General features: G+C 36.2%; 1 protein-coding gene and 1 pseudogene across 3 annotated transcripts; one reads left to right on the top strand and one right to left on the bottom strand.

The window, feature by feature from the left end:
* Positions 1 to 307: 307 nt before the first annotated feature.
* Positions 308 to 54,621, top strand: STXBP3 (syntaxin binding protein 3). 3 transcript variants are annotated; one of them, XM_019919744.3, is made up of 19 exons: positions 308 to 461; positions 11,029 to 11,078; positions 11,695 to 11,776; positions 15,062 to 15,138; positions 17,743 to 17,821; positions 19,081 to 19,181; positions 23,918 to 24,072; positions 27,606 to 27,696; positions 30,506 to 30,630; positions 33,178 to 33,273; positions 33,409 to 33,466; positions 39,386 to 39,451; positions 40,530 to 40,610; positions 41,496 to 41,634; positions 41,925 to 42,031; positions 42,580 to 42,672; positions 45,246 to 45,331; positions 53,320 to 53,468; positions 54,383 to 54,621. In XM_019919744.3, exons 1-19 carry the CDS (start codon positions 413 to 415, stop codon positions 54,475 to 54,477), a joined length of 1,779 nt encoding a protein of 592 aa, XP_019775303.1. In that variant the 5' UTR covers positions 308 to 412; the 3' UTR covers positions 54,478 to 54,621. The 3 variants fall into 3 exon arrangements, 2 of the variants coding, with proteins under 2 accessions (XP_019775303.1, XP_073666230.1); XR_012334162.1 differs by lacking the exon at positions 45,246 to 45,331 and adding an exon at positions 9,578 to 9,812 and having other exon boundaries at positions 357 to 461; XM_073810129.1 differs by lacking the exon at positions 308 to 461 and adding an exon at positions 9,595 to 9,812.
* LOC101318724 (large ribosomal subunit protein eL37 pseudogene) lies at positions 51,306 to 53,325 on the bottom strand (annotated as a pseudogene).
* Positions 54,622 to 58,257: the final 3,636 nt, after the last annotated feature.

Raw genomic sequence — 58,257 nt, 5'->3', positions numbered from 1 at the left:
TGAAGAGTCTATTACAAACCGCTTCGCAAAGAACTCTTTTGTAAAGCGAAGGATCCCTTCCTTTTTCATGAATCGTATGCGTGAATTCGGGATTTCTTAAGATGGTATTAGCTCACAATCCGTCGGTACGCTTTCGCTTTCTGATGTCCCAGGACGTCGAAATTCGGTTGACAGCCTACCGCTAGAGGGCGCGCAACTGCCCACGGAGATTCCACCCGCACTGCGCAGCCTCAGTCCAGGGGTGGGCGGGAATCCCCTTACGGACGTCCGTGACGTCACCGGAGGGCGCGGCCCGTGGGTGTGGGCGGGGCCTTCCCTTCAGCGACGGGCGGGGCCCGGCCGAACCCCCTCTAACAGTTGAAGTGGGTTGCGAGTGGGAGGCGGCGGCTGGTCCTCAGCGGTGTTTGGGAAGATGGCGCCTCCGGTGACGGACCGGGGGCTGAAGAGCATCGTGTGGCAGAGTGAGTGCGGTGGGACAGGGGCTGAGAGAGGGAAGGCCAGGAGGCCGCGGCGCCGGGCCCTGCTTTCCTGCCCCAGACCAGCAGTCTCTTGGGGAGCCGCCACGGGCACTCGTTGCTTTGGCTCCCACGTCCATGTTAGCACTTCTTCCTTCTTTCCTTCCCAGCCCTCGTTCTGGCAGCACCGACGATGGGCGGGGTGCGGGAGGACGCGGCCTTCTCGCAGGCGTCCGGCACCCTCTGGGCTGGCTCGGCCGGGCTCTGGCCCCGAAACCCCGCCCTGCGTGAGCGGTCCTGGGCCCGGCTTTTCCGCCCGCGGCCCCTGCGCGGTTCCTCGCTTGCGCTGCCTCCGGGGCCCCACCAGTCGGCGATGTCTCTCCACCCGAGACAGTCTGAGCGCTGTTTCTCTATCCCACCCCTCCCCTTCTCCCCACGCTTGAGTTTTCCAAGACTGCTTACTCTGCTTATTCGTCTTAGTATCAGCGAGAGTTTTACTAACCGTACTTTACAATGCTTGTCCTTTAAAAACACAAAAAGAAAACCTCACTGTTAAACAAACCCTTCTTCCCTTCTAGAAGAACCCACTTTCTAAAGAGTTCTTGAGAAGGGACCATCGGCATGATTAAATCTCGGGGCCAATCTGCACCTTCACCTCTTCCTTTCCACTCTCGGAGCCACTCCCTTCTGCTAGGACTGTATTATAATACTTACTGGTTACTGATATTCTGCCATTGTGCTGTATCATCTACGACTTTCATAAATATCACTCCACACCTAGGTCTGCCAGCTTAGAGAAGGAATGAAACCGCCAAGAACCAAACAGGAAGAACCATCATTGTTTGGCATTGCTGGGCTCAAAGTAATTATAGTCTAGTAGTGGAAAGGGGTAACATCTAATTAGTATTTCTGGCTCCAGCTTGTTGAGCAAGGAACAGAAATAGTGACTGAGTTAACAAAATTATGGGAGTCACAGAGTTCCTGTGTAAAATTAAAACTCCAAATCGGTAACTGGCATACTGCTTAACATACTAAAAACAAGGGTATAAATAGAAGGGGAAAAAAGTTATGAAAATTTTTTTAATTGGATAATTGTAAGGTTAGCATTTTGTTTTTCAGAATTTACATGGGTCCCTTTTAAGGTTTGGTAATATTTTAAAATCACAGTGGCATTTAAATACATTTATTTGAAAATGGATAATGAATTGTGTTGTATAATTTCCAAGATGGTGCTTAACATCAGCATTTATCAGAAAAAAAAGGTTAATGATAGTAACCTCGGTATTGATAGCATGGAAACTAGGCAAGAGGGAGCGTTTACAGGTAACAAAATTTCCGTCTTGTGCTGTTAACTTGAGGTAGCACCAGGATACCTACATGGAGCGTAAGATAAAGAAGAGGGGACACTGAATGGAAGGAAGTGTTATACAGATTAAAAAATAGTTCTTCGAATTTTTGTGGAAATAGGAACATAACTTAAAGATAAGATGATATTCATTCAGCACTTAGTTTAATTAAAGTAGAGAGAGAAAGGGAAGTGGGAGCCTCTGAGTTCTGTTAGCAAAAGGTGAGAAAGTCTGAAAGAAATGATGGAGGAATCTCCTCAGGGAGAATCATATATTTGGGAAAAGGTTTTGCTAGGTTGAAGGTAGTATAGTTAGGTCAGGTTAGAAAGATAAATAACTTAACCTTCAATTTACCTGTAAAGTAGGGAGAAAGGAACTAATATTTTTTGAACATAACTCTGTGCCAGGCACTATTCTTTACAAATATCAAAACAATAAGAATTATTATCTCTTTAACAGATGTTAAAGTTGATACACCTATTATCATAGCTGCATAATTCTTAATAGACAAAAAGTCAAAAACAACCCAAATGTCCATGGACTGGTGAATGGATAAATAACATGTGGTTATGTCCATACAATGAGATATTATTGGGCAATAAAAAAGAAGGAAGTACTGAAACATGCTACAGTATTTTTTTTTTTTTTTTTTTTTTTACGGTACGCGGGCCTCTCACTGTTGTGGCCTCTCCTGTTGCAGAGCACAGGCTCCGGACGCGCAGGCTCAGCAGCCATTACTCACGGGCCCAGCCGCTCTGCGGCATGTGGGATCTTCCCAGACCGGGGCATGAACCCGTGTCCCCTGCATCGGCAGGCGGACTCTCAACCACTGCGCTACCACGGAAGCCTATGCTATAGTATTGATGATCCTTGGAAACATTATGCCAAATGAAAAGAAGCCAGTTGTAAAGAACCACATATTGTATGACTCCATTCATATTAAATGTCCAGAATAGGCAAATCTATAGAGATTAGTAGAAAATAGATTCGTGTTTTTTAATTTATTTTATTTTTGGCTGTGTTGGGTCTTCATTGCTATGTGTGGGCTTTCTCTAGTTGCAGTGAGCGGGGGCTACTCTTGGTTGCCGTGTGAGGGCTTCTTGTTGGAGTGGCTTCTCTTGTTGCGGAACACGGGCTCTAGGCGCACGGGCTTCAGTAGTCGTGGTGCGTGGGCTCAGCAGCCATGGCTCACGGGCCCAGTGGCTCCGCGGCATGTGGGATCTTCCCGGACTGGGGCACGAACCCGCGTGCCCTGCATCGGCAAGCGGACTCTCAACCACTGCGCCACCAGGGAAGCCCGGCAGGAGGATTCTTAACCACTGCACCACCAGGGACGCCCTCTTCTAGAGCTTTAAATTCCAAACAGGCCCTGGCAGAATGCAATGGATAATAATGCTTGTGAAAAGTAAACAGTGGGGAAAAGAAAACAGTAGATCAGTTTTGTAATTTTCCCCCATTATTCAATAAATATTATTGAATTCCTAGGGGAATACAGCAATAGAAGGCAGGCAAGTTCCCAGCCTTCTTGAATCTTGCATTCAAGTGTGGAATAATAGAAAATAAGTATATAAACAAAGAATAAACATGATTATTTCAGTCTGTGATATCTATATATAGAAAGGGACTGTTGTAGGTAGGTGGATCAGGAAAAGTTTCTCTGAGTAGGTGACATTTGAGCTGAGGCCTAAAACATGAGAAGGAATCAGCCTTTAGGGACCACATTAAAACCTCTTTTAAAAATTTAATATTTGAATGCAAAGGGCTACATTTATTTACAAAACTAATTCCCATACTTAAAATCAGTAAAAGTTTCTAGTGCTTGGTATTGCTCATTTGCCACTTTTTGCTACCGGGGGGGGAATGGTAATAAAAATATCACTGATAAAAGATTTTAAATAAAAATTTGATGAACTTTATTTGAAAAACACACAGCAAAACAATAGTAATTAAATCGACCATAAAGCAAGTTGAAGCCACCTACGACATTTTTTTCCTTATTCAGTATAGCCTATTTTCTTTCTTGTCTATAAACAATAGTCTAATGTCTGTAATTCACCTTGTATATTTTAGAGGAAATGTTAGAGAAAATGAACCTAGTAAAATTACAAATAAAAGTAATCAGAATGTATTTATCTGAGCCAATTCTTTGCACATTAAATCATAAGCTTTTTGGGGTTTTTTTTCACATTTTTCTTCTAGTTCTTATATAGCTTCAGATATATTTTTTATTATTTGTCATTTTGTGACTTCCTTTTTTTAAACAGTTAACATTAACATAACTTTTTCCTCCTCCTTTGAAATCTTTGTAATTAACAATTTTAATCATTCTTTTTTTTTTTTTTTTTTTTTTTTTTTGGGTACACGGGCCTCTCACTGTTGTGGCCTCTCCCGTTGCGGAGCACACGCAGGCTCAGCGGCCATGGCTCATGGGCCTAGCCGCTCCACAGCATGTGGGATCGTCCCTGACCGGGGCACGAACCCGTGGCCCCTGCATCGGCAGGCGGACTCTCAACCACTGCGCCACCAGGGAAGCCCTAATCATTCTTAAATACCTTGATGTGGCAAAAAAGTTTGATAACAGAAAAGACTGTAAAATAAAATTAATCTTCATCCCTACCCAGACCCCAGACTCCTTTGCCAGAGACAACCACTCAGGTTTCTTATAAATTCCTTGAGAACTTATTTATGCCAATATAGGCAGGTATAAAATGTATTTTTTTGTTTTTTGTTTTGATCAATTATCTTTGTTTTATGTCTTTTTTCATTCTGGTCACTTCTTTAAGTTTATCTTGTTGAGAAAAATTCTCTTCTTTTACTTTTTGGATATTTGCAGAGTCATGTATTCTTTTAAATCAGTATTTATTGACTACCCTGTGCCGCCCACTATTCTAGGTGCATACTCCTTGACCTCCTGGAGTTTACAATTCAGTGGGAGGAGACAGGTACATAGGTACTAAGTGCTATATTAGCAGCATGAAGAAGTTTCATGGGAGAAGAGAAGAAAAAGGAATTATTTCCTCTCTGCGAGTGGATCAGGGGAGACTCCAAATAGGAGGTAACAGTGAAAGGTGGTAGGATTTTGCCAGACAGGGAAATCTGAGCCAAGACCCAAAGATGTGAAAGTATGTGATTGTTTATGGAAGAGGGAATAATTCCTTTTGTCTGAGTACAGAGTATTTGTTGCAAGAAATAGGGGGATGAAGACTAAAAGGTAGGTTGGAGCTAAATTGTTCAGACATGCTGTAGCAGTGGTGAGCTACTAAAGCTGAAAGGTTTTTTTTCCTCCTTCTCAAACAGCAGTCATCAGCATTTTGGGGACTTACTAGAACAGTGCTGAAAGGAAGTCATTTTCTTGTTCCTAAAGTTTTCATTAAGTATAATGCTAGTGTAAAGTGCACTAATGCTAAATGTGCAGATGGATACATTAAAAAAAAATTTTTTTTATTGGGGTATAGTTGATTTACAATACTGTGTTAGTTTCAGGCGTACAGCAAAGTGAATCAGTTGTACATATATGTATATACACTCTTTTGTTTTTAGATTCTTTTCCCATATAGGTCATTACAGAATATTGAGTAGAGTTCCCTGTGCTATACAGTAGGTCCTTATTAGTTAGTTATTAGTCCTTATTTAGTTTTGGCTGCATTGGATCTTCGTTGCTGCGCATGGGGTTTCTCTAGTTGTGGCGAGTAGGGGCTACTCTTTGTTGTGGTGCGCAGGCTTCTCATTGTGGTGGCTTCTCTTGTGGAGCACAGGCTCTAGGTGCACAGGCTTCAGTAGTTGTGGCTCACGGGCTCTAGAGCACAGGCTCAGTCATTGTGGCACATGGGCTTAGTTGCTCCACGGCATGTGGGATCTTCCTGGACCAGGGCTCGAACCCGTATCCCCTGCATTGGCAGGCAGATTCTTAACCATTGTGCCACCAGGGAAGTCCTAGATGGATAAATTTTTATTCATGTAACTACCACCTAGATTGAGGTATGGAATGTTTCTAAGCACCCCATAACTCTTCCAACGCCAAATTCCACCCTTTACCCCAGAGTAACTACTGTTCTGACTTACATTGCCATCAAGCAATTTTATAGCAGTGGCTTTTTACCTTTCCACCCTTACGTTTAAGAAAGGAACACTTTAGACTGCTTGTTGGGTTTTTAAAAAATATTTATTTATTTGGCTGTGCCGGGTCTTGGTTGCGGTACTCGGGGTCTCTGTTGCCACATGCAGGATCTTTTTAGTTGCAGCATGTGGGGTCTAGTTCCCTGACCAGGGATGGAACCCAGGCCCCCTGCATTGGGAGCATGGATTCTTAACCACTGGACCACAAGGGAAGTCCCCCTTCAGACTTTTAATTATAAAGTATTTGTTTGAAGAATAAATATAGAATTTACTAAATTTCTACCTAGAAATAATTGCTTTAATATTTGCCTTTGTATATATTTAGGTGGTCTTATACTAGTCCAGTTTTCATATTGTTCATATTTCATAAATTTTTTTTAAGATTTTTTTGATGTGGACCATTTTTTTAAAGTCTTTATTGAATTTGTTACAATATTGCTTCTGTTTTATGTTTTTTGGTTTTTTGGCACGAGGCATGTGGGATCTTAGCTCCCCACCCAGGGATCGAACCCACACCCCCTGCATTGGAAGGCAAAGTTTTAACCACTGGACCACCAGGGAAGTCCCGTTTCATAAAATTTTTAAATAATAAACCTTGAAAGCTCTAAGTGGTCTTTCCCATGAACGGGTCAATCTGTTTTTTGTTTTTAATTTATTTATTTTTATTTTTGGCTGAGTTGGGTGTTTGTTGCTGTGCGCAGGCTTTCTCTAGTTGTGGTGAGCGGAGGCTACTCTTTTTTGCAGTGCTCAGGCTTCTTATTGCGGTGTCTTCTCTTGTTGCGGAGCATGGGCTCTAGGCGTGCGGGCTTCAGTAGTTGTGGCTCGCGTGGGGTCTAGAGTGCAGGCTCAGTAGTTGTGGTGCACTGGCTTAGTTGCTCTGTGGCATGTGGGATCTTCCCGGACCAGGGCTCAAACATGTGTCCCCTGCATTGGCAAGTGGATTCTTAACCACTGTGCTACCAGGGAAGCGCAGGTCACTCTGTTTTTATTCAACTAGTAATGAGTATTACTTTTACCTCTGCCCCAGGCCCCTGGGATTACCTATAAAGATTCTTACCTGTTCATTTCCTGTTTTCCAGACAAATCAGTTTTTCTTGCATATTTATCAGGTTTATTAGTTTCTCTGTGATTAAAGATAGTTGTACAAGTATACCTTGGCATTGCTGATGCTATACACTACTTTGTTAGTTCTTTTATTTTTCCTTTCAGTGTTTTCACATCCTCTTTGGTGTTACAGTTTTAAATACATTTCCTTTTATATATAGGAGAAACAGAAGGAGCAAAGATAGAGTAATTGGTATTAATAGGTCATTAATTGGGGACCATCTGGACTGGTGGAAGATTAATTTAGAGATTAGGTGGAGGCCAGTTGATGGAGGATGTTGAATAGTAAGAGTCTAGATTTTATTCTAGGTAGGTAACAGTGAGCATTTGAGAGAATTTTGAGGTGGGTATTGATATAACAGGGCTGTGCTTCAGGAAGATGACTCTGACAACAGTGTGAAAAATGGATTGGAAAAGGTAAAGGGCTTGGAGGTAGAAAGCAGGAAATCCAAACAGGAGATTATTGCAGTAGTTCAGTGAGAGATGATGAGAATCAAGGCAATGCTGGTGACAGCGGCAGTCACCAGAAAGAACAGTCAGTACAGCCTAATGATTAGAAAATGGAGGAAAGAGGAAATAGCTGATGATTATGACTAAGAAAATGACAATAGGGCTTCCCTGGTGGCGCAGTGGTTGAGAGTCCGCCTGCCGATGCAGGGGACACGGGTTCGTGCCCCGGTCCAGGAAGATCCCACGTGCTGCGGAGCGGCTGGGCCAGTGAGCCATGGCTGCTGAGCCTGCACGTCCGGAGCCTGTGCTCCGCAACGGGAGAGGCCACAACAGTGAGAGGCCCGCGTACCGCAAAAAAAAAAAAGAAAATGACAATAAAACTCATAGAAATGGAGAAGTCTAGAGCAGTTTTTAGGGCATTTAATCTTAATTTGAGGCACATAGGTGCTTAAACCTGTATTGTGTAATGGAAAGAAGTCCAAGGAGAGATGAGGATTTGTGGAAAATTGAAGGATTCCTGGGGGTTGAGGGAAATAAGGAGAAGTTAGTCAAAGAGAACAAACATCCAGTTAGGAGATGAGTAAGTTCTGGGGATCTAATGCACAGCATTGTGATTATAGATAACAGTACTGTACTGTATAATTGCAATTTGCTAAGAGAGTAGATCTTAAACGTTCTCACCTCAAAAAAGAAATGGTAATTATGTGAGGTGATGGAGGTGTAAACTAACACTACAGAGGTAATTATATTGCAGTATATGTGTATCAGATCAACACATTGTATACCTTAAAGTTACAAAATGTTATATGTTAATTATATCTCAATAAAGTTGGGGGGAAAATTAAAAGAGATCTGTTAGAGGATACTTTGATGATGAGTATGGTCTCTGAGGAAGCGTATAGAACAAGCAGAGCAAAAGTGAGAGAATTGACTCTTGGGATGTATCCATATTTAGGGTGCAAGAGAAATGGATTATAAGGTTAAATATTTCTCATTAATAATTAGAGGAAATACCTTTTTAGTTCTGTCATATTAGTTGATGTGATTTCCTTTGACTCCTCCAAACACATTTTACCTGTAACCACATCACTTTTCATGGATGCCCCTAATCTCTGTCCACAAAACTAGTTATCTCTTTATCATTTTTGAGATGCTAACACTGACTGGCTTGGTATCCTCAGATTCTAAGGTATCCTCAGATTCTAGTTAGAAATAACGGCAAGCCACATATGTTACTTAAAGTTTTCTGATAGCCAAATCAAAAAAAAAAGGTAAAAAACATGAAATTAATTTTTAAAATATATTTTGTTTAAATTGATCTATCCAAAATGTTATCATTGAAACATGTAAATAACATACAAAATGATATTTTAAATTTCTTTTTGTACCAAGTCTTTGAAATCTGGTGTGTATTTTATACTTGCAGGACATCCCAGTTCAGGCTAACCACATTTCAAGTGCTCAGTAGCCACATGTGACTAGTTTCTGCCATATGTGACAGTGCAGTTTCTAAGGTGGTAAAGACTGGAATGAGTTCGGCTAGGGAGCTGTTCAGTCTGCTCCATCATAAATTCCATGAGCATTCATTTCTAAGAGAAAGACATAAATTCGGCAAAAATCAGCAAAATGTCTTTGATTTTCAGCTTGTTTTAGGTATACAGGAATAAAGCAAGCTTAGAAAGGGAAGTACCATAATGTTTCAGTGCCTCAGTGCTACTTGAGGAAATCCTTCCTCTTTGCCTGTAGAGTACCAGAATCCACTACTTTAGGCTTAAATTATGGTTAAATACTTCAGGCTTTTCCCATAAATCTATATAACATCATAATCTTCCCAGAAACATGTATAAGCCTCTTAATATCTTAACACTTCCACACCTTCTCAATCACAATAAAACCTTTCAGATCACAATTCTTATGATGAGTGTCAGTAACCCTTATTAAATATACCCTCTGCTTGGACATGTCATTTTTTAACATGGTGCCAAAAACTTGTTGGTAAATTTCCAAAAGCATTAACTTAAATATAAATTAAGAAATAGAAAAGTTTAAACGAATTATATAAGTATCTCATTATCAAGAATTAATGGGGCTTCCCTGGTGGTGCAGTTGTTAAGAATCCACCCGCCAGTGCAGGGGACACAGGTTCAAGCCCTGGTCCGGGAAGATCCCACAGACCGCAGAGCAACTAAGCCCATGCACCACAACTACTGAGCCCGTGCCCCACAACAAGAAGCCAACGCAATGAGAAGCCCGCGCACTGCAACGAAGAGTAGCCCCAGCTCGCCGCAACTAGAGAAAGCCCGTGTGCAGCAACAAAGACCCAACACAGCCAAAAATAAAAGTAAACAAAATAAATAAATTTAAAAAAAAGAATTAATGATAAACAAGAGTTACTGTAATTTACATTTAATTTTATTTTATGTGTTACTACAGTTTTCAAAATTAACTGAGAATTAATAAAACATTAAATGTGGGAAATTTTTATCTTACAAAGTAGAATAACAGGTATTTGTGTGAATTGCCTCTGTGTATTTTATTTAGTAATTTAAAATATATGTTTACATTAATTTTGAAAATCATTGCAAGGAACGCATTAATAAATATTTACTGATTATAAATAAATTCTGAATATTTGTATCCTAATGCTGTGACACATTTTTGAAAATTGTAAATCAGGAAGAAACTTACTTATCTAGTTTTGATTGTCAGATGTAATTTAGCAATGGGCCAGTTAGGGCTATTCCTGTGGGTTTTTTGTTTTTGTTTTGTCCAGGCCATGGTGGCATGTGGGATCTTAGTTCCCCAGCCAGGGATCGAACCTTGCCCCATAACAGTGGAAGTGCAGTCTTAACCACTGGACCACCAGGGAAGTCCCAGTTTCTTGTTTTCATCTTGTTTACTTAGGATTTAAGTAAATAGGAAAAACCAAGTGAGCTAATACTTTCAGAAATATTTTCCAGATATGTTTATATAATTAAATATGTTAGCCTTTTTAAAAATTTTATTTATTTATTTATTTTTGGCTGCATTGGGTCTTTGCTGCTGCGCGCAGGCTTTTCTCTAGTTGCATTGAGTGGGGGCTACTCTTCATTGTGGTGCACAGGCTTCTCATTGTGGTGGCTTCTCTTGCTAAGGAGCGCGAGCTTTAGGTGCACTGGCTTCAGTAGTTGTGGCTCATGGGCTCTAGAGCGCAGGCTCAGTAGTTGTGACGCACGGGCTTTTTGCTCGACAGCATGTGGGATCTTCCCAGACCAGGGCTCAAACCCATGTCCCCTGCCATTGGCAGGTGGATTCTTAACCACTGCGCCACCAGGGAAGTCCCTAGCCTTTTTAATAATATTCTTATTCTCAAAGATTAAAAATATATTACAGTTTAAATGTACCATATAGGTTATGTATTAAAGAGAACTGGATTTTTACTTCGAGTTTAACATGTGAATGTGCTTTTTATGTAGCTGAGCAATTCCAGTTGATATTTCCCCAGCCATCTTGGACCTTTTGAGTAGTTATTCTGACTGTTGATTAAAATTCCTAAATAGTTCCCTTTTTCTTTGCAGAGATAAAAGCAACAGTGTTTGATGACTGCAAGAAAGAAGGCGAATGGAAGGTAGAATTTGCATACTCACATAGAATTTGCATGAAGCTAGAAGCCTTTATTGAAGACTTCTATATATTTTACTTATTATACTTCTATAAAAGTATAGAGTCTAGAACCATACTGCTTGTGTTCACATCCTAGCTTTACCTCCTATTAGCTGTGGCTTCTTGAACAAATTACTTGACATCTCTGTGCCTGTTTCCTTATCGATAAAATGGGGATGGAAGTACTTCATAGGGTAGTTGTAAATATTAAATGAATTAATCCATGTAAAATGCTTAAAATGGTGCCTAGAACAATTATAATTCTACAAGTGGCATTTTATAATTTTAAGAAAATTTGATGATAACATACATTTAAAATGAGCAAGTTCTCTGCTTCAAAATGAAAATATTTCTATTTGCCTACTTATGTATAATATCATGTGTCCGTACATTGAGGAAATAAATTTCTAGGTCATGCAAGTTAAATGAATTGAGATAATTTTGCCCACTGTCCTAATATTTTAATTTTATATTATAAAAAGTTTATAAGTTTGAGTAGGTTTAATGCATTAAATTCTGTCTTTTGTGAATTCTTGGCAGTCAAATGCTGATAGTATTTCTTAATTTATATTCATTTTAAGATAATGCTTCTAGATGAATTTACCACTAAGCTTTTGGCATCGTGTTGCAAAATGACAGATCTTCTAGCAGAGGGTATAACTGGTAAGTGTTACAAATACTCATCATGAAAAACTTTTCTTATTATGATTGGGAGAGTTTGAAGTATTAATAAATTTTAGTAATTGTGTTTCTCAGGGGGTTATGTTTTATTTTTTTAGTAATTCTAGCCATAATAATTACACTGGACATTATTTTCTTTGTGAATCTTCAGAATAACCTCTGTAAGTCAGAGTTTTTTCCCTCAGCTGAGACATATAATTAAGCACCCCTAACCAAGACTAAGTTGCCTTATTGAGTTTGTTCTTCAAATTTTTTATTCTTATGTATTTGTTACAGTTTTGTATGCTGATGCACTAGGTTTACCTTAGTATTTTGATGAATGTTTGTGGTTTTCATGTATTGTTTTTAAATGAATAGTAAGATTTATGTCATAAAATCAACTTTTGTACATATTTACAAGTGTATACGTTTCTCTTTATTACCTAGAAATGAGACTATTAATTGTAAATTTAAATCAGCTTTCGTGTGGGATTATGGGAAAAAAAATCACACTACCACAGTTGCTGTCTTCCACTGGGCAGGATTGTGTTAATGAGTTTTTAATTTCTCTTACATTTTGGAGAGAATACCAATATCTTGTACCATTCCTAATCATATCATCATCTATATAACTCATCATCCTTTAACTCATCTATTTAAATTTGCCTTCATAACAGCCCTTTAAAGACAGATATTAATACCCTGATTTGTAAAGTGAAAACTGGGACTCAAAGTCAAATATATTTCTTTTATATTTTGGATTCTAGTATAATATCTGTATCCTCTGTCACTCCTAACTTGTGAGGTTCAAAAGTACACCCAGTATTCAAGAAAGTGTGAGCATTGTGTAGAATGAGAGGATTACCTAAAAAATTTAGCAATGTTTACTTTTTGATATTTATTTATTTATTTTTACAACTTTTTGATATTTATTAATAAAATAATCTTTTATTGTTGATTACATATTCAGTTTGTGGTCTTTATGACTTTCAGTAGAAAATTAAGCTCTGAACTAGAAATTAGAAGATTAAAGCCTTGATTTTTCTACTAACTAGATAAGTGTAATATTGATTAAGCTACTTAAGTTTTGTTACATTCCCAGAGTCTCTCTGATGTGCAGTTAGAGAACCATTTGATAATATGTGTACAGCACTATGAAGCTACAGAACCATTTTGCACTGTAAGGAGGTTTTATTGAATTTTTATAGACCATTGTTTTTTACTGTGTGTTCAGTGTTGATTGATATTGTTCAAGGAAAGGACTCTGTGGCCACGTTAGTTTGGGAAACTGCATTAACAAAGCTAACCAGTTTTCTTTAGGACTTTTTTGGAGTTTTTTATATGCTAGCAGATAATGTGGATCCCCTGTGAATAGGTATAGTATTCAGTTTTCTAAACTTATTTGACCACAGAAGCCTTTTTTGGGAAGTATTATATAGGACTGTATATCATGGAGCGTATTGCTGTGGATTGTTCTCAATATCCTCCAGTCACCTAGGTTTGCTCTGATTTAATCATAATCATATCTACTAACTTGAACATGGCACATTTCTTTTGAGTTCCACATCAGCTCACCTGCATTGGCCGTTCAGTGATCAGACTTTCTGTCTACGTTCAGATCATTTGTGAAAATATTCAGTGTGTCTTGGAACTTTTAAAAAACATGAGAAAAAAATACACGTGTGATGCTACCTCAGTGTCTCCACTAAAGTCAAGTAAAAACCTTTAAAAAAAAAATAGACTTGGAATTAGATTATTCATTTGTCACTATTATAGGAATAATCATAAAAACCTTTCCTTTTTTATCATTTAATAGCTATCCACTTTTCAGTGAATTGAAGAAGTGGCACTTTCTGCTATTGATAACCAGACATTTCAGAATCTTTTCAAAGTCTGTGTTCTAAATCATATTACAACATGTTAACATGTATGTTACTCTCCAAACATAATACATAGTATGTACAGCATAAGATGACTGTAAGACACTTTATTTTGGGCACTAAGCAATAAAAGTAAATTAACACAGATTTAACCATAATCTTTTAAAGGTGAAATTACAATTGTTGGGAGTGGAGATAAAAATAAAATTAACTATTTCCTTGGAAATCTTATTTGATATCCTCTCTAACAGAAGCTATGATAAACCTATACTATACTAGTATAAATTTAGGGATGAGAAAATGAATCATCGTATTTAAAAGAGAAGTCCAACGGTAGCCTTCCTTGCATGTCAGATTAATGTTTTAAATTCTTTCTAGGCCCTTTGCCAGCGTGAATCTTGAAAGATGGTTCTCTTGATTTGTAGAATGATACTTTAAGTTAGTATTGTTTTAATATAGCCTTCATAGTTAATTTGACAATTTCGGGCTTACTAGTTTTAAATTCACTTTGTTTTATATTAGTTATTTATAAAGTTCTTAATTTCAATAATAAAAATATAATTGATTAAATTATGGTGATACTTCATTGTTGAAAAATGATTTATATTAATGTGTGGTTTTAAAAGAAAAAGAGTTAATTGGCAATTTATTTAAAGAATGTTATAGCAGTTAAAAACTTAGACTCTAGAGTTGGACAGATGTGGGTTGGAATCCTGTCTCTTCTTTCTTACTGTGTAACTTGGATAAGTTTCTTAACTTTTTTAAGCCTCAGTTACCTCATTTGTAAAATACATAAATGGTTATTATGAGGTTTAACAGATAATTCATGCTTAGCCTGATTTCTGATATTATATTTTCTATTATTATAGTAGAATATTTTTTTAAAGAAATACATTTTCTTTTTCGATACACGGGCCTCTCACTATTGTGGCCTCTCCCGTTGCGGAGCACAGGCTCCAGACGCACAGGCCCAGCGGCCATGGCTCACGGGCCTAGCCGCTCCACGGCATGTGGGATCTTCCCAGACCGGGGCACGAACTCGTGTCCCCTGCATCGGCAGGTGGACTCTCAACCACTGCGCCACCAGGGAAGCCCAAAGAAATACATATTTTAATTTTAAATGCATTTCTTGGTTTCTTCATGGCATGTTGATTGCTTATGCTGGTAGACCTAGCTATCAAATAGCTGCTTTATCTTTTTTTCTCATGATGAGCATTAGCCCAGAGTTTAGGGAAGACACATTTTCAGGACTTTTTAATTTTTCAAGTGAAGACAAAGAAAATGTTAAGCCCAGGATATACAATTGTGTTTCTTATTATAAATAAAGAAGTACAGTGAATTTCATTTAAAAATTGTTTCAAGTTTATAAATATTTGGTTATATAAAATGACTTTTTTTTTTTGGTTAGTTGTGGAGAATATTTATAAGAATCGAGAACCTGTCAGACAAATGAAAGCTCTTTATTTTATCTCTCCAACATCAAAGGTGAGTGTTTTGAATCTTTAAAAAGTATGTTCTTCAAAATTTTCACCATTGACATGATTTTCTCTTAGAAAATTCAAAGTAATAAAATGTCCTTTATTAGATGCTTAGGAGAGTCTCCCTGTGTTAGAAGATTGTTTCATTTGCATTCTTCTCAATGAGAATATTTAAGTGAAAGAATTCCTTTCTCCCCGTCTATTAAAGCAGAATTTAATTGTATAAAATGATAGAGTTTCTTTCAATAATTTGTACCCAACCATAATTTTTAGGAGGATGGAAATGTATGTAAAAGAAATGGTCTTGGATTAATCTTTCATTTATCTTAGTGACTTCCCTATAGTATACATATATGTATGGGTGTACACACATATATGTATGTATATATGCGTATATGTATGTGTATATATATTTTTTATGGGAAAGGTATTTCTTTATAATCTAACCATGATTTAATTCATACTTAAAGCCAAAACTGTAGAGCCATATAAAGTATCAAATTCCTTTATTCTGTATAGTATCTGAGAATGCATTTTCCAACACATCCTTTGGCTTATTCTTAGAATAAGAATGTTAATTTGGCAATTCCAATTTCATTTCTTCTAACTCTAGCAGAGCAGACAGTAGGGAAAAACCCAGACATTTACTATATGGTCTCTACATATTGGCTGCTGGTGGATTTTAATGACGTTTTATATCTTATCCATAATATAATTTTATAAGATAAAATTCATGATCGGAAAAAATGAAAGAAGCACCATTTTCACCTACTAAATAGGCAGAGGGATTAAAAAAAAGTGTGTATATGTAGACATTTATTTATTTATCTATGTATCCTATTCTAGCTGTCAATACCCATTATCAATGGTTAATGGAGTAGAAACTACTATATTACTGCTAGTGGGAGTATAGATTAATATAGCCTTTTTGGAAAATAATTCGCTGTATCAAGAACCTTGAAATGTTCTGAATCTTGGAGTTTATTGTAAAAAAAAAAATCAAATAAATTGTCAAGCTAAATTTCAAAAGCAATAAAGATATCCAGATAAATTCTTAGCATTAACAAATACTGGTATGAAATACCATGTGGCCATTGAACATGAGGTTTCTAGAAAATTTTAATGATCTGTATAAATGTTCATTTTTAATGTGAGTGACAAAAAGCAGGATACAAAATTATGTATTCAATAAAGTATCGAAGGATTTAAAGAAAATGATACCTGAATGTGACTCCTTTATCTACCACAACCAACTCCAGTTTCTCTTCCTGTCCTGAATCAATTAGCTCTTGGGGTTCTATAGGCCTCTGGGTGTATGTGAGGCCTTGGGCTCCTTGGGTACTTGTAGAGAAACTTGGTATGAGATTTCCTTCCTCAGGGGCTGGGTGAGCACGTGGAGACCAGCATCAGAGAGTTCCCAAGCAAGGGTCATAAAATGACAGATTTCAGGAAGAGTTTATGTATAAGAGATCTGTGAACCCTAGGGGAAAGGTCAGTTGGGTGGATTTTTGCTTTTATACTTACAGCCCTCAGGAGGAGAAACTTCTTTGCCTTCCTCTTCGCCTTCCTCTTCTTAATGGTACTGCCTCTATTTAGGATACTCCAACAACTAAACCTAAGCTTCACGTGAGCTGACAAAGAGAAGCAACCACACATCTAAGTAGGTCAGGTGGCCAGAGAGAGACAGTTTAGTAAGAATGAAAAAAAGGGCACGTCTAGCAACGTATAGGGGCTTGGAGGGAAGAATGATAACCAGAACAGAAAAATAGTACACTTAAGAAGAGTCTGGTATAGCACATAAACTTTCTGAAGCTCAGAAGTGTATTTTCTCAGTTAAAGAGTTAATTGAAGAGGATAATCACTATGGAAATTTGAATTAATAGTCTAAAAGATAAAAATGGAGTATCTCAAAGCAAAAAAACAATCATTGAAATCATGAGGGGAAGAATAAGAGACTTGCAGGATAGATTCATGAGCTCTAACAGAAATATACTAGTTCTAGGAGTTGCAGGAGGAGAAAAAGGAACAGATGGATGAGAGAGAATTAAATTGTTTGTTCTTCATTTTTGCTTTCAGGCTACTGTATCTTTAAAACTACCAGCATAGAGGCAAATACTATTAGAGTATATTACCTGCTCTCCCTCCTTTTCGCAGTCTGCCAGCCTTTGGCTTTTTCATTCTAATCCCCCTTGACAATTTTAGCTCCTAGCTCACTGTCAGCCTGTTCAGCAGTTCACCAGTCATAGTCTGGATGGTTTCATTTTCCCTGTAGGTAATACTTTCAGTACGTTCATTGATTTCTCAATTCCTTGATCTGTTATCTTCCAGTGGTCTTGTCTTTTATGTTGCTTCAGCTTCTCAGTCACTTGACCATTCCTAGAGCTCCTCGTCACCAAAACAGCACTCTATTCATACATTTTACCCTACTACTTACTATGCTTCTAGCTATAACTGGCTAGACAACATAGCATCTTAAAAAATCAGTTTATAAATTAATCTTTTGACAGTTAAGGTTTTACTTTATCATCGAAATAATCTTAGTTATTTCAAAAGATAGCATATTTAAATTAGTATTTGATAAAATGTATATTAACATCTAACCTTTTTTAAGTCTGTAGACTGTTTTTTACGTGATTTTGGAAGTAAATCGGAGAACAAATACAAAGCAGCGTATATCTACTTCACTGACTGTAAGTAGCTTTGTAAAAGTTATTGCTTCATTATTTCAAATCCTATTAATTATGAAGTATTTCTTGTAATGCTATTTTAGTACTAATGCTTTCTATTTATTGTTTGTTCTAATTAGGTTAGAAGGAATCTAAAAATATAAGATTATTTCTATGCTAATTCATGGTAAGGTGATAGAAAATTAAATCATTCCAAACTAGTTTCAAAAGATAGTCATTTTTGCTGGTGTACAGGGGTGAGGGGGTTGATGGAGAGGGCTATCCCTCAAATTCTGTGCCAATAACAGGAAGAATTCTTCTTTAAATAAAAGTTTCAACTGGGGATTTGATTATATAATAAAAAAATAAGACCCTTTGGGAGATGCACTGAAGAAACTGCCATCTGTTTGCTAATATTAAGTGAGAAAACCTATCACATTTCTTTTTCTATGCTGTACATTCAAATAAAAAGCAGCTTTCTATATTATTTTTCCTGTAAATTTTTATTTTTCCTGTAAATTTTTATTTAGCTCATACCTAGTAGTAGCTTGCAATTTTTATAAGGCCATATCATAAGTATTTGTCATTTAAGTAACCTTATTATACAGAAATTCATGTTTATGGAATTGATAAAATTTAATGAGTATGAAGCCTCTTTTAATTTAAGGCATTTTGAGGATAAAGAACAACATGTTAAAAGACAGCAGAAGCCAGTGGTTGATACTCCAACCTAGTTTTAGTGAAACTATATAAGCAGTTAGGTAAAAGGGGGGGAAAGAAAGGTTCTAAAGTCCAGAACTTACTAGTTTAGAGGTTTAGAATTTCCTGACACTAAAGGATATCCTGTAATTCAAGGAAAAATTAAAAATTTGTGTGGTGTGGCTGCACTTAATGGTAGATTTAGAAAAGTAGTATAAATTCCTAAGAAGTTCTGAAAGTCCTGTGAAAGTTTATTAAGTCCTTAGTTTGGACTTGATTTTCCTTCCTAACAATTTTAGTTTGCTGTGTTAGCAGCTCTCTAAGGAAATATATCTTAGGTTACGGTGGATATGAATGGGGAAAGTGGAATTTCTATTACAGCCCTCATTACTAGAATGCATCTGTTCTATAAAGTGAAAAAACAGTATTTACATATTATCTCTGTCCTCATAGTAAAATTACTTTGTGAAAGTCAGTAATTATATATAAAAAATAAATATTCTTGGATGTTGGAATGATTTACTCAAAAGAAGGAAAATTTAAATGCAGCTATATGCTTTGATTCTGTTTTTTTTCCCTCTCAGTTTGCCCTGATAGTCTCTTTAACAAAATTAAGACTTCTTGCTCCAAGACAATAAGAAGATGTAAAGAAATAAATATTTCCTTCATTCCACTTGAATCTCAGGTACTTTCTATTTTTATTTTTTTAATTTATTTTTTATTAAAACAATTTTTTTTTTGAGCAGAGAAAGGTTTGTTACAAGGGTCAAGCAAGGTGAATGGGCAGCTTGTGCTCAGAAGACCCAAATGCCTTTTATTTTTAAGTTTAGTTTATAATGGATTTTAAAATTCAGTTTTATGAACTTATTTGTTAATAAGGTTTATCCTAAAGATGTTTTATATATTATATATTTGGTGAAGTTTGAACAATCCACAAATAAATATTTCCTCTGATGAAGGGAGGAGCATGAGTACTAAATTGGAATATAACATTAATAATGAAAGTGGACTTAAATTTCGTATCTCCCGCTAAGTCCTGTGTGTGTCAAGGTTTACAGACCTATCAGATTATGAAACCAGAAGATTTTTAGCATAATGTTTGTTAAATGACTCCAAAGAGATAAATACTTTTTGCTTCTGTAACCATTTGTGATATTAAAACAAAGTTCTTTAGTAAACTTTTTACATAGTGTTATATAAACTATTATTTAATTTATAAAATGAAGGATTTTTGTAGATTTGTTTTGCCTTTGGAATAGTTAATGAGCCTTCAATTAATAATTGCAAACACATAGTACTTTCTCTGTGTCACTTTCCTAAATGCTTTACATAAATGTATGCATGTAATCTTCACAATAGCCCTATGAACAGATGATAATTCTATCTACATTTTAAAGATGGGGGAATCAAAGAGGTTAAGTAACTTGCCGTAATCACACAGCTAGTGCATTGTTTAGCTCTGTTCTCTGTGTTTGGATTCCAACATTTCATAGAATTGAAATAGTTTACTGTTGTTTGGAACTCTAAGGTCAATATTTTAAGAAATAGAATGGTCCTGGATAATGAATTTTTCTTTTAAGCTGTTGCTGGGTTTTTTTGGTTTTTGTGTGTGTGTGAATGGTCCTGGATAATGAATTTTTCTTTTAAGCTGTTGCTGGGTTTTTTTGGTTTGTGTGTGTGTGTGTGTGTGTTTTAATATTATTTATTTATTTGGCTGCGTCGGGTCTTGGTTGTGGCACATGGAATCTTCGTTGAGGCACACGTGATCTTTCTTTGCGGTGCCCGGGCTTCTCTCTAGTTGTGGCTTGTGGGTTTTTCTCTCTCTAGTTGTGGCATGCAGGTTTTCTCTTCTCTAGTTGTGGCGTGTGGGCTTAGTTGCCCCGTGGCATGTGGAATCTTAGTTCCCCGACCAGGGATCAAACCTGCGTCCCCTGCATCAGAAGGCAGATTCTTTACAACTGGACCACCAGGGAAGTCCCTAAGCTGTTGCTGTTTTTGACAAAGAAAGACCATAATCAAGTTTGTAAAATTTTAAGATATCTGCTTAACATTAAACTGTTTTCCAAAGGTTACCTTTAGATTTATTCTTTTTCATATGATATGTAAGTTCAGTGTAGAGTGAAAATGGGCATCCTAAAATGTTGTGGGATTAAATAGCGGTGTGAAAAATATTACAAATGTGTCCAGAGCATCTTGCCGCACAGAAGATAAATACGGTTTTAGCCTCAGAATTCAGTAAATTTCAGTAATTGCTGTATATGGAGGAGAGGTTTGTGTATATATCTGACTAATTTGATGGTTGATGGAAATAACTTGTCTTTGTGTGTATAGACAAATCTCATGAGACTCTTCTACTTACCAGTCTTTGCAAAATGTTATGATTATTTAAGGTCCTATCTGTTGGCTATGTTTTTCCCCTAAAAAGTTTTTTCTTTTAATTTACTTCCTTGATAAATATCTTAAGGGAGTTTACTTAATAAATTTAACTGTTATGGGGAAATTACAGTGAAAATTGTAATTTTCTCAGTTTTGTATTGTGACCTTTTGTTTGTTTGCAAGTGAAGATATAAATGAAATACTGCTAACTGCTTTGAGCTGTAAGCAAAGGCCTATGTGAGCGTTCATCAAGAGCATGTGCTGTGGACATTGTCTTCTAGATGCAAAGAGTATGCTATGGAAAGATGATCAAGATATGTGCCCCACACTCATCCGAGAGCTGTGAAAGAGATACAAAGTATTACGCATCTTCAAAACAATATCAGTTAAGATTAGGTTCAACTGCATATAACAGGACAACTTAAACTTTCAGTGTTTAACCAAGTTGGAAATTTATTTCTTGCTAATATACAAAAAGTCAGGAAGTGGGCTATATAAGTCCGGTATGCTGGCTGTACAAAATTGTCAGGGGCCTGGTCTCTTAGGAATGGCCCTCATGATCCAAGATGTCTGTAGAATTATTACGTTCTCATTTGAGGAAGGAGGATGAAGGAGAGAAAGAAGAAAGTACATTTTCATTTATATCTTATTAGCTAAAATTTAGTCACATGGCAATCCCCAAGTGCATGGAAATGTAGTCTTTTAGCTGAGCGTATGGCTGCTTACCCCAAATAATTGGTATGGTTACTGAAAAGTAAGGGAACAATGGTTTTTTAGGAGGCAGCTCATAGTCTGCCAAAAGAGGAGATTAATTCTTACTAGGAAAATGAGAAAACACTTGAAAAATAGAATTTCGTAAGGTAGTAATGAAGAGGGAGGAAATATTCTAAGAAGTGAGAATAGCGTGAGTGCAAAGATACAGAAGCAGGAAAGTGCAGGGGAGCAGCAGGAATAAGGATTATAATGGGTGATGGTATGATAGATAAGGCTGATTCTGTAGGTAGGTTGGGACCAGGTTGTAGGAGGCACCAGGTTCCATCAAGAGTGATAGCAGAAAATGGGCTGGTACAGAAAAGTCCTAGAGTCTTTAAGGAAAAGTAGAAGTTGGGTGATCATTGAGGAGAAATTGGTAAAGTCAGAAATGATAGTCTTCCGAAGAAGAGAAGTTGGACATTCATCATATTTCGAAGTTTCATAGAGAGGAGAGTAGTTGACTCCTCCTGAATCCATGAGTCAAAGGGATTAAAGAAATCTCTCTTTCCCTTTCAAAGGGTTTAAGGTAATTAATGCTGTCACATATACGTTAGGGCAATTAGATGGAAAGCATTAAAGAATAAAAGGGAGTTTGTTTACAGTTGACCTCAGGGAGTACAAAAAGTCTGGTATAGTTAGTGGAGAGGGTGCTAGATTGTATCTAGGTAGAAACAGAGCTAAGCTGGCTATAATTTAGGAAGAAAAGTAGATGGAGGTTGTGGGGGGAGAGTTCCTATATTTAAGGAGCTGATTGTGGGTCATGGAGATGAAGAAAGCATTTAGTAATAGTCTAAAGGAACATGTCATGGTGGTGATGGAAAGTGGGGGAAGGAGAAGGAAGGAAAAGGAAGATGTGAGTATAGAATGAAAACCAGCTCCAAAATTGTATTTGGTTCATTAGAGTATTAGATAATAGGTAAGATTAATTTAAGCTGTGGTAACAACTCCCCAAATCACAGTGCATTACAACAACAAAGTTTATTTCTCCTTCACGTTAGTGTCCATTTTGGTTTGACTGGGGCTTTGCTCTACATCCTCTTCATTCTGGGACTTAGGCTGAAGGAGTAGCCCGTCTGGGACATAGCAGAGGGAAAAGAGAAATGGTGGAGCCATACAATGGCTTTTAAAGCTTCTGTAGGGAAGTGGCACATGTCACTTCTACTCACATTCCAGTGACCATAGCAAGCCTGATATCAATGAGTGGGAAGTATACTCCATAGGGAGAGGCCCTGTAAGGAGGGCAATAAATATTTTTGAACAGATACTATCTACTGCAATGGGGTAGAATGCTATGAGAAAGCCACAGTCCAGCTGTAGGGTGCTTGTTGGCAGTTAATACAGCAACTAAGACTTTGTTAATACAGCAACACAGACATAAGTGGTAGCTTCAGCTAAATCTCAGTCTGTGTTCAGGCTGCTGCTGTTAGTGATGGGTTATGTTCAGAGAAACGAATTACTTTGTGTGAAAGGAAATGCAGGGAAGTTTTTTCATAATTCATTAGTTAACCTATAATGTTTATTACATGTCTACTTTTACACTCAATACATTATCCTAGGCTAAGGGGGATTACTATCATTGTTTAAAAAACAAAATTAAAATTGATTTAATGGGAAAATCTCAACTCCAATTAGAGAGCTTTTTCTTTTGTATTCTTCAAGTAACACAATAATAGTAAATCTCTAATCCAATTCTTTGCATGTAAGTAAATGCTTTTGTTAGTTGAAAAATGTCTGTGAGGTTTCACTGTATATATCGTAAGACCAGTACTATGTCTGGCACAATGCTGTGTCTTTGGGGGAAGTATGTCTCTATTTTAAGGACATTAAGAGTATAAGCTAAAGAGTTGAAATATATATCAACTTTGGAAAATTTCTAGGTTATTCTCTAATGGGTTAAGATTTTAATGTATGTCAAATATATAGACCAATTTTGGCTTTGTTTTATTTCTTTGTGCCAGGTTTTAGATTTTTATTTTTATTTGACTACCTCAGATTTCTTCATCTGCTGCACAGGTAGAGAAAATCAAAGAGTACAATCTTTATATGAAACAAGAATTGAAGCAGAGAGGTAGACTAAGCAGGAAAGGAGAGTGAGAAAAGAAATAAAGGATGAAATCAAGATGACAGAGAATATGAGATTTGATTAAGGCAAAGACACAGTTGTTTCAGGAAACAGCATGGTTGGTGCAAGTATTTTTTTTTAGAATCCCAAGGAATAGCTGTGTTTTTCTAGATAGATATTTTTAGTCAAGTTTCTAAATTGACAGTGTGACTTTTTTTGGCCTAACTTAGGTATATACTCTTGATGTACCAGATGCATTCTATTACTGTTACACTCCAGACCCAAGTAATGCAAATGGAAAAGATATCATCATGGAAGCGATGGCTGAGCAGATAGTTACAGTATGTGCTACCCTGGATGAAAATCCTGGAGTAAGATATAAAAGGTAAGACACTCAGTGGTGCCTTTATATGTTATGCTGTCTATTTGCTCTTTGGTGTACAGGTAAGTAATGTCTCTGTGCTTTTGTGTGTTGGTTTGCAGAATTTATTTTCTTTATAAAATTATGCTGTACATATAGGAGATTTAAAGTTTAAGGCTTAAATTTCAGAGTAACCAATATCCTCTATTACTGAATTTCAGAGCTTAAATTTGGTATGGTTTACATGTATATTTTTCATGAGTTTAAGGAATGCTTAGAAGAATGTCTTTGTTGTCCTGTGGGGAATACCATCTTACATTTAATGTTTTATTGTATTTCCACCAAATTTAAATAGTCATAATATCTGGATACTGGTTATAGTATCTAAATATCTATGGTATTTAATTCCAGTAGCCATTTTAAATAGATTTTTGGAGGTTTTTTTTGTTTTTTGTTTTTTTACATCTTTATTGGAGTATAATTGCATTACAATGGTGTGTTAGTTTCTGCTTTATAACAAAGTGAATCAGTTGTACATATACATATGTTTCCATATCTCTTCCCTCTTGCGTCTCCCTCCCTCACACCCTCCCTATCCCACCCCTCTAGGTGGGCACAAAGCACCGAGCTGATCTCCCTGTGCTATGCGGCTGCTTCCCACTAGCTATCTATTTTATGTTTGGTAGTGTATATATGTCTATGCCTCTCTCTCACTTTGTCACAGCTTTTATTTTATTTTTGGCTGCATTGGGTCTTCATTGCTGCGCACAGGCTTTCTCTAGTTGCGGCGAGCGGGGGCTGCTCCTCGTTGTGGTGCGCGGGCTTCTCATTGTGCTGGCTTCTCTTGTTGCGGAGCACTGGCTCTTGGCGTGCAGGCTTCAGAAGTTGTGGCACGTGGGCTCAGTAGTTGTGGCTTGCAAGCTCTGGAGCGCAGGCTCAGTAGTTGTGGCGCACAGGCTTAGTTGCTCTGCGGCATGTGGCATCTTCCTGGACCAGGGCTTGGACCCGTGTCCCCTGCATTGGCAGGTGGATTCTTACCCGCTGCGCCACCAGGGAAGCCCAATTTTTGGAGTTTTTTAAAAGTTAAAGCTTGACTTTAGTACTATGTACCTTTATTTATTTGTTTCTTATTAAAAGTAAAGTTTACTGTAAAGTGCATAAATTATATTTATATGGCTTGATAAATCATTCCAAAGTGAAATACCTATCTAACTTCACCAAGGTCAAGAAATAGAATACTAACAGTGTCTCAGAGGCCCCCCTCATGATCCCCTCTAGTCATCACCCCCTGTCTCCTCCCCAGAGATAACTACTATCTTGACTTCTAACACATATTTTAGTTTTGCCTGATTTTGAGCTTGATGTTTTTTATTTCTGGCTTTGTTCAGTATTATGTTCTTAGACATTCATGTTGTTCTGTGTAGCCAGACAGCTTGGATTTTAATCTCTGCTACTTACTGGCTGTGTGATCCTTCTGCTGTCAGTTTCTTTATCTATGAAATGGGAACAATCATAGTACTCACCTTATAAGGTTGTTTTTAGAATTAAATGAGTTAATATCTGTAAAGAACTCAAAATAGTGTATGACACTAATAAACTAGTAGACGTAAATATACTGTACTACTACTAATAAGTTACGTCACTTGTTTCTGTTTTAAAAGTTTATTTAACTTAAACATTGACATTTGTCAAGGTAGTTGGATGAATTGTTTAATTTCAAATTCATGTAGTACTTTATATTTAAGTTTCATTATTCTTGACCATTTAAAAAATTTTCTGTTAATTACTTAGAAAGTATATAGTAAATCTCCTTAATTCAGATGTGACCAAACAGGCTCTTCACTCATACCTCAGGTGTTGGAAACATTCTTTTTCTGATAGGTGATATGCTAATTACATTCTGAACTAAGTGGTTTATCTCCTGCTAGAGTTCAGTCTCTGTTCAAGCTTCTACTCTTGGTGTTTGGCTCTGTTCAGGGAAATGAGTATGTAATATAGTCGGCCATATGTATCCACAGGTTCGGCATCCTCAGATTCAACCAATCGTGGATTGAAAATATTAAGAAAACAAAATTCCAGGAAGTTCCAGAAAGCAAAACTTGAATTTGCTACATGCAGAGAACTATTTACATAACATTTACATTGTATTTATGACTATTTACATAGCATTTACACTGTATTAGTGTTATAAGTAATCTAGAGGTGATTTAAAGTATATGGGGGATATGCATAGTTTATATGCACATACTACGCCATTTTATAAAAGGGGCTTAAGCATCCTTAGATTTTGAAATCTGAGTGAGGTCCTGGAGCCAATCCCCTGTGGATACTGAGGGATAACTGAGGCCAATTTATAATTTAATAGCTCACCTTTGGACCTGTTTGGAGTTATTGTAATAGTTAAATAATCAGGCTTTTAGAATCCTACCTGTTCTTTCACAAAGTATTCTTTTATGCCTCATGGACTTTTCAAGTGTAATTCTAACATGAAATTATTTCCTTTTGAAAATATTTTAAAGCAAAATGTGTAATAAATTATTCTTTATAGTTGCTTCTTTATTTACTTTTGAGGTATAAAACCTAAAGGTCCTTTAACACTTTGAAGCCCCTTACAAGGAGAGCCTCCATTTTTGAGGTTGGTTTGCTAATTGAAGAGCCTTTTCTTACAATTTCTTGTAGACTCAGAAGTTATACTAATGTCACTGGTCATGAAGTTACAATTTAGAGTATGATTTTATCATTTTAGAAGACAGTGGTATATAAGATTTTATGCAAAAGACTATATTGGAAAGTTGACTGAATGTTAGAGAGCATGTAGGGAGATCTCATACTGCTAGTGGGAGAGATAATTGGTCAAGTAATTTGGAGAGTAGTATGGTAATATCTGGAAAAGTTGAAAATGTACATACCATATAATCTAGCAATTATACTTTTAGAAATAATATATCTAGAGAAACATGTACATGGAGATGTATGTACAAAGATATTTGTTTCAATGTTGTTTGCAATGGTATAAAATTGAGAATGACTTAAATATCCATCTTTAGGGGAATGAATGTATAGAATCCAGTATAAATCATATGATGGAATACTATATTGAACTAAAGTGATTAAATTTGATATGTGTCAACATAGATCTCACACATATATATAACAGTAAAAACATACAGTTAAAACACATATAAAACAGTAAACATATGTATAATAGTAATGACAGGAAGAATACACATCAAATTCATGATAGTATTGCCTTGGAGTAGGGGTAGCTAGGGGTGGGGGAGAAGACCGAGAATTGGGAGGGGAATAAAGGAGCTGCGGTTTTATTTATAATATTTCCTTCATATGAAAAAAACTCTGAAGCACATATAATAAGGTTTACATTGATAAAATCCAGACAAATTGATATAGCATTATATTTGATGTATTATCTGAACTTCTCCATGTTTATAAAATCTTTTAAATTAATAAATTTATGGCTTAATTTTAGAATTCAACTTGATATTGTAAAGTGTGTCTTGAAAGAAAGATAATTGTTCGAACATTTTTTCCATTTCTAGTAAACCTCTGGATAATGCCAGTAAGCTTGCTCAGCTTGTTGAAAAAAAACTTGAAAACTACTACAAGATTGATGAAAAGAGCCTAATAAAGGTAACATATAAAAGATAAACAGTGGTTATGCATAAAGTCTGTCTTATTTCTTTCTAAACCAAGGAAACTGTTGTTCATTCATTTTCCAGTTTTGATTTGAGAATCATTAACACAGATCCCCAATTTTGATTTGGGAATCACTGATATAAGTGGTAGTAGAAGTCTTAATAGACAGTGTGGCTTAGAGGAGAAGATAAGGGTTTTGAAATAAGCACTTTGTCTATATCCTGGCTATGCCATTTAATTCATAGATATGTCAATTAGCAAATGATGTAACTTCTCTGTGCCTAAGTTTTCTTACCTATAAAATGGGGATAATAAGAGAATACCTATATTATAAAATAGAGGATTAAATGAGTTAATACATAAAAAGTTTTTAGAATAGTGCTTGCAACTGAGTAAACAGTTAATAAACATAATTTTTCCTGTTATCACCAGCTTTGTGTTCTTGGACATATTATTTACTCTGAGTTGTATTTTCATCTATAAAATGGATCAGATGATATGTACCTTACTTGGTTGGTATGAAGGTTAGGCAGATTAGCTTGTGTTTGGCATATAATAGGAGTTTAATGAATGATAGCTATTGCTATCTTATCAAGGTAATATAAAGTAATCTAAGACTAAGATTAGAACCTGGGGAATTCTAGCATTTGAGCTTGGGTTGGAGAGTGAAGAGCTTGAGTAGACTGCCAGAGGTGGTGCCACAGGGCTAGGAAGCCATATTACAGTAGCTGAAAAATAAAAAGAAGGAACTGTTGATAGTTTATAAGAGGAGATGGGCAAGGAAACCACCAGTTACAATGCATGTAGTAAGAGGAATGAGAGAAGAATACATGAAATGTAGTGGGAACATAGGCTGGGGCTTAATCTTATTGTAACTGGAGTCTTGGAAGGCATCCTAGAGGAAGAGGCCCTTGAGCTTGAATAATGAGTATAACAGAAGAGGGAGTTTTTTTCTTGGATAACAGGGTTCCTTGGGCAGAGGCATAGAGAAAAAGGCAAAATTCACAAACAACTTGGCTAGAATGGAGGGTGTAAGATTAGATGTAATGTTGGTTCAGAACTTTAAAAAGTTACTAGTTTTTGGTTTGGAGGACTAGTGAAATCTGTTGTCCTGGTTGTAGTTATGAAGATAATGGCTCGGTATACATAGTATAGTAGGTAGTCAATAAATGTTTGTTGAATGAGGAAAGATAAACGATCATTATATTAGTTAATATCCCTTTAGTCCTTCATGATTTCAATGATAAAAAGGAAAATCCACAAAAACCAAACTTGTCCTTTCCATTCTTTCTGCCTCAGAAATTATACACCTTGGAAATGCTTGATACCTTTTCTTCATTCAAGGACCTGAGAGAGTGTCACCTCCTTTTTGAAGTCTTACCTCACTCTTCAGGTCAAGCGATTCTTCCTCTCACATACTTTCATAGCCCCAAGCCCTGATATAGCACTTATATTGCACAGTCTTTTTCCTATTCATATTTCTGAAGACTCATAACTTACATGTATTGAGGGCTTACTAAGTGCCAGGCACTGTGATAAGTGTTCATGGTATTATTACATTTAATCTTTACAGTAATCTTGTAGGGCAGAGGTTCTGATTAAATATATATTTTTTGTTTGTTTTTTTAATGAGAATACTGAGATATTAACAAGTTAAGCAATTTGTCCAAAGTTGTACAACAAGAAAGTGGTCAAGGCTGGGAATTCTCTGGAGATTCAGTGGTTAGGACTCCATGCTGTCACTGCCGAGGGCCCATGTTCGATCCCTGGTCAGGGAACTAAAATCCCATAAGCTGCGTGGCATGGCCAAAAAATTAAAAAAAAAAAAATGAGAGAGAAAGTGGTCAAGGCTGGATTCACACCCAGATCTACCTGATTCCAGAGGCTGTGCTCTTAATCACTATACCATACTATCTCAAGGTTTATTTAAATGAGTGAATGGTTAACTAAAAAAAATTTTAAAGATCTATTCTATGTAGTTTACCTTTGTCTGCTGGAAGTAAATAAATAAGAAATGTTTGTCTGAGTTGTAGTTATCTCTTACTGCTCCAAATAATAATCCAGAGAATTTATTACTTTTTAAAATGAAGTATAGAAGATACTGATATTAACAATGATTTTTCCCAGCACTATTATTCACTGTTTAATGATTAGTGCTGTTTGTGAGTTAATGATAGCAAAGCTTTCATTGTAATTTACCATCTTAGCTGGCATCAATGTAATCTTTTAAAATGCGTAAAGGTTAAGAGTACAGGCCATGGAGTGAAGCTGACCTGGGTTTGAATCTCCATTCTACCACATACTAGCTAGCTATGTGATTTGGGCAAGTTACTTAATTTTAAGCCTTAATGCCCCCATTGTCAAATGGAGTTAATAATCCCTGTCTCACAGGGTTGCTATAAGAATTAAATAATGTGGATATTTCTTGCTTAGCACAGTGTGTAGCATAAAGAGCTCAAGTAATAACTACTATTCATAATTTATATCAGTTTTAGTGTTTATGGAGCTGAATTCCTAAGGAAATAGATTTAGTGCAGGCCAAATGTTACTTTTTTTAAAGGAATTTTCACAATATCGTATTATTGAGTATAGCCTCTTACTCTAATTATGAAAGCTTTTGGTTTTGTAGTCTTATTTTTTTCCCCTGTTATACCACTCAGATTTTTCTGTTTTAATATAATTTCACATTCTTAGGAATGGGGCAGAACTTAGGAAAAGTCTGCTTTTGTTTTCTAAGATACTAAAAATATGTTCACACAAAGAAATTGAAGTTTCTTAAGATAATTTTATTTTGTTATTCCAGGGTAAAACTCATTCCCAGCTCATAATAATTGATCGTGGCTTTGATCCTGTGTCCACTGTCCTGCATGAACTGACCTTTCAGGCAATGGCATATGATCTACTGCCGATTGAGAATGATACATACAAGCAAGTATAACTTGAAGGGAATATATAGGGCATATACAAACAGGATAGGATATTAGCATTTAATGATTCGTGCAGGCACCGGAAATCTAAAGCCCCTGTAACCTTTTTCATTCAGAGACTTTATCCTTCTCTTACCCCTATAATCATAATCTGTTAAAAATATCTTGACCTTGTTAGTTAATGGGTAATTTAACTGCTTTGAAGCTTTTTCGTTGTATTTGCTTCCTTAACTGTGTCTACAACAAAAATAGATTTTAAACAGCTGGAATTTGTACTTTTCAGTAAATACCAGGCTCACTACTATATTTATTGAAGTGGAAACCATATTCAAATTGGTTAGGCTGTGATTATTCTGAATCACACATCCAAAAGTTATCTATATGTGTGTCTTGTCAACATAGTGTATTTAAAAAGATTAGAAGACTAGGAACCTCATTAGGATGGTTATTGAGAATAGATACAAGTTTACCAATTTGGTACCTATTATTGACTTAACTCTGATAGAAGCATATTAACTTTAAAAGTAATATCAAGTAGCTAAATGAAAAATGAAATCACTTTTCTGTTAAGGAACCATTTTATTGTACCTTTGTGCATCATTTATGAGTGTGTGTATATATATACACACACATACATATATATATATATATATACACATAAATATATAACATGTTGTTTGATATCATAATTTCTAAATCCAAATTGGCATTTTTCAGCTAAGATTTACTGCTTTGAGCATAGTAATAAAAAAGAAAATTAGTTTTCTGAAATTTTATGTTTAAATTAATTTAGTAATTTTAATAGATTAAAAAGATCCAAAAACTTGTGCTAATTATAATACTTAATATTTTTTCTTAAACCAAATATTGTTAAACTAATTTTGTATTTTCTATTGTATTTTTATTTGCATTCTGGTCAGATCCTGGCTTCTGAGTTTTTCTTTATTTGTATTAATGTTAGATGACGTAGATCAACATTTTTCTAACATAAAAGTAGTTTTTCTAATATAAAAGTAGTTATTCTAATATAAAAGTAGTTTTAAGCAGTTTTTTCAGAATTTTCAGAAAGCATGTTGTTTACCTCTCTTATCCTTTAGGTCTCTAAACCTACATTGCTCAAGAGACTTAGAAACGACTTAAACTGATGGACACTTAAGAATTTGGTTCCAGACTATTGATATAAGTTTCAGACATTTCTAACCTAGTACTTTTTTAAAAAAATGATCTCCCTAGGTTTGCTGGCAAGCAAAGCAAGGTTTAATTTTTTAAGAGTAATAGAGAGACTTATTTAAAAACAAAAACAAAGAAGTCAGAGATTTTTTGAATGAATCGAAAAAGTCCAGGGATAAGACTAGGTGGAAGCACGAACTCCCTGTGGGTTGTGCTCCATCCCAATTTTTAATGGAAGTAATGCAGAGCAGAAACTTCTAAGTATCCAGACTGTGTTCTTCATCTTGGTGACCTCTTTAAATGTACTCTTAGGATTGTCATCATCTTTTAGTATTGTCAGGCCTGCTACCTTAATCTTTGTTTATAAATCAAAGGTTAAAGAAGTACAAAGTAGCATTTTAAATGACAAAAAGGCCTCTGTCCTTAGTGCAGTCTTGTAATTAAGCACAGTCGTTCTGCCTTTGGGCATCTGTAATTAAGACCAAATAGGTAGATGGTTTTATAGATGGGGCCTGAAATTTGGGGGATTGTAGAAATGATTATATTTATACAGCAGAAATCTCCATTTATTGTCTGCTATCCAGTGCTAGGAAAGCTCAATGCTGTCCATTCTGATCTTGAGGACGTTGACAGTCCCAGGGATGATTGAATTTTCCAGCTCCACAAATGGAAGGAGGCTGGCTATTTGCATAAAAGAAGCGAGGAATTACTTTTGGGGAAGCAGTCAGGAAGCCCATTTTGAGTAATTTCATGAACCTCTTGAATTGCCTCTCAGTTCAGTAGAACTCATTAAAGCAATCAAGGTTTTTAATGGCTACACTAGTTTTTCTCTCATTTCCTTTCCCATTCTTTAAAGGAGATGTGGTTATAGGGTTAGGGAAGAATATAGAAACAGATGATATAAGTTTGTGAATTTTGTACCAACTCTGAAACACCTGCAGTACTTAATAGGCTACATTAGGGGGTGACATTTCTTTTCTTAATGGATGTTTGATAGTTGAGTTGATGGTTATTAGTATGTCAAAGTAGTGTTTTGAGCAACTAGAATACAAATTGTTAGTGTATTCACTCTTGTTCTTAAAGTTGATTGTGGAACGTTGAATTTTTGTTTCTAAGATACCACTTTGCTGAGATAAAACTCTATAATAATGACAGCTAAACCTAACGAAAGTAAAAAGGTCTTGGTAGACATAGCACTTTGATTTTTATTGTATGGATAGCAATATGCCTTAGTTTTGAGTATGTATTCATTATCCCCCAAAATAGTGGATGTATTCTTCAGTTTCTTGAGCTGTATCTTAAAATTATTGTTCATAAAAATGTTTCACTTTTTGGGTGGGAGAATAATCAAAAAGTTCATACTTCTCTCTACTTGTAGATATAAAACCGATGGGAAAGAAAAGGAGGCAGTCCTTGAAGAAGATGATGACCTCTGGGTCAGAATTCGACATCGGCATATTGCAGTTGTATTAGAGTATGTGAACTCATTTTAATTTTTATTCCACATTTTTAAAATACTAAATACATGATAGTACATTTTGTAATCTTAAAATATTTTTGTAAAGAATTACACCTTAGAAATTTAAAGAATCCTCTTACAATTTGACAGGGAAATTCCCAAGCTTATGAAAGAAATTTCATCAACAAAGAAAGCAACGGAAGGAAAGGTAAGTGTTATTTAACTTTCAAGATAACAATGAAGGTGAATTTTAAAGTCTGTGTAAAATTTTTTATCTATTTAACTTTCCATTTTGGGAAATTTCTAACATACACAAAAGTAGAGAAAATAAACTTTCATGTACCCATTACCTAGCCTCAACAGTTAGCAAAAGTTTCTCTGTCTTGCTCCATTAAAATTTATTTTTAAAAGGCCATTTAGCCAATTGCATTAATGCATTCTTGTTAGATTTTTTTATATTGAGGTATAATTTACCTAAGTAAAGTGCACAAATCTTAAATGTATACTGAATAACTTTTTACATACATATATATGTATTCATACACACACATACCTGTGGAACTACCACCTAAATTAAGGTATAGGACATTTCTGTCATTTCAGAAAGTTGCACAATAATATCTGTGAATAAAGAAAATTTAGCCTGATCCTTTCGAATCTGTATACCTTTTAAACTAGTTTTCTTAGTAGTTAATACCTCCTAGCTGTATAATGTAGACTAGAACTGGTGACAGGATATCCTTGTCTCATTCCCAACCTAAGGGAAAATGTGTTTGATATTTCATCATTGAGTATTATGGTAGTTTTAGATTATTTTAGATACATCCTTTGTCAGATGAAGAAGTTCCCTTCTATTCCATATTTGCCAACAGGTTTTTTTTTGGTTTTGTTTTTTAAATCAGCAGTAGGTGTTGGATTTCATCAAATGCTTTATCAGCACCTATTGAAATTTTTTTCCCTCTTTTATTCTTTTAATGTGATAAGTTACATTCATTGATTCTCTAACATTAAACCAACCATGCATTCTTGGAATTAGCTCCACTTAGTCATGATACTTTATCCTTTTCCTATATCGCACTAGATTCTATTTGCTAATATTTTGCTTAGAATGTTTACTTCTAGGTTTATGAACAATAGTATTTCCCTGTAATAATTCGTGTGTGTGTGTGTGTGTGTGTGTGTGTGTGTGTGTGTGTGTGTGTGAGAGAGAGAGAGAGAGAGAGAGAGAGAGAGAGAGAATCTTGTCAGGTTTTGGCAGCAAAATTATATTGGTCTTTAAATGAGTTGTAATGTTTTCCCTCTCATTCTCTGGAAGTGTTTGTGTAAGATTGTTATTACTTGTCTCATCATTGCTTGGAAGACTTCACAACTGAAGCAGTCTGGGCATGGAGTTTTCCATTTTTATGGGGAAGTCTTTACTTACAAATTCTTTAATAGTTACAGAACTATTCAGATTTTTAATTTTTTTATATCAGTTTTGGGGTGTTCATTTTTAAGGGATTTGTCTATTATATCTTCATTTTCAAATATCCTCTTATTATCTTTTCAGTGTCTGTAGAACCTATAGCTGTGTGCTACTTATTTAATCCTAATATTGTTAATTTGTGTTTTAGCCTACATACTATTAATATCCCTATATATATAATTAGTATTTCAAAGAACCAACTTTTGGCTTTGCTGATTTCTCTACTGTATGTTAGTTTTATGTTGAATTGATTTCTACTCATTTTTATTTCCTACCTTCAGTTTTCTTTGGCTTGTTTTTCTTTTTCTAACTTCTTGAGTTGTATGTTTACAGCACTGATTTTCAACCTTTTTTCTCTTACTATATATATTTATTTATTTCCTTCTTAACATTGTTGTAGCTGCATTCCCCAAGTTTTGGAATAACCTATTTTTATTTCGATTCAGCTCAAAATGTTTTCTAACTCTCATTGTGATTTCTTCTTTGACTTATGTGTTATATAGGAATATGTTTTTTAATTTCAAAGAGTTTGGGAATTTTCTACTTGTCTTTCTGTTATTGAATTGTAATTTAACTATATAGTGGTCAGAGAATGTGCAATGTATGATTTCAGTCCTTTGAAATTTGTTCAGACTTGACTTGTGACCTGTCATACGATCTATTGTGGTTAAGTACCCAATGTGTACTTGAATACAAATTCTATGTGTGTCAATTAAATCAAGTTGGTTCATCATGTTATTCAAATATTCTATTTCTTTACTCATTTTTTATCTGGTTTTTATATCAGTTACTGAGAATGGTATCGGTTATGGCTATGAATTAGTCTATTTTTTTTAGAATATTGTCAACTTTCAAAGCTATATCAACTGATAAAGCCATGTTAATTATAGTCTTTATAAATTTAAGATAGTTACCTTTCTGTTGAATTTATCTTTTATCAATACAAAATGTCATTTTGTTTTTCATTTGCAATATTTCTTGACTTAAGCTCTACTTTGTCTGATTTTAATATAGCCATACCTGCTTTATTTTGGCTAGTGTTTACATGGTATATCTTTTCTCATCCTTTATTTTCTCCAATTTGTGCCTTTATGTTTAAAGTGTGCTTCTTAAAAAGAGTTTGTATTGATAGTTGAGGTTTGTTTGTTTATTCAATCTGATGATCCTTATCTTTTAATTAGAATGTTTAAGTCCATCTGTATTTCATGTAATTATTGATATAGTTGAATTTGTTACCATCTTATTTGTTTTCTCTTTATTTTATCCTTTTCCTTTTCTGCCTTCTTTATATATATAGGCCTTTTTTTTTTCTTTAAACTATTCCATTTTGTCTCCAAAATAAACTTCTGTTTTACCTTTTGGTATCCTTCCTGTAGTCATCATGTTGGGTACTACAAAATGTATCCTTATATTATCACAGTGTACCTTAAAGTATACTTTTGCCATGTCCTAAAGAATTCAAGAACCTTATAATAGTTTAACTCCATTTACCTCCCTTTGTCTTTTGTGCTATTGTTGTCATATACTTTACTTTAACATGTGTTATAAAGTCAGGATGTTATTTTTGTTTTAAATTCTCAATAGACTTTTATATTGTCCACATAAATTTGAAATCTGTTGTTATTTATTCCTTATTGCTCTTCAGTGTTTCCATCTGGGCTGGATGATTTCTCTCAACTTTTGTTTTTATCTAAGGATATCTGTGTTTTACGGGTTTTACAGAGACACTTACTGTATTTAGAATTCAAAGTTGGCAGTTCTTTTTTTTCTTTCAGCAATTTAAAGATTTAAATATGTCACCTTTTGGCTACCATCATTTCTGTTAAAGAAGCCAGCTGTCATGTTACTGTTAATTTCCTGAAGATAAAGTGTCTTTTTAAAGATTTTTGTCTTTATCTTTTAGTTTTAGCAATGTGACCATAATATGCCTTACTATGATGTGTTATTGTTGGTATTTATCCTCCTTGGGTTTATTGAGCTTCTTGAATCACTGGGTTGGTAACTTTCTTCATATTTGTAAAATTCTTGGCTCTTATTTCCTCACATCTTGATTTTGTCCTAGTCTGTCTTTCCTCTCCTTCTAGGATTCCATTCACTTGTGTTTTAGATTTTTGGACCATATTCTACGTCTCTTCTATTCTGTTCCTTATTTTCCCACTTTTTTCCTCCTCTGTGCTTTAATTAAATATTTTCTATTAACCTGACTTTCAGTCCCCTACTTTTTTTTTTTTTTTGTGGTACACGGGCCTCGCACTGTTGTGGCCTCTCCCGTTGCAGAGCACAGGCTCCGGACGCGCAGGCCCAGCGGCCATGGCTCATGGGCCCAGCCGCTCCGCAGCATATGGGATCTTCCCGGACCGGGACACGAACCCATGTCCCCTGCATTGGCAGGCGGACTCTCAACCACTGTGCCACCAGGGAAGCCCGAGTCTCCTACTTTTGTCTGTTGTATCCAGTCTGCAGTTAAACCCATTCAACATATTGTTTCTTAAACTGCATTAGAAAGTAAAGTTCCCCCTTTATAGTATAAAATTGTATGAGTTTTGACAAATGTATACTCTCATATAACCACAACCAAGATATAGAACAATTCCATCAACACCTCCCCCCACAATTGCCTTGTGCCACTTTGTAGGCAACCTCTCCACTCAACTCTGATCCCCTCAGAAACACTGATCTATTTTCTTTCCTATAGTTTTGCCTTTTCTAGAATGACAGCTAAATAGAATAATACAATATGGCTTTTTCATTTAATATAATGCACTTGACATTCATCCATGTGACATGTAACAGGAGCTTCAACACTTTTTATTGCTGAGTAGTATTCCATTGTATGGATATACTACATTTTATCTGTTCACAAGTTGCAGAACATTTAGGTTTTTTCCAAGTTGTTGACAATTACAAATAAAGCCACTGTGAACATTCAGGTTTTGTGTGAACAAATGTTTTCATTCAGTTGGATAAATAAGAGTAAGATTGCTGGGTCATATGGTAAATGTATATTTAATTTTCTAGGAAACTTCCAAACTGTTTTCCTAATTTGCTGTACCATTTTACAGTCTCACCAACAATGTATGAGTCATTCGTTGTGTTTTTAATTTCAAAGTTGCATTTAATTCTAGGGCATCCATTGAATTTTTTTTTTTTTTTTTTTTTGTGGTACGCGGGCCTCTCAATGTTGTGGCCTCTCCCGCTGCGGAGCACAGGCTCCGGACGCGCAGGCTCAGCGGCCATGGCTCACAGGCCCAGCCACTCCGTGGCATGTGGGATCCTCCGGACCGGGGCACGAACCCGCGTCCCCTGCATCGGCAGGCGGACTCAACCACTGCACCACCAGGGAAGCCCCATTGAATTTTTTTAATAAAGTCTATAATTCTCTATTGAAATACTCCATCTTTTCATTCATTTAGTTCATCTTTTCCCCTGTTTTCTTTAACATAAGTATGATATTTTAAAGTCCTTGTCTGCTAACTCCAGCGTCTGGGTTTTCTTGGGTCTACTTTTATTGACTGTTTCATCACTTGAGTATCCATCACTTTTTCCTGTTTTACATGTCCAGTAATATATTACTGTATGTTAGACATTGTGGATGCTATGTTGCAAAGGCTCTTGGTGATGTTCTCTTTACTAAGAGTATTGAGTTCTGTTCTGGCAGGCAGTTAATTTTTTAGTGAATAACCTTGATTCTGTTGAGACTTCATGTCAGGCTTTTGTTATGTTGAGTGTATTTCACTTTTGCATTTAGTCTGAAGATATAGTCCTTCCAGGACTAAATGTCTGGGATGTTCACTTAGAACTGTCTACTTTGTCTGGATCAGAGAATGCCAATATTGTCTTGCATTAAGACCCCTCTGAAATCTCTGCAGTCGTTCTCTGCTAGGCCTTTAAGAGTTATGCCCTGTATATGTGCAGCTTAGTATTTGGCCAGGGATGCTAAGGCAACCCTTCTACACGTCTTTGAGTTATGTTGTGACTGGCTCTTTTCTGTATTAACCCTGGACCCCAACCCCTACCTCAGTAGCCCCAAACTCTGATCTCTTTTTCCTCTGCCCAGAGAGACTTGCTTTCTACTTAAACTCTACTTCCTTTCACTGTGTTTTGGAAAATGTTTCAGGGAAGAGCCAGGATGAGTGCAGGGATCACCGTCTATGCTTTCCTTTGCTCAAGTAACCTAGCTTTGAGCTATTTTTGAAAAATCCTTTGCCTGAAAGCTGTTGTCTTTTTTATTTTGTCCAATTTTGTTTTTGTTTATGGAGGGAGAATTTTTTTCTTTTTTTTTTTGCGGTACGCGGGCCTCTCACTGTGTGGCCTCTCGTGTTGTGGAGCACAGGCTCTGGACGCACAGGCTCAGTGGCCATGGCTCACGGGCCCAGCCGCTCCGCGACATGTGGGATCCTCCCAGACTGGGGAACGAACCCGTGTCCCCTGTATCGGCAGGCGGACTCTCAACCACTGCGCCACCAGGGAACCCCCCGGAGAATAATTTTTATATCAGTTACTTTATCATGGCTGCAACTGGAAACCTTGAATTTGTTTTCTTTTTAAAATTGCCAAATATTTAGTAAATTAGTAAATATTTAAAACTACAGGATTTTAAAGTTGTTATATAAAAATAACTGAATCATAAGTTTGTTTTAAAAAATGTTTTATTTTTCCTAGACATCACTTAGTGCTCTTGCCCAACTGATGAAAAAGATGCCCCATTTCCGTAAACAGATTACTAAGGTAAGCAGTATCATACAGAAGATATGTTATCATTTTTAGTTTATTAGTCCATCCAGTTCTGTAGTCAGGTTTAGCAGTGGGTGTCATGGAATACTTGGTGTTAGTTGTCCTCTAAAACCTTACTTTAGGTCTGAGAAATACCCCAAATATCTAAGCTCCCCAATAGAGTTCTCTCTATATATACTCTTGATTTATATCTTTATCTTGAATAGCCAAACAGAAAAAGCTTAATATTTATCAACTTAATAAGAAGATTCAACATTGGATTGACAAGTGGTTGTTGTTATACTTGGTTCGTTGAATTAATAGTTATTTTTAAAATTTTATTTATTTATTTATTTATTTTTGGTTGCATTGGGTCTTCATTGCTGCATGCCGGCTTTCTCTAGTTGTGGTAAGCAGGGGCTACTCTTCATTGCGGTGTGCGGACTTCTTACTGTGGTGACTTCTCTTGTTGTGGAGCATGGGCTGTAGGCATGCTGGCTTCAGTAGTGGTGGCGCACAGGCTTAGTTGCTCCGCGGCATGTGGGATCTTCCTGGACCAGGGCTCAAACCCGTGTCCCCCTGCATTGACAGGCGGATTCTTAACCACTGCGCCACCAGGGATGTCTGAATTAATAGTTATATATCAGTAGATTTAAGAGCAATCAAAGTTGTGTGGGCAGGTAAAGTTTTGTTTTTTTGCTGTTCCAGTCCTTCTTACAAGTATTTATCAGAATAATATTTACATATTTTTATCATATTGCTTCCTAATCAAGAATCAATAACATAAATTCAAACTTTTTCTGCTTGCCTTTAAGGACTTCACTATTTTTTTCTCACCTTATTTTTCACTACTCATAAGCCCAACACAAATTCAACCCTTCCATTCTGTTTTTTGTGGTCTGTTGATTATCCCCTGTAGATCATGGTAATTTTCACTTTTTTCCGTTCTCGAGATGTTTCCCTTGATCTACATGGTACCTCCTTCCCACCAAAGCCCATGCTTTCCTTCAGGCCCATCTCAAAAGTTTAATATTATCAGTTACACAGAAAGAAATGAAAATGCTTTAAATGATTGATTTCTTCTGTTTTTCAGCAAGTTGTTCATCTTAACTTAGCAGAAGATTGCATGAATAAGTTCAAGCCTAATATAGAAAAGCTCTGCAAAACTGAACAGGTATGTGCAGAGCCAGAAATACCTATGTTCAGGATAGATTTCCAGAATTAACTTTGTAACGTAAAACCTAACTTTTTGTTCAATACAGTGCACTAGATCACAGAACCTCTTTTAGAAGGAGACTCACCCACTTGGTTTAATACATCATTCCTTACCAACGCTAACAAGTAGCTATACAGTATCATAGTAAGCAGTCCCTCCTAATCTGTGATTATGCATTTTTGGTTGAATGGGATGATTTAAGTGTTTGGAGCATTAATTCAGGGTAGCACTGTTGGCAGGCCTTTTTCAGTGGGTGCAGCATTTAAGGCAGCATCCTGCAGAGTACTGTGTAGGCACATTTAATTAAAGTCTCCTCTATAATGCCAAAACTATTTAGATCAGTGCTGTCTAATAGAAATAGATTGCAAGTCATGTATAATTTTAAATATTCTAGTAGTCACATTAAAAAGGTAAAAAGAAATGAGTGTGGTTAACTTTATTTGATTTAACCCAGTATATCCAAAATATTATTTTGACATGTAATCAATATAAAACAATTATTGAAATATTTTACATCCTTTTTTTCACAAACAAGTCCTCAGAATCTGGTGTTTTAACTTAGAGCACATCTTAATTCAGACTAGACACATTTCAAGTGCTCAGTAGCCACATGCAGCTCATGTCTACCATATTAGCAAAGGTATAGATTAATGATTTTCTTCTCTGAATTATTTTTTGACTTTTTACATTTTGTACAGTATTAGTTTACAAGTGATACTCACATTTTCCTGTGAAAAGGCATCAGTGTTCCATTAAAATTTGGCAAGTTTTAGTAATAGGTTTTTTTTAACTGAAAAATGAATTTGGATCATAGACCACTAACCATATTTCATTTTCGTTAAGGACCTGGCACTTGGAACTGACGCAGAAGGACAGAAAGTCAAAGATGCTATGCGAGTACTCCTTCCAGTTCTGCTCAGCAAAAATCATGATAATTATGATAAAATAAGAGCAATCCTACTTTATATATTCAGTATTAATGGTAATGCAGACTGTTTATTTTCTTGAATATATTAAAATACCCAGCTCTAAAATCATTTTACAATAAGTGGTTTACTATTTGATCATAAGAAAATCTTAGAAAATTCAAAAGTAGTGGCTACAGTTGGTTAAGATAAATAAAAGGAAAAATGTGAAATTGGGAGTGTACTGAAGGGTATATAATTTAAATGTTTGCTTTTTTAAAAAAAGCTTTATTCTTGGATACCTAAAACCTGGAAATGATTATGGTAGCAATTATTTGACTGTGCTCTCATATTTTACTTATCTAAGGAACTACGGAAGAAAACTTGGACAGGTTGATCCAGAATGTAAAGATAGAAAATGAGAGTGACATGATTCGTAACTGGAGTTACCTTGGTGTTCCCATTGTCCCTCCCGTAAGAAATTTTACATTCTGTATATACTTATACATACGCATGTGTGGTCATTTGCATTAAATATGTTTTCTTATCTGGGAATCCATGTGGACAGTCTTAATTTTACTCTGTTGATTTGGTAAGTAAAATATTAATAATTTCATTTTTTTCCATATATGGGTAATTTGGACAAGTACATTTTTCTAGTGAATTTATATCTTACAGCTTCTGTTGTAATTTGCTATTTACGCTTTTCTTTTTATGATTCATTTATAGCAGAATTTGAAGAACTCTGTATAGAATCTCACTCTTTCCCATCGAGTTTTATATAAGCACTTTGGAGTAAACATATTTTCTGATATTATCACAAATTTTATCATTAATGCACAAAATACTGTGAAGTTACATGACCACACCTGTTCAGATTTTTTGAGTAGGCTTTTCCACTCTTAGTTTTAAGTCAACTGCACCATAGTGTTTGTTGTAAATTAAACATCTTGTTAGAAAACTTAAGAGAATATCACTAAATAAAATTACTGATTTTTAATTTTTTCCTCTAATTATATTAGTCTCAACAAGGCAAACCATTAAGAAAGGATCGGTCTGCAGAAGAAACGTTTCAGCTCTCTCGATGGACACCTTTTATCAAAGATATTTTGGAGGTAAAATTAATTAAATTTTATTTATACCTGAGTGCCCTTCTGTACAATATTTTTTACTCTTTGTATATTTATCTGTCAGTCTGCGCATATCTATGGGTCAGGAATTATCTGCAGTACTGGGAGAGTTCACAAAAGAAGGCTGTATCTGGTGTTAAGGGAGGAAAGGAAACTCTTGAAGATTCTCTCCTTAAAGACTGCAAATTCATACCACTGACTGACTCAAAATAAATTAAAAAAAATAAAGCACACACATGTTTTATGAAAAAAACTCTGTTTGAAATAACTATATGTAGCAGAAATATAAATAATTTAGTTGAATGAAAGTTCAACAAAATAACATTTGTTTATGACCACTATTAGAAAGTGTTAGACTCCAGTATTCTTGGAAATGTATTTGTGATTAAAATGTAAACCTCCAATGGAATATTACCCAGCCATACAAAGAAACGAAATTGAGTTATTTGTAGTGAGGTGGATGGACCTAGAGACTGTCGTACAGAGTGAAGTAAGTCAGAAAGAGAAAAATACCATATGCTAACACATATATATGGAATCTTAAAAAGAAATGGTTCTGAAGAACCTGGGGCAGGACAGGAATAAAGACGCAGATGTAGAGAATGGACTTGAGGACACGGGGAGGGGGAAGGGTAAGCTGGGACGAAGTGAGAGAGTGGCATGGACTTATATATACTACCAGATATAAAATAGATAGTTAGTGGGAAGCAGCTTCACAGCACAGGGAGATCAGCTCGGTGCTTTGTGACCACCTAGAGGGGTGGGATAGGGAGGGTGGGAGGGAAACACAAGAGGGAGGAGATATGGAAATATATGTATATGTATAGCTGATTCACTTTATTATAAAGCAGAAACTAACACACCATTGTAAAGCAATTATACTCCAGTAAAGATGTTAAGAAAAAAATGTAAGCCTCACTATAGTTTGCTTTTATAGTCAACAGATGGCTGATGCCTTTAGTACTGTTTACTTTTAGAAAATAATATTCAATTATAGGAAATCAGAAAATGAACTAATAAAAATCACATTATGAGCTCAATAAAGCCATGACATTGATTCTTCAGTCATAATCAGATAGTTCTATTTATTCTAATTTGCCTTTAACTTATTAAACTTTAATTTCTACTTTCCTATGGAAACTAATTGTGTACAATTTATTCCTATGATTTTTCTGTTTTACTTGACTAATTCTATGTCATTCACACATGCTTAATATAGATGAAAAGTTTAAAGAGTTCAGACTTTTTTTTCTGCAGCATAAGTTGTTTTTTTTTTCCTGATCCATAACAAGGATATAGAACTAAGTAGTTTTTCTTTGCTAGTATTTTAAAAATAAGAATTGACCTTCTCAAACCCTTTAACAAGAATTTGCATATTAAATTCAGAAAACCCACTTTTACCTCAGTGGCAGTCTATGGCCTTCAGGGTTTCAACTGAAACTTGGTTTCTTCACATCTTGCAGTCTTATTGAAATATTCTAGGACTTCTGAGTACCTTGTGCCCATTCCTTGTCCATTCCTACTTATTGATACCATTTGTACAACCATGCTCTAATGCAGTGGTCTCTAAACTTTCTTGATCATGCATACTTAATCATAATAGATGTGATCAGGAGCCTAGAGTATATGATTATTTATTTATAAACTATATAAATTCTGTATTGATAAAATACTATGTGTATAGTATATACAATTACACAAAAATATATAATAAAATATTAACCCTAAAAAGAAGGAAAATTTTAAAAATGAAATGAAAAGGAAAGCCTTGCTCATCCCATTGGCTTGTCTTGAATACACCTAGGCCACATTCTGTTTTAGAGCCACCGCTATGAAGGGCAAGGCCTGGACTCCAGTAGCCTAAGAGGTCTGTCAGGATTAAGATGGTATTTAGAAACCCCCAGCACTGGGCTTCCCTGGTGGCGCAGTGGTTAAGAATCTGCCTGCCAATGCAGGGGACACGGGTTCAAGCCCTGGTCTGGGAAGATCCCACATGCTGCGGAGCAGCTAAGCCCATACGCCACAACTACTGAGCCTGTGCTCTAGAGCCCGTGTGCCACAGCTACTGAAGCCCACATGCCTAGAGCCCGTGCTCCGCAACAAGAGAAGCCATCGCAATGAGAAGACCGTGCACTGCAACGAAGAGTAGCCCTTGCTCACCACAACTAGAGAAAGCCCGTGCACAGCAAGAAAAGACCCAACACAGCCTAAATAAATAAATAAATAATAAAATAAATAAATTTATTTTCTAAAAAAGGAACCCCTAGCACTCTAAAGATAAAGATCCTTATAAGGTACCTGGAATTCTCACACCAAAATGGGAACCCTCCAGATGAAGAAATACAGGCATGCAATAAATATTAGTTTAATAAGTAAATGATTTCATTAATTTTTGTAGCAATTAAGATTTGTTTCAAAAAGAGGACTAACCTTATTTTATTAAATATATATCCTTATGTTCCTTAATTGTAAACACAAGTTTTGAGTTTTATGTAAAACAAACAAAATCCTGGAATTTACAATATTTTCTTGGTGGTTTTAATTCTTTTCTTTCCTAGGATGCCATTGATAATAGATTAGATTCAAAAGAGTGGCCATATTGTTCCCAGTGTCCAGCAGTATGGAATGGCTCAGGAGCTGTAAGGTAAAACCTATAAATGAAAACCAGTGAAATTTTCACTATGAAATTACAGACTAATAACTGAAAAGATACACAGGTATTCCTATATTGGTAACTCTTCTTGAAGCATATAGTCACTTAAAAGGCAGTTTTTCTTTAACTGTAACCTGTTTTAGATGAGTCCAGATAAGCAATATGAAAATGTGCCTTATTATAAAAAAAACTTTAATGAAACTAGAGAAGAATTTCTCCACTCATCTTTTTTTTTCTTCACATTAGCGGAGGACATAATCCTTTTTGATGATTTTTTTGGTGATAAAATATTTGAGACATTCAGAAAGCTATAGACAATATTATAATGCATACCCTATACTCAGTGCCCAGCTTAACAAATGAATCATAAATACAGTTCAAGCTTCCTATATATCACTCTCTGATTTTTATTCTCCCTTTCTTCACTATCCTGAATTTGGTGTTTACCATTCACCTGTGCATCTTTATTTTATTTTATTTTTTTTTTTTGCGGCACGCGGGCCTCTCACTGTTGTAGCCTCTCCCATTGCGGAGCACAGGCTCCGGACGCACAGGCTCAGCGGCCATGGCTCACGGGCCCAGCCGCTCCGCGGCATGTGGGATCTTCCCGGACCGGGGCACAAACCCGTGTCCCCTGCATCAGCAGGCGGACTCTCAACCACTGCGCCACCAGGGGCGCACTGTGCATCTTTATACATTTCTACATATATCTGTATTCTAAATTATGTATAGAGTTGTGTTTTGCAGGATTTTTCTCTTGGTCTTTGGCTTTTAGCAGTTTAACTATGATGTGTCTAGGCGGAGTTCTTTTTGTGTTTATTCTACCTGGGGTAGTTGAGTTTTCTTGGATCTACAAGTTAATATTTTTCATCAAATTTTGGGAAGTTTTCAGTTGCTGTTACTTCAAATTTTTTTTCTGCCTGTTTCTCTCTCCCTCTTCTTTTGAAACTCCATTACTCATGTGTTGGAAAGTTTGACTTTGTCTCATGGGTCACTGAGGCTGTTTACCTTTCTTCCACCTTTTTTCTTTCTGTTCTTCAGATATGCTAATATCTATTGATCCATCTTCAATTCTTTGATTCTTTCTTCTGACATCTCAAATCTGCTATTGAGCCCATCTAGTGAATTTTTCATTTCAGTTATTGTGCTTTTCACATTTTGAATTTCCATTTGCTTCTTTTTTAGTTTCCATTTCTCTTTTGAAATTCCCCATTGATTAACATAGTATCAGCATGCTTTTCTTTAATTATTTGATCATATTTATAATAGATTCTTCAAAGTCTGCTAATCCAACATCTGGATTCACTCAGGGTCAGTTTCTATTGATGGCTTTTTTCCAACGTGTGGGACACACTTTACTGTTTTCTTACATATCTACTAATTTTTGCTTGAAAGTTGGATCTTTTAGATACTGTACTGTAGCAACTCTAAATTGTTTTTTGTTTTAGTAACTTGTGTGGACTTAAGCTGTGGGATCACTGCCCCTTGCAGTTTAGCCACTGATGTCATTGCAGGGGTTTTTAATTTTAAATTTAATTTTTTTGCTTGGTTCCTAGTGGTTGCCCTATGTCTGAATAGTTTAGAGGTCAGCCAGTTACCTGGGCAGAGGTTGTGTTTAGACACCTCACGCCTTCCATCATCTGCTGATCAATCTGAGTGTGGGTTAAGAACTGCATTACAAGTCAGAGTCAGTTCTTGAGTCTTCCCCCCCACCACCACCACCCTTCTTTTTTTTCCTATTCTTTCCCTGGGCTTTCTCTGGCTTGTCCTGGCACAAGCATAATTTGGCAGTCAGCTAAGGATGTGGGGAGAGTTTGTCTTTGTCTTCTTTGGCTTTCGTATGTTCAGGATTTCCCCATTAAATTTCTGGCTGATGTGCCACCTATCCCATACTGGGACCAAGATGTTGTGCTACCAGAGCTGCAGGTCTTCCTGTTCTAAACCAGGTCTGCTGTTTTTAACTAGCAAAGCTGCAGGATTTTGTACTCCCTTCGCTCCCTACCTTGAATCAAGTCTTCCACCTCAGGCAGTAAAGTTGGTGGTTTTCTCAGCCAGCCTGAGGTCAGTAAAGCTATAGTTTTTGCTGACTGAGTTGGAAGAACAGTGCAGGTTGAGTGTAGCCTCAGGCTAGAAGGTCACGTAGTCACTACCACCATTCTTACCAATATGCTAACATATTTTTTAAGAGTAAATGCTTCTCAATTTGCTGTTTGCCTGTGGTTGATTTCCAAGTGACCTGAACTGGTTTTTCCCCCCACAACTTCATCCAGGTTTATACTTGTTTTCTTGGACGGCAATCTTCTGACCATCTTATTCCGCCATGACCACAAGTTGTCTTTGACTGTGTTTTTAATCTTAATATACATGGTGTCATCTTGTATGTGTCCTCCTGCAACTTCCTTTTTAAATTTCCCTCAACATTATGTTTGTGAAATGTATCCCAAATTGATAACATGCATAAATTTTCACTGCTGGTTGGTGTATTCTTATGTGAGTATCACAGTTTATTCATGTATTTTCCACACAAAGGAAATTTAGGCTGTGTCAAAACTGGCAGCATTACAAACAATATGCAATGAGCATTCTTGTACATTTACGTGTGTTTGAGTATATCTCTAGGGTGATTCTCTTGGTCTGAGGACTTTTTCTTTAGTTTTATTTTTCCCTTTTCTCCTGGTTTGGAAGTTATATAGCCTTTTTGTACTTTTGTAGCTATTATCCTTAGAATTTTAGTACACTTCTTTGACTGAACAAAGTCTGAGATTAGTTATCTTTGCCCTTCTCATGAACAATACAGAACTTTAGAACAACTTAATTCAAACTACACACCCTTTAAATGTTCTCTTAATTGTTTTCACCTTATATCTTTTTTATTTCCCAAATTAATGATGAGCATTATTATTTTTTTAGTTGTGTGTGCATACTAACCAGTTATATTGCGCACCACTTCTGCTTTCATCCCTTTTTTTAAAAATTAATTTTATTTTACTTTTGGCTGCGTTGGGTCTTTGTTGCTGCACGCAGGAGTTGCAGTGAGTGGGGTCTACTCTTTGTTGTGGTGCACAGGCTTCTCATTGCAGTGGCTTCTCTTGTTGTGGAGCATGGGCTCTAGGTGCATGGGCTTCACTGGTTGTGGCATGCGGGCTCAGTAATTGTGGCTCATGGGCTCTAGAGCACAGGCTCAGTAGTTGTGCCGCACGGGCTTAGTTGCTCCATGGCATGTGGGATCTTCCCGGACCAGGGATCAAACCTGTGTCCCCTGCATTGGCAGGTGGATTCTTAACCACTGCACCACCAGGGGAGTCCCTTGCATCCCGTTTTTTGGGCTCATTTGTTTTCTTTTCTGAAATATATCCTATCCTTTAGAAGTTTCTTCAGTGTGGGTCTGTTGGTGGTAGGGTCTCTGTGGTTTTGTCTGTCTGAAAATGTCTTCATTTTGTCATTGTTCTTATATGATAGCTTTGAATTTCTAGGCTCATGTTAATTTTCACTCAACACTTTGAAATGTTATTCTCCTGTTTCTTGGTTTCCATTTTAGCTCTTGGGAAGGTGTGTGTATGGGGATGGGGTGTTTTCAGACAGTTTTGTCGTACTTTTATAGGTAATTTGCCTTTTCTCTCTGGTGCTTTTTGTGTTTGGTATTCTGTACATTTCCTGTGCTGTGTCTACCTGAGGGTTTATTTTTATTTCTTTCCTTGGGATTCAGTGTGTTTCCTAAAATCTGAAGTTTCATATCTTCCATAAATTCTTCAAATATTGCCACTTCTGCAGTCTTGGTTTTATTCAAACATCTCATTTTATCTTCATGCCTCATAATCCCTCAAGTTTTAATATTTCTTTTACTTTTTGTGTTTCCTTTTGGAAATTTTTCTTTGGATTTAGTTTTCAATTCTTTAGTTCTTTCTTAAATTTGTGCCTAATCTGCTGAGTAAACTGTATATATGTATATATTTTTTGAGCTTCTATGTTCATCGACTTTACTTTTCCTTTAGTTTAGAAGTTCTCCTTGTTTCTTTTTCAAATATGCTTGGACTTCTTTGTTATTTTGTCATGCTTTCTGTTCTACTTTATTATCATTTATCATTTTCAACATACTTAATTTTAGACTATTTTTTACTAAATTCAACATCTGACATTCTTTGGGGTCTAATTTTACTGCCTTTTTCATTTCCGCAGACACTTATGCTTGCTTATTTCCTCATGTGCTTCATAATTTTGGATTCTGAACTTATTTCAGTAGCCAGGATTGAGAGTGGGTACCTTCAGAGAGGTTTTGCATTTGCTTCTGCCGAGGTTAGAGACTTTTTTCTTTTGTGTGTTAATTTCTCAGTTGGGGTTCCCCAGCCTATGAAGGTCGTGTAAATTAGAGCTCTCACGAGACAGGCCTGTGTTGAATTATCAGGCAAGAAGCTTCTTTGTCATCTCCCCTTGCTTTTGAGTGTGTCCTGACCTTATGCTGGGGTGTCACCTCCCCATCTCTACCTTGCACAATATCCAAGACTTTGTCTTCTGTGTTCATTAAACAGGGAAACACCCAGACCCCTTGTTTGCTAAGATTAGACTAACACTGTAAGGCAGAGCAAGCCTCAACTCAGTTTACCACTCTAGTTTTTAGTTTCCTTTGTGCTGCTGCTGGCCCTTGAAGATTGCTCCTACTTGTTTACTTTCAGCTATGCTTTTAAAAAGATGTTTGCTCTTATTTTAACCAATGCCTCTAGGTGCTTTCTAGAGTGAGATTTTCAGGATACAGGGATTTAATCATTATTTATGTGTCTTTCAGAGTGTAAAACACTAGCACAGTGTCTTACACATTTATGTGAAACAAATTAAATGTAATCCTATTGTCCTAAAATTGCTATTCAGAAATTTAAAAATCGTTACAATCACATAATCATTTTGAGCAATATTAATTCCTTTTCTTTTGCTTTCTTACTTTATTTCACTCTCTTTGGAAAGTTTTTAAACCAAGGTTGTACTTTAGTATGTCCTTGATTTATTTTGTATGGGAACCAAGAGTGTATCTTGTTCCTGTTTCATCTTTCAAAGCAAACTACTAAGTGTCTTTACTATTTCTGTTGTTTACTACCTCGTCGTTCCTTAAGATGGCAGATGGAAATTACCATCCAAAGGCTAGACTGAGAACATTATTAAAAGTTTACCATGGACTTCCCTGGTGGCACACTGGTTAAGAATCCGCCTTCCGGGACTTCCTTGGTGGCGCAGTGATTAAGAATCTGCCTGCCAATTCAGGGGACACAGGTTCGAGCCCTGGTCCTGGAAGATCCCACATGCCGTGGAGCTACTGAGCCCGTGTGCCACAACTACTTCAGCCCGCGTGCCTAGAGCCTGTGCTCCACAGCAAAGAGAAGCCACCACAATGAGAAGCCCGCGCACCACAACAGAGTAGCCCCCGCTCGCTGCAACTAGAGAAAGCTCTCACACAGCAACAAAGATCCAATGCAGCCAATAAATAAATAAATAAATAAATTTACTTAAAAAAAAGAATCCCCCTGCCAATGCAGGGGGCACGGGTTCAAGCCCTGGTCTGGGAAGATCCCACATCCCATGGAGCAGCTAAGCCCATGCACCACAACTACTGAGCCTACGCTCTAGAGCCCGCGAGCCACAACTACTGAAGCCCATGCGCCTACAGCCTGTGCTTCACAAGAGAAGCCACCGCAATGAGAAGCCCATGCACCACAATGAAGAGTAGTCCCCACTCGCCACAACTAGAGAAAGCCTGCGTGCAGCAACAAAGACCCAGTGCAGCCAAAAATAAATAAATGAATTTATTTTTAAAAAAAGTTTACCGTGATATCCTACATTGCAGGGTCTTAGAGGTCATCTAGTATATGGTTTCCAAAGTGGGTAATAAGGTGATCTATTGGGTATTATTTTTATACTAGAAAAAGGAGAAATTAAGCTTTATTAGTATATACTAGTACACATATATAATTTATAAACTAATATATATTTTTAATAGATGTACATGTTTATTTTAAAATATTTATTTACTTTTCAAATAAAAGCTCAGAATTTTTACCAGTGGGGTATGGGAACAAAAATAGTGGTTTCTATGACCTAGGGCAGTGCTACCCAATACAACTTTCTTGCAGTGATGGAAATGTCCTATATCTGCACTGTCCTATATGATAACCACTGGCCACATATCATGACTGAGAAACTGAATTTTTAATTTTAGTTAATTTAAATTTAAATAGCCTCATGTGGCTAGTGGCTGCTATCTTGGCCAGTGTGCAGATCTAGAGCAATCTGAGGGGGGAAGTAGTAGAAATTGTAGTTCTATTTGTTTAGTGCTTTCCTAGTACTAGATTCCATACTTAGTGTATTCTGTACATTATTTCATTTGATCTTGAAAACAACCCTTTAGGTTTAGAGAGAGGTTAAGGAACTTGCTAAAAATCATAGAGAATTAAAAAGAAGCAGAATCAGAGTTGAAACCCAGGTGGCTCTCTTTTTTTTTTTTAACAGCATTATTGAGTTACAATTGACTTCATAACGTATATTTTTAAGGTATACAACTTGATGTTTTGATACATATACATTGGGAAATCACCACAAACTAGTTAATATATCCATAATTACCTTTTTTTCCTTTTTTTTTCTTTTCCTTCTTTTGTGGCATAAAGACTTAATTTAAGATCTATCCTCTTAGCATATTTCACATATACAGTACAGTTTTGTTAACTATAGTCACCATGCTGTACATTAGATCTCTAGAACTTACTCATCTTGCATAGCTGAAACTTTGTGCCCTTTGAGCAACATTGCCTCTTTTTCCTCTCCACCCGTTCCCCGGCAACCAACATTGTATCCTCCACTTCTATCAATTTGGCTTTTTTATTTTATTTTATTTTTTTATTTAAAACCAGAACATTTATTGCGCGACTAGTCATTGAAGTCCTTAAGATGAACTGGTTGCTGCAACAGCTGCCCTCTTGGACTTAGGTGTTTTTCCTTCACGGAACCCATGCCTGAATCTGCGGTATACAATTTTTAGGCTCCTCATTCGACCAGTCCGGGTGGTACTTCGTCTTTTAGCTTTAGCACTCCAGTTATACTTTCTCTTCCGCTTGGCAGGATAGCCACATTTGCCACAGGTCGACTTCTGAAGGTGGTAGGCCATAGAGCCACAGCGGTGGCACAACATGTGCGTCTTATTCCGACACTTTCCAAACAATGATGTTCCCTTCATCATCTCGCTTCTGCCACCAAGACCAAAGAGCAGTTTGACTATTTTAGATTCCACATATAAGTGAGATCATGTAGTCTTTCTGAGTCTGGCCTTTTTCACTTAGCATAATATCCTTCAGGTTCATTCATGTTGTTGCAAATGGAAGAATTTGCTTCTTTTTTAAGCCTGAATAATATTCCACTCTCTATATATACCATTTTTTTAATCCATTGATGGACATTTAGGTTGTTTTCATATCTTTCATATCTCATATCTTTCATAATACTGCAGTGACCACAGGAGTGCAGATATGTGTTCGATATCTCCTATAATCATACTTTACTAGTAGAGTTCCAGGAAGGGACGTTCTGGTACCACGTCAGCTCCAAAGCAGCACCTGTGCCTCCCTCACCCCCTCTATGTCTTTAAAACCCTATTGTCTCAATGCCACCCCCCCCTTTTTTAACTTCAGGAAGTCATAGATTTTCAGGTATACTATGTCTTTATCTGAAATAAATAAGACAGGGCCTTAGCTCTATTTTATAGGCAAAAGTGCTGAGCTAGATTATGAGTCATTTGTTCAAACTCTGTAGATCAAAATTGAACTTAAAGTGGGGCTGTCCTGCCTGGCCCTTGATGCTCCAGTCATACCATAGTGAAGTCATTTCCTTAAAATCAATGCAGCTGGTGCCAAATTTGAGTTTGCTTGAGTTGGGCTCTTTTAAAAGACTAAAAGCAGTATGGCTTTGGAAATATTTTTAATGTGTTTGTGTTTATTTTTTAGTGCTCGGCAGAAACCCAGAGCTAATTATTTAGAGGATCGAAAAAATGGGTCTAAGCTGATTGTTTTTGTAATCGGAGGAATTACATACTCTGAAATGCGTTGTGCTTATGAAGTATCTCAGGCACATAAATCCTGTGAAGTTATTATTGGTAAGACTTGTGTTTTCCTCTTTTCTGTTTTTTTAAAACAAACTCTAAATGCAAAAATATATATGTAAAACTTTATCTTGTAATTTACATTTAGGACTAAATTGTTGAGTGCAAAAAAGTATTTTTTAAATCATAGTGTGTTTTATCTGATATACCAGAGTTTTTTCCTGGTTGACTTTCCTGGTTGACTTTTTCCTGGTTGATTTTTTTTTTTAATTAAAATTCTGATTTTGAGAGAATGAGCTTCAGAAATATTCTTTATAATCTTTATAATATATATTATATAACATATTATATATTATATATATTCTTTATAATATTCTAAATATTACATAAAGAATATATCCTTTAAAATATTACATCCTATCCTTTTCTTGCCCTCATGATTAAATAATTTTTGAAACATACATTTCTACTACAGAAATATTTTGTAATTTTTTCTGTCTGTGGACCTGACATTGGCCAGGCCTGTATGGAATTTAGTTTTAAGAGTTTCAGTCAAAGCCACTGATACTGAAACTCTCCTGACCCGTGGAGGTGCCGCGTTTATACGCCAAGCCTCGATCTGCGGCACTGCTTAACAGTTCTCTGTGACTGAACTCACAGTGCCTGTTGCTGTTTTGTCAGGAGGACAGACTAACCTCCAGTTTTGGTCTTCAGTTTATCAATATATAGCACAAAGTGGACAAAGCTGTAGGAGTGGGCAGTGTTTTTGAAGGGTTACTGAGTGTGCTCAATGAAGAGGAAGGATTGAAATACTGTAGTTCAGGCAGATTTCAGGAAGGCATCCTATAGAAATTTTAGGTTGCCCCAAGCTACTGCACTTTGCATATTTGAAGGACAGGACAATATAATTAGCCAAGGAAAATTGATTTAACTGCTGGCCTCTGAAAATTTCTCTTTTCCTCTACCAGGTTCCACGCATATTTTAACACCCAAAAAGCTGTTGGATGATATAAAGATGCTGAATAAACCCAAGGATAAAGTCTCCTTTATTAAAGATGAATAGCATTTTAGCGGGGGAGGGATTTGGAGATTCTTATTAATTTGATCAACTAAAGTAGATCAAGACATTGTGGCTGTCATGTAATTTAAAAAATGTAAATATTTTAAGGAATAATGACTTTTCAAATATATTTCTTAAGGGACTGTTTATGATTGCATATCATTGGATTTGCCTTTTTGTGATACGCGGGCCTCTCACTGTGGTGGCCTCTCCCGATGCACAGGCTCAGCGGCCATGGCTTACGGTCTTCCCGGACCGGGGCACGAACCCATGTCCCCTGCATCGGCAGGCAGACTCTCAACCGCTGCGCCACCAGGGAAGCCCTGGATTTGCCATTTTTAATTTAAATATTGTTGCTGCTTTATAGATGATGAGAAGAAATGTTAAAATGCTTTCTAAAAGGAAATATTTTCAGCTTTGGAACAGAATATATTACAGTTATGGGTAATTTTTCACAGCCACCTATGTACATACTAATTACTTATTAGATACTTATCTGTCTAATGCTGAAGTATAGTTTTTTGGGAAAGAATGATTTTAAATGAAAAGGTTGTAAAAGTAAAAACTGTGAACTTGTATGTATGATAGAATGATTTCCTATAAGTGCAGTTTTTCTTTCAACTGAAATTCATAACTTCTTTTATATGTAAAGTAATTTAGTCATTAATAGGAATAGAATGATTTCACAGCATATACTGTTGCTAGATACTTCTGAAGAACACAATTTTGTATAATTCTGAATAATGTATGTTAAATTAGCAAACAAAAATAATCATGAACATTCTAAGAGAAAATAAATATATACTTACAAAAATTATCTCTGTTTTTTTGGCAGGGAGGAAGGGGAAATTGGGAAATTTTAAAGTTCTAAGTCAGAGAATTACAAAGAAGAAGAAGAATGCATCATAATCTTCCCACCAACATAACTCCCTTTGACCTAAGAAAATAATAATGTAATCTTTGTATATGGTTGGATAATGTAAGGATATGTGTGCACATGTGTTACACAAAGGGAACATCTTCATTTCAAATCTCTCCTTTTACCTGGCCTCATAGTGTTCTATTATAGAGTGGGCTGTAATTTATATATCACTCGTCTTCAGAGTTTTGCTCTTACAAATAATGCAGCATTGTTTGGGTACATACCTGTGCAAACTTACACAAATATTTCTATAATATAAATTTCTAGCAAGGACATAGCTGTCTAAAGTATTTGTGCTTTAAAATACTGATAGATATCACCATTTAAAATTTTTATGTAGGGACTTCCCTGGTGATCCAGGGGCTAAGACTCCACGCTCTCAATGCAGGGGGCCTGGGTTCGATCCCTGGTCAGGGAACTAGATCCTACATGCTGCCATGCTGCAACTAAGTGTTGGCATGCCACAACTAAAAGATCCCCCACACCACAACTAAAAAGACCCCGCACACAACAACTAAAGATCCCACGTGCCACAACTAAGACCCGATGGAGCCAAATAAATAAATTAATTAAATAAATAAATACTAAAAAAATAAAATTTTTATGTAGATCAATCCATCACTTTTCCTGTGTGGCTTGCAAATTTATGTTGTACTTAGAAATATCTTTGTACCTGAGATTGTAAATTCACTCATCGATCTTCTAGAGCATTTTGATAGGTTCATTTTATTTTTTACAGGTAACTCTTTTATCCATCTGGAATTGGTTTTAGTATGAGAATGTGTGCTAGTTATTGTCTCTTAGCACTTGGCATTATGTCCCATGCCTCCCCATTCCATACCACAGGGGATGAAAGCTAAAAAGGAAGTTTTGCAGACTCAAAGGTAAGTGGGGTTCTGAACAGGTTAGATTCTGCCAACGACTTGCATTTGGTCAAGTTTTGAAGTTAGAAGGGAGGCAGAGGCCATCTGCTGCAGCTGTGCCAATGGACAAGCAAGTTGCTGCCGACAGGAGTTGTTTGTAGCAACCAGACTCCACATTTTAGTGTCTCTCACCTGCTTCATGGGTATGAGGCAATGCTGGTGGCAACTGGTGGCATTAACTTCCTGTTCTCTGGATCAGATGGTGATATGACCTTGAATCTAGAAATATGGCCCCTAGTTTCTGCCCTTACAGCTTTTTCCATGATTTTTAAGGACTTAATTCTCTATATGTTAAAACACTTCTTGAAATATCTAGAGGAGTTTCTGTTCTCCCGTGAACCCTGACTGATACAGTATTTAACAGAGATCCATCCTTATTTCTTTCTAAATAGTCAGATACTATACCAAATTTTATTGGGTAATCCCTCTTTCCCCAACTGAACTGAAATACTGCCTTTCTCATAAACTAAGTTTGTATTTTGGTCTATTTCTGGATTCTGTTTTATTGACTTATAGTTTGTATCTCTTTTTCTCTATTTTATTTTTTTTTTAATTTTTATTGGAATATAGTTGATGTACAATGTTGTATTAGTTTCAGGTGTGCAGCAAAGTGAATCAGTTATACATATACCATTCTTTTCCCATATAAGGCATTACAGACTATTGAGTAGAGTTCCCTGTGCTATACAGTAGGTCCTTATTATGTATTTAATATAGAGTTGTGTGTATATGTCAGTCCCAGGCTCCCAGTTTATTCCCTATTTTGATTCATGGTGTGTTAATATGTGGACGTAATCTCTATTCCACCCATACCAAAATTACCGTTATTTTTCAGAATTCCCTGGGTATTACATTTTTTTAAAATGAACTTTAGTCTCGTTAATACCAAAAGTTATTTTGATATTTTCATTAGGTGAACAGTAAATTTATAGGTTAATTTAGGGAAAATATGACCTTAAGAATCATTATTTTCTTTATATAGATCCTGCATATCGCCATAATATTTTTCATGGTTCCATGTGAATTGGATCTTCTATTATGCTTTTCAAACAGATATTTTTTAATTTATTTTTTTGGCTGCGTTTGGTCTTCATTGCTGCGCGCAGGCTTTCCTTTTAGTTGCGGCAAGCGGGGGCTACTCTTCGTTGCAGTGTGCGGGCTTGTCATTGCGGTGGCTTCTCTTGTTGTGGAGCACGGGCTCTAGGCGCGCAGGCTTCAGTAGTTGTGGCTCGCGGGCTCTAGAGTGCAGGCTCAATAGTTGTGGCACACGGGCATAGTTGCTCTGCAGCATATGGGATCTTCCCGGACCAGGGATCAAACCCGTGTTCCCTGCATTGGCAGGCGGATTCCTAACCACTGCGTCACCAGGGAAGCCCTGGATTTTTTTATATATAGGAAAGTTTCTGTTTTTGATATATTAATTTTAGAACTTGATATTTTACTAAGTAATGATAATAAAATAATAATGTGCAAATGCTTACTTTGTGCTTTATATGTGAGGCACTGTTTTTAAGTGTTTATATTACCTCATTCAGTCTTCTCGTTTAATCCTGTGAGGATAGGCACTATTATCATCTCCATTTTAAAGCTGAGAAAAACAAAAGGCACAGAGAGGTAATACAATTTAACCTGGATGACATGTATATGTGGAGAGGAAAGGTGACATTAGTAAACAGCTCTCTTTGTTTTTTTTTAATTGAAGTATAGTTGATTTACACTGTTGTGTTAATTACTGCTGTACAGCAAAGTGATTCAGTTATACATATATATGCTTTTCTTTTAATGTATTCTTTTCCATTATGGTTTATCATAGGATAGTGAATATAGTTCTCTTCGCTATACAGTAGGAACTTGTTGTTTATCCATTCTATATGTAAAAGCTTACGTCTGCTAACCTCAACCTCCCACTGCATCCCTCCCCCAACCCCCTGCCCCTTG

This window comes from Tursiops truncatus, chromosome 1, assembly GCF_011762595.2.
Source record: "Tursiops truncatus isolate mTurTru1 chromosome 1, mTurTru1.mat.Y, whole genome shotgun sequence".
In the NCBI taxonomy this organism is placed as follows: Eukaryota; Metazoa; Chordata; class Mammalia; order Artiodactyla; family Delphinidae; genus Tursiops; species Tursiops truncatus.
This window is presented reverse-complemented; position numbering and strand designations above follow the sequence as displayed.

Bases quoted from the DNA above. Each gene is read 5' to 3' on its own strand.
- STXBP3 (XM_073810129.1), top strand. From the start codon at position 9,713: ATGAGAAGCCCGCGCACTGCAACGAAGAGTAGCCCCAGCTCGCCGCAA. The intron at 30,631-33,177 runs GCAAGTATAACT...CTCTACTTGTAG, and splicing joins ATTGAGAATGATACATACAA to ATATAAAACCGATGGGAAAG. The intron at 42,673-45,245 runs GTAAAATTAATT...TTTCTTTCCTAG, and splicing joins TTATCAAAGATATTTTGGAG to GATGCCATTGATAATAGATT.